Source organism: Schistocerca serialis, chromosome 1 (genome assembly GCF_023864345.2).
Source record: "Schistocerca serialis cubense isolate TAMUIC-IGC-003099 chromosome 1, iqSchSeri2.2, whole genome shotgun sequence".
Taxonomy (NCBI): Eukaryota; Metazoa; Arthropoda; class Insecta; order Orthoptera; family Acrididae; genus Schistocerca; species Schistocerca serialis.
The window spans coordinates 278861097-278933185 of record NC_064638.1 but is presented as its reverse complement, the minus strand read 5'-3'; the positions used below and the strand labels follow the sequence as shown (position 1 = coordinate 278933185).

At 43.0% G+C, this 72089-nt stretch overlaps 1 protein-coding gene across 1 annotated transcript; it reads right to left on the bottom strand.

The window, feature by feature from the left end:
- Positions 1-23437: 23437 nt before the first annotated feature.
- Positions 23438-57949, bottom strand: LOC126468197 (maltase 2-like). Its single transcript, XM_050096530.1, has 9 exons — positions 57771-57949; positions 51406-51585; positions 49580-49737; positions 42887-43015; positions 39182-39369; positions 34749-34950; positions 29902-30347; positions 28279-28422; positions 23438-23668 (listed from the first exon to the last, which is right to left on the bottom strand). The coding sequence occupies exons 1-9, from the start codon at positions 57925-57927 to the stop codon at positions 23581-23583; spliced, it is 1692 nt and encodes a 563-aa protein (XP_049952487.1). The 5' UTR covers positions 57928-57949; the 3' UTR covers positions 23438-23580.
- Positions 57950-72089: the final 14140 nt, after the last annotated feature.

The following is a 72089-nucleotide window of genomic DNA, read 5'->3' as shown; positions in this document are numbered from 1 at the left end:
CATTAAGGAATCATCAATTTCGTATTGGAACGAAGTGTGTGTGTGGAGGGGGGGGGGGGGGGGGTGAAAAATGAAGAAGGAGATGGAAAGACCATATAGTAAGCAGGTTCAATGAATGTGGGTTGCAGTAGTGATTCGCCGATGAAGAGATTTACACAGAACAGAGTAGCATGGGGAGCTGCACCAAACCAATCTTCGGAGTGAAGACCACAGCAACAACAAGAGTGAAATTAGCTAAATGAGATGATATCTAAACGATGTTTTACCACTGTAAGGAATGTAAGATGACAAAAATTGTGTCAGGTTATTAAAATAGTGAGGAAAATCTTGGAACAGTATACACGGCACCAAAGCCAACTATAGAATATTTAATTATTGTTCAAACAATTTCCATTTCATTCGTGTCAACAGGTGAGAATTTCTTGTTTTATTGGCAAGAAGAATCATGTACAAGTTAAATCTTACGTAATATTAGAAATGCATTACGTTGCAACGTAACCTTCCAGTACTGGTGGTGGTAAACGTCTGCCTAAGTAGGAAGATTACCGTCGCTTTGACATGTCCTACGGCTCCTGCAAGCTACCGTCTGTAGTAAATGGTTTCTTAATTTCGTGTGGTCCACGAAATTAGTGGCCCCTGCGAGGTATTGCTGGGTATTAATAATTTCTAGCGGAAGGTTTTAACGAAACGGTAGAAATTTGAACGCAACAGATAACGTATTTTTTTTAACCACTACAGAAGGCACCTATACAGGGCTTAATAGGCAGTATATAGCTTTTATTTGCTTTCATGACCCAGAATTCGACTGTGGTACTGACTGCCACCTATTCTTTATGATGGAATGATGGAAGGAGTAAGTAACCAGTCGAGGGTAGAGATTAATTGATATTTATTCAGTGCCGATGGTATTTCAACAACTATTCGGGTTTCTCTTGCAATGTACATCATCAAAACCGATCTCTAGTTAACATGGTTCAGTTTCGCCACGTATTTATGGAATGGGAGAGAGGAGCACAGACCTGGCTTCAATGTAATTTTATACAACCGCACAATTAAACCCTCGGTTATTACATTCAGTTGCTATAGATTACTCAGAACAAGTTCCGCAAAGACAATACAAGCAAAACTAGGTCGAGGGGGAGAGGGGGGAAGAGTATTTCGCAAATCTTTATCAAATCAGCGGACATTAAAATCCGATACTTTTCCTAGTGGCACGAGTATTTTACTTAACGCACAACATCGCCAACAAATCAAATCGTTATGTGGGTGCACAAGAAACATCACTTCAATGCTGTTCAACCCACATGGCCAAGTTTCAGTAGCCAACAGAAATCCAGAAAAATATGGACACACACGATTATTCCTTCCCTATTTTACACTCGCTCACTATCGTATGATTATTCATCGTGTACAATATATTTTCAGACCGAAACTACAATTTATCAATGCGGCGGTTGCTACAACCGACCACGTGGCACGAAAGCAAGTTCACAAAGAAAACATACGGAAAATAAATAAAAATCCCCAAAATATTACTGTAAATGGAAGAGCAGATTAAAATACATTGAATGAGTGAATTTCCGTTAAGCACAGAGCAATAACGTGACCGTGAGCTTAAGGCACATGGTGCGTTGCCTGAATAAGGCACTAACGCAAGGTCTACTGAAATTCGAGTAAATTAAGAAAATCAATTCCCTTATGGGGTTCAGTGGTAATTTCGCACCTGATTTCAACATCTGGACTTCATTACAGAGCAGATTTCAGACAATCTAATACCTATGTTAACATTACCAAAACGAGAGCTTCGTCTCCATGTCTATCCAGCACCACGACCCAGGAACAAGTGCTCTTCCAACCGAATTCGCCTAACCGCTCCGCTTACAAACGTGGTGGGGGAGGCGCGCCAACCTGACAGAGCTAATACGCTCGCCTACGTCTCATCTTTGCCCTGACCTGCAAAGTTGGTCTCTGCTAAACTTGTTCACGCTAGGGGGTTGGTACTACCCTACCCCAGAACGACCATTCATGCAGTGTTACAAACTGTGCCTAAAGCTTTCTGCTAGTTCACACACTCACTCATTTATACCGCCCAGGCCGCTCATAGGAAAGGAAAATGGGAAACGTGGTACACAACATAAAAAATCAATAAATAACCCTGTTTAGTGCATTCTCTCCTTTTGGACTCCAGCTGAGGTATTACCGGCAAGAGAAGAAGCTCTTGCTAATAATTTCTGCGTGATAGCAATTTAATAAAACCTTGGAACGGTACAACAAGTTCCGTTCCAACGTTATAACAGATATCTCAACATTTTCGATCTTAGCAATTCATTTCAACGATCTTCCTGTTCATATCATCAAGTCATCTTTAAAAAATCTCAAATCTTACGTAATACTAGAAAATCATTACGTTATGATGGATATCTTAGCAGTTTCGACCTTAGCAACTGATTTCAACGATGTTCCTGTTCATATCACCAAATGATCTTTAAAAAATTTCGCATTCGGCTGTCACATGAACGCCGGGAGAATGCTGTACATTCCGTTCACTGGCACACCATTCAGAAGGAAAATTACGGTAAGAATCTCATCACGTGAAAATGTGGGATTTTCTACCGATGTTAGTTCAGATAAAGGCTACCTTGTTCAGTTACATTACAAGAGACGTTATCTGGGTGAAATTAAAACCTGTACTGTAAGACTGCTAATCTACAACGCTCCCGTGAAAGCTAAAAGATAAGACAGAAGCTGTTCCCCATTGGAGTAGTCAGTCTTGGATGGATATTACGAATAAATAGAGTTAAACTAAAAAACTAAATTTCTCGATGAGGCCCTGAAGACTACGCGACGTCGGCTGGCCGCCGTAACATCCTTTACCATAAAGCGTCATGCGGATATGGTACGCCGGCCTGTGTGGCCGAGCGGTTCTAGGCGCTACAGTCTGGAACCGCGCGACCGCTACAGTCGTAGGTTCGAATCCTGCCTCGGGCATGGATTTGTGTGATGTCCTTAGGTTAGTTAGGTTAAGTAGTTTTAAGTTCTAGGGGACTGATGACCTCAGATGTTAAGTCCCATAGTGCTCAGAGCCATTTGAACCATTTTTTCGTATGGTACGCAGGAACATTGGGTCAGTACACCTCTCTCCCGTCCGTTGTTAACGTTTAGACCTTGAAGCCGTTACCTCTCAGTTAGGTATCCCCTCAATTGCTCTGAGAGCACCATGTTTCAATCTTCCCACCAAGCAACAATCCTGGGCAGTACTAGGAACTGAGCCCGGGACTTCCGGATGGTTCAAAATGGCTCTGAGCACTATGGGACTCAACTGCTGTGGTCATAAGTCCCCTAGAACTTAGAACTACTTAAACCTAACTAACCTAAGGACAGCACACAACACCCAGCCATCACGAGGCAGAGAAAATCCCTGACCCCGCCGGGAATCGAACCCGGGAACCCGGGCGTGGGAAGCGAGAACGCTACCGCACGACCACGAGATGTGGGCTTTTCCGGATGAGAATCAGAGGTGCAGACAACTCTGCTACGGAATTAAACGTACCTGTAATTACAAACGCGAAAGTCGCGCGCGTTGGAAGTTGAATTTTTTTATTAACTGCGCTGCTGTTATACGAATTTGAATTTAAGTTAGCCATAAAATTATTGGTCAAACAGAAGAAAATCAGCCCTCAGTCACTACTTTTAACAAATTAACCTGGTTTCGACACTGCTAGGAGTGTCTTCCTCAGAACTTAAACAAAGAATGGTCTATATTCTATAACATGGTCACAGAATTACGACTAAAAGTGTATGATAAAGTATAAGTACGGAATAGTCATGAAGGACTGGCAGTACTTATATGTCATTTATAAAATAATAAATGTGCCAAAAGGGCATTAGTCACAAAAATATTTAAGATAAAGAAAACTGTGATGGCGAGCCACTAAGGGCTGCTCGTTACTTGCGTGGTGCAGGTTGCGCAACACACTTAGCAGTGTCGAAACCAGGTTGACTTGTTAAAATAGTGACCGAGGGCTGATTTTTCTTTCAATTGTAACTATTCACGGACTCTGAACGTGCAGCCATGTAAAAGATTTTGGTTCAAATGGCTCTGAGCACTATGGGACTTAACTTCTGAGGTCATCAGTCCCCTAGAACTTAGAACTATTTAAACCTGACTAATCTAAGGACATCACACACATCCATGCCCGAGGCAAGATTCAAACCTGCGACCGTAGCGGTCGCGCGGTTCTAGACTGTAGCGCCTAGAACCGTTCGGCCACCCCGGCCGCCCATCAAATTATTGATAAATTAATCTCAGATGGCCGTATGTATTTGGCTAAATTTGCATTTGGAATATTCGTATTATGTCGTCATATCTGAAACCAGCTGAAAAGTGCTCGTATAGCAGCACAAAAAAGTCGAATATGCTCCTGTTTAGAAGACTCTCACTGATTTGTGGGGTACCAGCTGCCTCATTCTACCATTAAAATTTTCCCAATAATTTCAACAAGCGAACATATTTGCTTTCATTTTAACATGCAACTCGCCTCTCACTCCCACGAGCTCCCCTCGCTCATATCCACTAGTCCATCGCCGCAAATCACTCATACCCATGCACTCCTATTTGTCGATTCTCACTCTCATTCGTCCCAGCTCTTTGTAAACAGCTTTTTGCATCTCTCTGTCGCTGTCTCCTGTCTCACAGTCATAGTAGCCTTCTTTCTGTCTCACTACTACTGTCTCATTGCCAGTGTCTCCCTATTGCCGTCTCTTACTACTATGATCTGATTCACTCCTTCCCACTGCTAGTGTCACTTCTCGTGGCCTCTAGCTCCTCGTAAGTGTCGCATACTCTGTCTCTCATTATAACTTGCTCCCAACCACTTCCACTTTCTCCTTCTGTTTATTCCCCTCCTATTAGCACTGTCCCCTTCACCCCTTTCCTAGCACTGTTCTGCCACTGTCAGCTACTCTCCATTCCCAATGTGTCCCTCTCTTTCTCTCACAAAGTCACTATCCTTCGCTCTTTCTATACCACAACCACTGTCTACTATGCTCCAGAATGTATGACTTTTCCTTCCCACTGGCACTGTCACCCTCGCCATAATCAAGTGCGAATCTGTTCACATGCCGAAATTTTTTGGAAAATTTTTCAAGGTGTTAGAATGCGACAGCTGGTACCACACTTTTCAGCCAGTCTTTTGAAAATGTCCATATTCGCTTTTTTTGTTGTTGTTGTTGTTGTTCCGGTAGGAGCATTTTTCTGCTCGTTCCCTCTTCTTCCCTGCTACAGCACGACATGTCACTCATCGAAAGGCAATTTATGTGGCATTAAATTTTGATAGGTTATCTTTCGTGAAACTGAAATAACGCAAAACTAATTTTACACCTCAGACCGGATTTCACGTGCTTCAGTACTACAACATGAGGTTGCCAGAACCCTTCTGATGATAACGGAGACACTTATTGCGTTCTCCGCGCTGTAACGGAATGCAGAAATAATAAAGAAAGCAATTCAATGCTTAAAAACGTAAGTACAAGTTCGGAAAGCTGTCTTAATCGTTACGAAACTGCTACAGTGCTTTATTATCTAAATTGCTAGCTGAGGCACCCGGCATAACTCGGGAACCTGATATCAGATTGTGTGGTAGCTGCAATATAAGCATGAACCTTAAAGTATAAGGCATAAAAAAACTTTAACGAAAACATATTCTAACAACTTACAATGACTGTTAAAGCATAATAGGTAAAAACGTATTCAATCTATTTTCAAAACTTGTTTATAAACAACATTTTTCATTTTGTTATATGGGGTATATACATTTTCGAATTTTCTACTCGAGTTCAAGCTATGTTTAGTTGACCGTGAGAGAAACAGGAGTTTTTGAAGTTGATGCCGCAATATTTTAAAGTTTGTCCTTGGACTTAGTTCACGGTAAACCTGTAGGCTAATTTTAGTGGAAATTGCAGTATTTTTTAATTGGAGCGGCAGTTTAGTAGAGATCAATGGTATCCTGTGGATAAACAGAGTGTGTCCTTTGTACTTTCCATTCATTATTTCGCCTTCGATCATATTATTCGATAGCTGTTTGACGATCATTCTTGTTTTACACTGTATAGCCAAAGAAACTAGTACACCTGCCAAATATTGTGTACGGCCCCGGTGAGCACCCAGAACTGCCGCAACACGATGTGGCCTGGACTCGACTATTGTCTGAAGTAGTGCTGGAGGGAACTGACAGCATGAATCCTGCAGAGCTGTCCATAAATCCTAAGAGTACGAGGGGGTGGAGATCTCTTCTTCTAAACAGCACGTTGCTAGCAACCCCAGATATACTCAGTAATGTTCATGTCTGGGGAGTTTGGTGGCCAGCGGTAGTGCTTAAACTCAGGGAAGTGTTCCTGGAGCCACTCTGTAGCAATTCTGGACGTGTGGGGTGTCACATTGTCCCTGGAATTGTCCAAGTCCGTCGGAATGCACAATGGACATGAATGGATGCAAGTGATCATATAGGATGCTTACGTACGTGGCACCTGCCAGAATCGTATCTAGACGCATCAGGGATCCCATATCACTCCAACTGCACACGCCCATTACAGAGCCTCCACCAGCTTGAACAGTCACTTGGTAGCATGCCGAGTCCATGGATTCATGAGGTTGTCTCCATACCCGCACACCTCCATCCGCTCGATACAATTTGAAACGAGACTCGTCCGACCAGGCAACATGTTTCTAGTCATCAACAGTTCAATGTCGATGTTGACGGGCCGAGGCGAGGTTTAAGGCTTTGTCTCGTGCAGTCATCAAGGGTACATGAGTGGGACTTCGGCTTCGAAAGCCCATATCGATGATGTTTCGTTGAATGGTTCGCACGATGACGCTTGTTTATAGCCAAACATTGAAATCTGCAGGAATTTGCGGAAGGGTTGCACTTCTGTCACGTTGAATGATTCTCTGCCGGCCAGTGTGGCCGAGCGGTTCTAAGCGCTTCAGTTTGGAACCGTGCGACCACTACGGTCGCAGGTTCGAATCCTGCCTCGGGCATGGGTGTGTGTGATCTACATCTACATCTACATCTATACTCCGCGAGCCACCTTACGGTGTGTGGCGGAGGGTACTTATTGTACCACTATCTGATCCCCCCTTCCCTGTTCCATTCACGAATTGTGCGTGGGAAGAACGACTGCTTGTAAGTCTCCGTATTTGCTCTAATTTCTCGGATCTTTTCGTTGTGATCATTACGCGAGATATATGTGGGCGGTAGTAATATGTTGCCCATCTCTTCCCGGAATGTGCTCTCTCGTAATTTCGATAATAAACCTCTCCGTATTGCGTAACGCCTTTCTTGAAGTGTCCGCCACTGGAGCTTGTTCAGCATCTCCGTAACGCTCTCGCGCTGACTAAATGTCCCCATGACGAATCGCGCTGCTTTTCGCTGGATCATGTCTATCTCTTCTATTAATCCAACCTGGTAAGGGTCCCATACTGATGAGCAATACTTAAGAATCGGACGAACAAGCGTTTTGTAAGCTACTTCTTTCGTCGATGAGTCACATTTTCTTAGAATTCTTCCTATGAATCTCAACCTGGCGCCTGCTTTTCCCACTATTTGTTTTATGTGATCATTCCACTTCAGATCGCTCCGGATAGTAACTCCTAAGTATTTTACGGTCGTTACCGTTTCCAATGATTTACCACCTATGGCATAATCGTACTGGAATGGATTTCTGCCCCTATGTATGCGCATTATATTACATTTATCTACGTTTAGGGAAAGCTGCCAGCTGTCGCACCATGCATTAATCCTCTGCAGGTCCTCCTGGAGTACGTACGAGTCTTCTGATGTTGCTACTTTCTTGTAGACAACCGTGTCATCTGCAAATAGCCTCACGGAGCTACCGATGTTGTCAACTAAGTCATTTATGTATATTGTAAACAATAAAGGTCCTATCACGCTTCCCTGCGGTACTCCCGAAATTACCTCTACATCTGCAGATTTTGAACCGTTAAGAATGACATGTTGTGTTCTTTCTTCTAGGAAATCCTGAATCCAATCACAAACCTGGTCCGATATTCCGTAAGCTCGTATTTTTTTCACTAAACGTAAGTGCGGAACCGTATCAAATGCCTTCCTGAAGTCCAGGAATACGGCATCAATCTGCTCGCCAGTGTCTACGGCACTGTGAATTTCTTGGGCAAATAGGGCGAGCTGAGTTTCACATGATCTCTGTTTGCGGAATCCATGTTGGTTATGATGAAGGAGATTTGTATTATCTAAGAACGTCATAATACGAGAACACAAAACATGTTCCATTATTCTACAACAGATTGACGTAAGCGAAATAGGCCTATAATTATTCGCATCTGATTTATGACCCTTCTTGAAAATGGGAACGACCTGCGCTTTCTTCCAGTCGCTAGGTACTTTACGTTCTTCCAGCGATCTACGATAAATTGCTGATAGAAAGGGGGCAAGTTCTTTAGCATAATCACTGTAGAATCTTAACGGTATCTCGTCTGGTCCGGATGCTTTTCCGCTACTAAGTGATAGCAGTTGTTTTTCAATTCCAATATCGTTTATTTCAATATTTTCCATTTTGGCGTCCGTGCGACGGCTGAAGTCAGGGACCGTGTTACGATTTTCCGCAGTGAAACAGTTTCGGAACACTGAATTCAGTATTTCTGCCTTTCTTCGGTCGTCCTCTGTTTCGGTGCCATCGTGGTCAACGAGTGACTGAATAGGGGATTTAGATCCGCTTACCGATTTTACATATGACCAAAACTTTTTAGGGTTCTTGTTTAGATTGTTTGCCAATGTTTTATGTTCGAATTCGTTGAATGCTTCTCTCATTGCTCTCTTTACGCTCTTTTTCGCTTCGTTCAGCTTTTCCTTATCAGCTATGATTCGACTACTCTTAAACCTATGATGAAGCTTTCTTTGTTTCCGTAGTACCTTTCGTACATGATGTCCTTAGGTTAGTTAGGTTTAAGTAGTTCCAAGTTCTAGGGGATTGGTGACCTCAGATGTTAAGTCCCATAGTGCTCAGAGCCATCATCCGAACCAATGATTGCGGGCCGTAGTGGCCGTGCGGTTCTAGGCGCTACAGTCTGGAACCGAGCGACCGCTACTGTCGCAGGTTCGAATCCTGCCTCGGGCATGGATGTATGTGATGTCCTTAGGTTAGTTAGGTTTAATTAGTTCTAAGTTCTAGGCGACTGGTGACCTCAGAAGTTAAGACGCATAGTGCTCAGAGCCATTTGAACCAATCGAACCAATGATTCTCTTCAGTCGTCGTTGGTCTCGTTCTTGTAGGATCTTTTCCCGGCCGCAGCGATGTCGGAGATTTGATGTTTTATTGGATTCCTGATGTTCACGGTACAGTCGTATGGGGAAAATGGCCATTTCAGCACTATCTCGGAGAAGCTATGTTCCATCGCTCGTGTGCCGACTATAACACTACGTTCAAACTCACTCAGATCTTGATAACTTGCCATTGTAGCAGCACTAACCGATCTAACAACCTCGCCTACACTTGTCTTATATAAGCGTTGCCGACCGCAGTTCCGTATTCTGCTTGTTTACATGTGTCTGTATTTGAATAAGGATGCCTATGCTAGTTTCTTTGGCGCTTCAGTGTAATACATAGTTTTGATGAGTTGAGATTTCTCAGTAGTATGATCGGAGATCCAATTTTAAGTCGACGGCATGGTAATGGCATTCCTGGTATTGGCAAAGAGTTTAGAAATCCTGTACGGACGTTCACATCTTCTTTAATGTTTACCAATGTGTCGATCAATTTATATATTCTCTCTTCACCGGGAATTTTCTTTTAAGCATTAAAATTGATATCGTCTACAATATCCTTAATAGTTGCCAAAATTGCCATTTCAAATAGTCATTCCGGACTGGTAAAATTGTGAACAACGTACGGATAAATTTCGTCGATGAGTTCGTTTTCAGCAGTGACTATTGCGGAAATCACTGTTGAGTTTAATGAGGCCGGTCATTTGGTCAGTACGATATGTGCCTTCGCCAATTGTGTAAAAGTTGTTGAGCAAAATGTGCTGTTGTTTCGTCTTTCGACGGTTCAGCTCTCATTTTTTTTTTTTTTTTAGTCGCAGAATTTGTATCTGTGGCCAGAGATGTGATTTTTTTAAGCATGCTTTAATTTCGTCTGCTAGTGTTGACTTGGTGATAACTGCAAGTGTTTGTCCAAAAATCTCCTAAGAATATCAGTAAAGTTCCTCGCATCACTTCAGAGTTTCTTCGCAAGTCTTGTGATGTTCTGTCCACGGCTTCGAGTGATTTTTTATGTGCCATCGTGCATTCGTCCCAAAAGATAATTTTAGCTTTCTTTAGAAGTTCACCCCGTCCAGATGCTATTCAGATTTTACACACCGGCAATTCTTCGGCTATATTCAACGGTAGTTTAGGGCGGAATGAGCAGTTCGCCTTCCTTCCATAAGTGTGGCTTATGGAATGATGTCAGTGCAAGTACGATGTGTTGTTTGGTACGCATTCACGCCAGCAACAGATTCATTAGGAACGTGTTCCCGGAGCTGCCTGATGCTTCCAAGTAAATAATTCCGCCAGTGTTGTTGTCAATCCGGCCCCATGATAACGTAATACATTTCCTTCTGATTGTAATTGGGGATTGGTTTCTTGTGAGCAACGTGTTGAAGTACTTCGCTGATGCTGTAGCTTTTTTCCTCGGTAATTTCGAAGTTCAGCACACTGTCTTTCATGGTGCTTTCACCCCAAGTTGTACGAAGGTCTGGTTGTTTATTGCTGAACATTTGTCATCAAGGCGAATGAGTATGTCATTGAATACGTCATCCTTGACGATGGTCAGTTCAGGATGAGCTTGTCGGATTTGGCACAGTATGTCATCATTCACGTTCTCTTTGAAGTCCCATAGCTGTTTTGGATACGATGGATTACATGTTGTTAGAATTATGGCGATTAACTCTCTTGTTCAGTTGAGGCTGTCAGTGAGGATTCTTGAAGAGTAATTCCCAGGGCATGTCGTTTTCCAGTAATCGTAAGCGTTGGCATGCTTTTCTGTACGTCTGGCATAGGTAAGCATCAACAGTCTTGAAATCTGTGAAACTTCTTGGTCCTCGTATTTTGTGTAACAACAAGCGGAGATAGAAACATTCAGTGCTGTTCGGATGTACGGGATATACTCTGTCTAGTGCGCTAGTTTTCATGGCTCCTGGATGATCATCAACTGGAATTCCTTGTTTTTGTCGTTGAAAAATTTTTGTAGCTGCGCTAAACGTGTAATAGATTGGGACGTCGACACGTAGTAATATTTTCGCGAATGGATACATTTTTCATAGTTGGTAAAAACTTGTTAAAGTTGTGTTCTGAGGTGGTTCGCTTTCAGCTTTTCTGGCGAAGTCTTTTATGAAGTAAACCCTCTGTCCATTCTCCAAACGTACTGCTTGATGTTAGACAGTTGCTTCGCATTTGTGTATGGGAAACCCGAAAATCCACTACACTGTTTCTTTATTTTTGATGTATCTTCCCATTTGGCACGTGAGGATCTAGTCGTTCCTGTTTTGTTATTCGCTGTCTTTGGCTGTTTGAAACACTGCCATGTCACTGCCTTTGTTTACAAACTTATAGACATATTTGATGGATTTCACTGAACTGCGGTATTGTACGTTTGTGTGTGCTTGGAACATTTTGGAAAGTGTTCTGTTATATGGTACTAGCCCTTGATTATCTATTTCCTCGTATTCATATTTTTGCTGTGAAGCCACCGCTTTTGGGTGATGGTCTTCTGTACTTGGGATAGCCATCAACTCCGGCTTTCATGTCGTCTAAGTACGGTTTTGGGTATTTTTTCTACATTTTACTTCACTCACACATGGAGAATTGGGCTTTAGTGGTCCGCATGGCCAGTGAATCATGTTTTTCGCTACTACGTCGTACAGTTTCGGATCTTCTTTTGGATTGGTAAATTCAACTTGGATGTTTGTGTCAATATCCGTGGGATGAATCCTTTCGTATAGTCATGAGAATGTGTGAGTGAGGCACTCACTGTTTTTGCCATTCGATTGTGCACATACAGTATCTAACGGTTCCAGAGATGTGGTATTTATGATGCCTTCAATAAATCTCATTTGTTTCTGTCACAAGGCCGGCAATTGTGGCCGAGCGGTTCTAGGCGCTTCAGTCTGGAACCGCGCAGCCGCTACGGTCGCAGGTTCGAATCCTGCCTCTGGCATGGATGTGTGTGATGTCCTCCGGTTAGTTAGGTTTAAGTAGTTCTAAGTTCTAGGGGACTGATGACCTCAGATGTTAATTCCCATAGTGCTCAGAGCCATTTGAATCATTTTTTGTCTAAAATTCGGGATATTATGTCGTGTTGATGCATGGGGCTTGTCCGTATCTTAGTTGTTCTTTGATTTCTGACCACGACGAGTTGGATATGAATATTATGACGAGGTCAGGTCGTCCCTATTTTCCTATGTAGGTCATGACCTCTTGAGTGTAATCGTACATGTGTCTCGGACTTCCTGTGTATGATGAGGGTAAGATTACCATTGTTCCAATGTCGTCAAGGTTTCCGTCAATGTGTGTATGATTGCGTCTCGAAGGTGGATGTATTCTTCCGCGCGTAGTTTCTTCTGATTCACTCTTATGCAAAGCATCCGTGCTTCTATTTTTGCGTATTTACATATCCACCAGGAATTGCTGGTATAAAAGGCGAGTGTTGAGAATGTGAGTGTATGTTTCATTGTCTCTGATCATTAAGTGGTAAGCATAGAACTCCTTGGAAGTGACTTTTCTGTTTGCTTCTACGCCTGTTTCAGACTGGATTTGTTTCTGTACTCTGCATGCAGAAATGTTAATGATTATTGGAGGGCATCATATGAATGGAGTGTCTCTACAGTGCGTTGTAACCATTCTCTTGTTTGTTGTACAATTATGTCACGGCATGTGTTTCCATTGTCCACAATTACGATGGCAACTTCGTCTATCTGTTGTGCATTAAATCGACGTTCGTGTTCTCCAGTTGGTCTTTTGCCGGCGCGAATTATAACTTTATAGTCATCAGAAATCATTTGGTCTGGTTCTGTTGTGAATCAGTTGACTGTATTTGTGTAAGATCCTCTGTACACCTTGGGCTACTTCTCCTCTCAATCCACTGATATTTGTGCATCGTTGATCAGTTTCTGTTTCCCCATTTCCGATGAAATATACTTGCAGAAATTTATGGTCTTCGTTGTATAATGGTAGTAATGATCCCATATTGCGATAGATTTGTCCTTGGATGTAGAAAATTTAACCGGTTTCTTCTAAGGTAGTGTTGATCGAAATAACACTGAAAGAGGTCAATTGGAAGCAAGCGTTGTACTCTTTTATATTTTGAAGAAAGTACTTTGATTCTGGTGTTTCCACGCTCATGTAAAGTAAAAAATTCCTGCAGAGGTTCCGTTGTTCTTCTGTTTGCTGCTTCTCACGGTGCTCATTGTCGTTCGTTGGGAGCTTAAACGTGCTTCGAGCTCTTCGTCTGTTTCGTTTTTTCATTATCCTTTTTATTTTTGCCATTTTGTTTCAGAACTAGCAATATCTCCACCTCTTTTACGTTTGGGCATTGTCTAGAACATACATCAACTTTTTACTATCAAATACACTAAGTCCACATTACACACTTTATTTTCGATTTATATTCAGTCATTGTATCACTTTGACTACTCACATTTCACCGTTTGTGTTCATTCACTTACTTCAGTACTTTTTCGTTTCTTCTCTTCGTCACTGATGCAAAACTGACGTTCGAATCCACGACGCGTCTTCCTTTGTATACTCTACCAATGGTAGCCCCACAAGTGACAAATCCCAGAACATTCCAACAAGGCTTCGAATGGTCCACGGTGTTCCAGAAGATTTCACAACATTCGAGTGTTCTGGAGTATTCCACAATGGGCTGGAATGTTCCGGGATGTTCCCGAACACTGTGGAATCTTTCCGAATGTTTCAGACTATTCTCGAATATTCCAGAACATCCCGGATCATTGAGAAAAATTCCGGAACATTCTGTAATGTTGTGGAATGCTCATGAATACTCTAGAATGTTCTGGAATGTTCTCGAATAATCTCGAATGTTTTGGAATGTTCTAGAAATTTCTAGAGGACTTAACTTCCCAGCCCTTATATCTTCAAGAGCACGCCATTCAGGTACCAGCAGGAACCTTCTTCACTGATCGTACCGGGACTCGTTTCTGAGTTTAGCGGCACGCACATTGGTCACTTGAATCTAACTAAAACGTCTTCACAACCAGAAAAAAAGAAAAGATAAACCATGACTATCAAGGAGCTGCAATATGTCTTTGTTTATTCAGACTGTTTTCGATAATACTGCCATATTCTCGTCGACTTATTAACACAACATCGCGGTTCAAAATGTGTGTAGATACTACACAAATGACGATACCCAAATACAGAAGCTAGCTCGCAAAAGCTACATAAGATGTTCCGCCCACTTCCACTTCATTTTCATTATAGTCATAATTACATTTCCCAATACTGTCTGCTTCCTGATCTATTTCTTTGTTTTCAATTTGTCTGGCTGAGTTCCAACATGCCTCTCTCCATGGCTTCTTGAATAACAGTGCCAATTATAAATCGTTTCTGCTAATAAGCACTGATTTTAGACTTTCCTTTTCAGTCACTTTGCTGACTTACTTTTCAAAACTGTGTTTTTTTATGAAAGAAACTCAAGGTCAGTTTCACTTTATATTTAGTTCCTTAGTCCTCTTCCTAGTGGTCTTCGTTCACCTAAACACATCGATTGAGTCTGTGAACTCACTTTTAATTTATGCTGCTCACTTTTCACCTGTTGTTAGTGCACTGCTTGATAAAAAAGTGAAGCACCTTGAAGGAGAGGAGGAAACCAAGTTAAACTTCGCGGGTTGAGAGGAGGATGTTATTTCAGTGATTACAAAGTCATATTTACAAATAACTTCGATTCGAGCAGTCAGCGAAAGTCAGACCCACCAAGAGGACCCTTTTCTAACTCTGGTAGGTGTCGAAAACGCTGTCTCACTCGATTACATTGTCTCTCTATGTCCTTCAGCGTGACGACTCATCATCTGATGCTGTTCATCCTCTTATAGACCCTAGCAGGCCGTGTAATAAGAATAAACACGACCAACACTAATGCTCTCTGGAGGCTTCACTTCCTTTGTCATGCAGTATATCGTTTTCATGCCTGCAGTTTAACTTTATCTGTTACGTTTTTCACTCTGTTGTTAAATTTTGTATTCACAACGGTCAAACAATTCACTGCCATTAGAAAAATGAATATGGTTCAGATGAGTTTCATTAACAAGTATTTCCCCTCGTTTTCACCGATTAAGAATTTGTAAACGTTTACCTAGAACAGCTCAGAATATGAAATCTGCATGTCTGGACTTTGTCTGAATTCTGGATTTCTCATAATTCCGATTGACTTTAATGGAATCTATAGCGTATTTTCTCAGTAAGGTCTCTTACGTCAAAGGAACATAATGCTGTGTTCAAAATGGCTCTGAGCACTATGGGACTTAACATCTACGGTCATCAGTCCCCTAGAACTTAGAAATACTTCAACCTGACTAACCTAAGGACATCACACAACACCCAGTCATCACGAGGCAGAGAAAATCCCTGACCCCGCCGGGAATCTAACCGGGGAACCCGGGCGTGGGAAGCGAGAACGCTACCGCACGACCACGAGCTGCGGACAATGCTGTGTACGAGTTTGGTATAGAAAAGGGGAAAATTAACCAGGAAAGGTGTACAGTGGAAGGTTACAGCAGGCATTCTCTTTAAGATCGGATAAAGAAGTTTCACAGTGACACATGGTGCTACAAAATGATTTATCCGATTTCATAAGACGATGTCTCGAGGCACTTCGTAACACTGAAAGGCGACCACTAAATAATGAGCGTCTTTACGATCAATCACGTGCTGCTTCCCGCATAATGCTTACATCATTGGGCCAAACAGGTGAAAGGCGGAGATCCGGGCTGTTGGATGGATGTGGAAGAACAGTCCAATGAGCCGGCCGCTGTGGCCGAGCGGTTCTAGGCGCTCAGTCCGGAACGGCGCGACTGCTACGGTCGCAGGTTCGAATCCTGCCTCGGGCATGGATGTGTGTGATGTCCTTAGGTTAGTTAGGTTTAAGTAGTTCTAAGTTCTAGGGGACTGATGGCCGCAGATGTTAAGTCCCATAGTGCTCAGAGCCATTTGAACCATTTTTTTTTTTTGTGTTCAAAAGCATCCAGAAGATCTCTGTATTTGTATCAAGAAAATTCCTTTATTCCATGACATAATTTTTCTAATACAATCATAACCGATTTCGGCCTCAATGGCCATCTTCAGATGCTACGAATGACAGAAAACCTTATGTTAAAACCTTAAAGCTAGTTACAATATTTTTTACTAGGTCTGCTTATAAGCTAAGTAAAGTGCTATTGAAATACACGTTAATGGTATCTAAAAGCGACATTTGGTGAAAAAATGTTCGTGTGTTGGCAGACCCAATGTGAAACGATAAAACAGGGAATTACATAGATTAACTGTAACTGTAGCTGTACTTTTCTTTCCCTAGTTTTTGAAGCTACCTGCAAGCGTCCTCTATTAAACAATGCTTCCTTTTTTCAAAGCGTTGCGGCAGGACTTCTCTTGAAATTTCCCGCTCCTCCTACTCAGTGTGAAAATATTTTGTTGGCACCCACCTACACAGGGAGGTATGATCATCATGATAAAAGATGAGAAACCAGAGCTCGCAGAGAAAGATTTAAGTGTTCCTTTTCCCCACGAGCTGTTTCAGAGTGGAGTTGTAGAGAAACAGCTTGAAGGTGGTTCGATGAACCCTCTGCCAGGCACTTAATTGTGAACTGCAGTGTAGTTTAGTAGATCTAGATGTAGGTGTTCTGTTATTCGTAAACTCACTCGTCAAAACCAATAGAGTGCCTCCCGTTCATGTACTACCATGATATTTGAGAAGAAGCGGGGTTTCACAGTACAGGTAAAGGAAAAAAATCCTAAACATCTTAATTCGTAGTTATGTCAAATAGCAAATATTTTCTTGCCATTTCTTGTCTCTTTCTCTGTCTGTCTGTCTATTCGTCTGTCCAGATTCCTTTGTCTCAGGAAAGAGCATATGTATCATATACTAATGGCTACGGTCCCTTGGCAGCGTAAATAATTTAAACATCTAAGTGAATGTAGTCAAAAGATCCGGCTACATATATATCACATATTTCCATTATCGCAAACTCGTTCACCAAAACTTTTCTGTATGAATTCAGGCCTGGTACTCTAGCGGTAAAGCACGTACCTCGAAACCGAGAAAACATGCGGTAGAATCCCTGTCCTACCACGAATTTTTCAGTCTTCGTTTTAACTTAGTCTTCACTTCTCGACAGCAGAAACAACACATGGTCCGATTTCCACGTTAAACAGTAGTTTCCGTTTCCCCGATTGGGACAACTCACTGAAGAAGTGTCCAATAAAAGATTTACACCAGGCGATTGAGCCACACGAAATCATTATGATCTATATACGCTGATCGGAAAAAATAGTGACATCAAAAAGTAATTAATGTAGATTATTTAAAATTCGGGATTACTTTTCTCTAAGTAACATATTTCTGTGATTAATACTATAAGATCACAGGTTAATGTAGGCACGAGATAAGCCATTGTAAATGTGAAACGCCGGTATACACTCCTGGAAATGGAAAAAAGAACACATTGACACCGGTGTGTCAGACCCACCAACTTGCTCCGGACACTGCGAGAGGGCTGTACAAGCAATGATCACACGCACGGCACAGCGGACACACCAGGAACCGCGGTGTTGGCCGTCGAATGGCGCTAGCTGCGCAGCATTTGTGCACCGCCGCCGTCAGTGTCAGCCAGTTTGCCGTGGCATAAGGAGCTCCATCGCAGTCTTTAACACTGGTAGCATGCCGCGACAGCGTGGACGTGAACCGTATGTGCAGTTGACGGACTTTGAGCGAGGGCGTATAGTGGGCATGCAGGAGGTCGGGTGGACGTACCGCCGAATTGCTCAACACGTGGGGTGTGAGGTCTCCACAGTACATCGATGTTGTCGCCAGTGGTCGGCGGAAGGTGCACGTGCCCTTCGACCTGGGACCGGACCGCAGCGACGCACGGATGCACGCCAAGACTGTAGGATCCTACGCAGTGCCGTAGGGGACCGCACCGCCACTTCCCAGCAAATTAGGGACACTGTTGCTCCTGGGGTATCGGCGAGGACCATTCGCAACCGTCTCCATGAAGCTGGGCTACGGTCCCGCACACCGTTAGGCCGTCTTCCGCTCACGCCCCAACATCGTGCAGCCCGCCTCCAGTGGTGTCGCGACAGGCGTGAATGGAGGGACGAATGGAGACGTGTCGTCTTCAGCGATGAGAGTCGCTTCTGCCTTGGTGCCAATGATGGTCGTATGCGTGTTTGGCGCCGTGCAGGTGAGCGCCACAATCAGGACTGCATACGACCGAGGCACACAGGGCCAACACCCGGCATCATGGTGTGGGGAGCGATCTCCTACACTGGCCGTACACCACTGGTGATCGTCGAGGGGACACTGAATAGCGCACGGTACATCCAAAACGTCATCGAACCCATCGTTCTACCATTCCTAGACCGGCAAGGGACAATGCACGTCCGCATGTATCCCGTGCCACCCAACGTGCTCTAGAAGGTGTAAGTCAACTACCCTGGCCAGCAAGATCTCCGGATCTGTCCCCCATTGAGCATGTTTGGGACTGGATGAAGCGTCGTCTCACGCGGTCTGCACGTCCAGCACGATCGCTGGTCCAACTGAGGCGCCAGGTGGAAATGGCATGGCAAGCCGTTCCACAGGACTACATCCAGCATCTCTACGATCGTCTCCATGGGAGAATAGCAGCCTGCATTGCTGCGAAAGGTGGATATACACTGTACTAGTGCCGACATTGTGCATGCTCTGTTGCCTGTGTCTATGTGCCTGTGGGTCTGTCAGTGTGATCATGTGATGTATCTGACCCCAGGAATGTGTCAATAAAGTTTCCCCTTCCTGGGACAATGAATTCACGGTGTTCTTATTTCAATTTCCAGGAGTGTATTAATAGCCAGTGTAACCTCCAACATCTTAAATGCAAGCATGCAAACGCGCATGCATTGTATTGTACGTGTTCCGGATGTCAGTTTATGAGGTGGAGTTCCATACCTTTGTAATCGATTGGTCAATAAAGGGACACTAGAGTGCTTCTGCTGTAGTACGATATAGCTTCCCAAAAGTAACAACAGGTATAGATCCAATGTATCTAGCACGCAGAAACGTTGGTTACAGGCCCTCAGCTGACCTCCTTCTAACCAACACACTGCCAACTTCGAGACAGGGTCAACTTTCATCAGAAAACACAATAAACCTCCACCCTGCCCTCCGATGAGCTCTCGCTTGACAACACAGATGTCGCAAATGGCGGTGGGTTGCGGACAGTGGAATGTAAACTACAGGTATATGGCTCGGAGCTGTCCTTGAAGAAGTAATCGATTTGTGACAGGCATTTGTGTCACGGTGGTGCTAGCTGCTGCTCGAATTGCTGTTCAGGTGTAGTACGAGGCGCCAAACCCATACCCCGAACACAATGGTCTTCCTCGTAGGTAGCGTCTCGTGGCCGTCCGGAGACTGGTCTTCTTGCGAAAGAACATTTTAGTGAACACTGCTGCCAGCAGTCATGTACAGTGGCTACATTCCTGCCAAGTTTTTCTGCAATATCGCGGAAGGAAGATCCAGCTTCTTGTCGCCCTATTATACGACCGCGTTCAAACTCAGTGAGGTGTTGATGACGGCGTGTTTGTCATCTTAAAGGCATTGTTGACTAACAACATCTCATCATGTCCAATCTCACATACAACTAACCCTTACGACCGTCACAGCGTGTATTTAAGGCAAGGCTGATTTGCATCTGCACAGAGGCGCTATTTGCCCACTCTTATGCTACTAGCGTGAAATTTGAACAGCCTTAGATGTAGAAACACGCCTACTAACTGTGACAACTCCTTCTTGGTGTTGCGACTTTTTTCCGTCAGTGTATAAGCGGCAATCAACGGAAAACGAGACAAATGCAAGGAAAGTAAGTAAACTTTTTATTATTTCAAAAGTAATCGCCAAAACTTTTAATTCGTTTATCCAGTCGTGGAAAAAGATGGTCAAAGATTTCATCGAACAAGGTTTGCTGTTACCTGTGGAACCATGATTGTATCCAGGTGCGCATCTCTCCTTTCGAAACAATCGACAGCTGCGAATGTTTGTCTTCTGGGCTCCAAGAGTATGGAAACAGCATGTGTAGAGGTGGGGATTATGTAGAATACGGATCAGAGTTTCCCAGCGGAACATCTACGGTGTATTCAAACCAACCTTGGCAACATGTTGGCCCGCCCATAGGCAAAGGCAAACCTTTTTGCAAGAAATCACTGACCGTCTTATCTAGTTGTGGGATTAATGTATTAACAGCTATGGTGATTAATTTTGGAAAAATAAGCAGTTTACTTACTGTTTTCCATCTGCATCGTTTTCACTTTACTGCTCCACATACACTGAAGCGTCAAAGAAACTCGTATATGCATGCGTATTCAAATACAGAGATATGTAAACAGGCAGAATACTGCGCTGCATCGGCAACGCCTCTATAAGACAACAAGTTTCTGGCGCAGTTGTTAGATCGGCTACTGCTACTACAATGGCAGGTTATCAAGATTTAAAGGAGTCTGAACGTGCTGTAATAGCCGGCACACGAGCTATGGGACACAGCATCTCCGAGGTAGCGATGAAGTGGGGATTTTCTCGTATGACCATTTCACGAGTGTACCGTGAATATCAGGAATCCGGTCAAACATCACATCTCCGACATCTCTGAGGCCGGAAAGAGATACTGCAAAAAAGGGACCAACGACGAATGCAGAAAATCGTTCAGCGTGACAGAAGTGCAACCCTTCCGAAAATGCCTGCAGATTTCAGTACTCTTCCATCAACAAGTGCCAGTGCGCTAACCATTCAACGGAACATCATCGATATTGGCTTTCGGAGCCGAAGGCCCACTCGTGTACCCTTGATGACTGCGCGACACAAAGCTTTACGCCTCACCTGGGCCCGTCAACACCGACATTCGGCTATTGATGTCTGGAAACATGTTGCCTGGTCGGACGAGTCTCGTTTCAAATTGTATCTAGCGGATGGAGGTGTACGGCTATGGAGACAATCTCATGAATCGACGGAACCTGAACGTCAACAGGGGACTGCTCACGCTGGTAGAGGCTTCGTAATGGTGTGGGGCGAATGCAGTTGGATTTATATGGGACCCCTGATACGTCTAGATACGACACGTACGTGAGCATCCTGTCTGATCACCTGTGTCCATTCATGTCCATTGTCCATTCCGAAGGACTTGGGCAATTCCAACCGAACAATGTGACACCTCACGCGTCCAGAATTGTACAGAGTGGCTCTAGGAACACTCTTCTCAGTTTAAATATTTCCGCTGGCCTCCAAACTCCCCAGACGTGAATACTATTGAGCATATCTGGGATGCCTTGCAGCGTGCTTTTCAGAAGAAATCTCCACCCCCTCATACTCTTACGGACTTACGGACAGCCATACAGAATTAATGGTGTCTGTTCCCTCCAGCACTACTTCAGACAGTAGTCGAGTCCATGCCATGTCGTGTTGCTGCACTCCTGCGTGTTCGTGGGGGCCCTACACGATGTTAGGCAGGTGTACCAGTTTCTTTGGCTCTTCAGTGCATTATGTTCTTTCACCATGTGTGAAATAGGGTGGTCTGTAGCTTTTACATATGTTAAATTTAGCACACATTTTTAAATATTTATGTTATTCTATATCTTAAAAATTTATTAAAGATATTACATTTTACCTCTTCTACATTATTAAATATATATCTTTACAGTTGTCTGTAAATTGTATTTTTCTACAGTCACTTGCACCAGTCATTGCAAACTTCTTCTACAAAAATGCTCTCTCTGCTCTTTTAAGTACTTACTACTCGCTTGCATGCCTCTGCTGTAATTTTTAGGTGACTTGATAATTTAATTCGCACATTTATTGTCCATTGTCTTGTTTCGTAAATCTGTTGATATGTTTTAGTTTCTATTTTCTCGTTTTTTATCTGGTGATAGCTGGAAAGGCAGTTTTAATAAAGTACCATTTAGCCAAGACAGCGACCTACAAAATCAAAATATTAGTCAGCTGATTGGAATACACACACACAGCAACAACAGGGTAAATATAAATGGAGTTATTGACTTCACATAGTCATTTTTGCACAAAAAAATATTTATGGTTGTTGTCATATTTTAACTCCTCCATCTGAAACGCAAATTGATGCGTTTGGCTTCATTATTTACGATAACGTTTAAACTTTCTCATCTTGACGTATTTGGCAACAGACTAAGAGTTCACTTGAGCATTTATGTTAGTCCTGTCACCACAGTTTAATTTGTCATCACAAGGGGAAGAAGAAGGCGAATGTAGGCGGTATAAAAATTAAATCACTCTTTCTCTCGGTACGTGTTTGTGGTCGAAGTGACATCGGAAGGACGTCGAACACCGTTACAAGAAACAAAGAAATTGTGTATGGCATTTGTCATCAATTGCGATGAAGCAAATAAATGGGTGAGTTAAGTAAGTCCTTTGTCCTTGGTTCCATTGTTTCATTGCAGTTCTTAATGTTTCACTTAAGTATTACTATCTCCAGATTCATAATGCTGCAATGCAAGTTCATTACGTCTGCCTGATGAAACCAGAGCCATAAGAAAAAGTAAAAGTGTCATTCATTATTAAGGCCAGGAAAGAAGAAATATTGTAGTATGTGGTAGTACATCGTAAACAAAAATAGCTATAAATAAGAGAAACGGTATGGTAGGTTCCAAGCGTTCAGTGACGCATACAAAGCTTTCTGCTTATCACCGTATTATGTAGTATCAACAATATAGTTTCCACATGACACTTTTAAAACAGTGTACAAAATTATGGTCCAAAATGGTTCAAATGGCTCTGAGCACTATGGGACTTAACTTCTGAGATCATCAGTCCCCTAGAACTTAGAACTACTTAAACCTAAGTAACCTAAGGACATCACACACATCCATGCAGGAGGCAGGATTCGAACCTGCGTCCGTAGCGGTCGCGCGGTTCCAGACTGTAGAGCCTAGAACCGCTCGGCCACTTCGGCCGGCTACAAAATTATAAAACTAAAATATTCACAGGATTCTTCTTGCTGTATGCAGCTACTTGCAAGAAACACACACTGGACAGTTAGTATTAGGTTAAAAGAAATTTGTATGTTATCCACTGGTGAGAAAATAAATAATCTTTTCCGAGTGAAATGAAATGCAAAAGCGTATTTTATTTGCGTGTCAAACAAGAGTAGTTAATGTCATGTCACACTGGCGTAGCATTACAAAAACTCTCAATAATGATGTTTGTAACAGGCAGATTCCAGAAAGTTGTAGAAAGTGAGGCAGGATCCCATCGACTGGAGGGTGCGCCCGTGGAGCTCACTTACTTCCTCCGGATCTTGGTCGGCGCCGTAATGATGGTCACAGACTCGTGGCCAGAGAGCGTTAGCGAAGAGGCATCCACCGCCGAGCTGCAGGAACAAGAAGAGGGGATTCGGGTAACAGTGCTTCTCCCACCGTCTCAAGTTTCTGCTGCTGAGATGTTTCGCAGTCGTGAATTTCAGCTAGATCATGTTTAACATAGCAGTAGCATATCGCACAGAGATCCTTTGATAACATACGTGGTGTCAATCATTCGTCTGTTCTATTATCCACTGTGATATCTTAGTGTATTCTTGTGTAAAATGATCATCTGAAAGTATGTCTTCGTTTAGTAAGGTGCGAATTTCGTAAGGCGTTCAGGTCCCTGAATTACAATAATGTGTTTATAATTACACTGAAACGACTTGGAAGATCATTTGAATGTATATATAAAAGATATTATGAGATGTATGTAAACAATTGTAATAGAATCTAGTCGAATTGAACCTGTAAATGCCGAGGGAATTATATTTGGAAACGACACACTAGAAGCAGTAGATGAGATTAGCTTTTTGTGCAGGAAGTATATGACGAGAGCCGAAGCAGAGGGAATACAAAATGTAGATTGGCTCTGACAAGGAAAGCGTATCTGAAAAAGAGAAATTAGCGTCGCATATAGCTTCAAGTATTATTTCGCTAAAAAACAAATAGCCAATTACGTCTACTACTTTTAGTGTCTCATTTCTTAATATAATTTCCAGAGAATCGCTTGATTTAACTCAACTACATCCCATCAGTCTTATTTCACTTTTGTCGACATTCATCTTATAATTTCTCTTCAAGACTCCATCCATTCCGTTCAACTGTTATTGCAAATCTTTTGCTGTCTCTGACAAAATTTTTTATTTCTTCATCCTTTTTTACACTATTTTCTTCAGTTATTGCTCGATTTACAGATTGAATAACACTATGTAACCGTATTTCACCCCCTTCTCAGCCACTGCTTCCCTTTCGATATCCTTCGAATCTTTCCTGCAACTGTACACGTTATAAGTAACGTTTCGCTCCCTATCTTTTTCCCTGCTACTTTCAAACTTTCAAAGCGTGTAGGCCAGTAAATACTGTCAAATACTTTCTCTGAATCTACAAATACTACAAAAGCATGTTTGTCTTTCTTCACCATATCTTCTGAGATTAACCATATGATCAATATAGCCTCGCGTGTTCCTGCATTTCTCCGGAATCGGAGCTGATCTGCTCCGTAGCCGACTTCTTCCTATTTCTCCATTCTTACGCCAATAATTCGTGTTGGTATTTTGCAACTATGACTTACTAAACGGATAACTCAGTAGTATTTACACCGGTCGGTACCTGGATTCCTTGCAGATGGAATTATTACATTCTTCTTGAAGTATGAGGCTGCTTTGCCTGTCTCATAAATCCTGTAGACTAGGTGAATTATTTTTGTCGTTGTACGATCTCCTACGGATCGCAATAATTCTAAGAGAGCGTCATCTACACCAGAGGCCGCGTTTCCACCAAGGTCTTTCAGTGCTCTGACTAACTATCCTCACAGTATTTCATCTTTATGTTCTTCCTCTTCCTTTTATATAATACTGACTTGAAGTTCATTTCCCTTGTATAGTCCTCCCATATATAACTTCTACCTTTCAGCTTCCCCTATTTTGCTTAGCACTGAACTATCAGTTGAACTGATTATATGCGTACAGGTCCTTCTCTTTTCTATAAAGATCACTTTAATTTTCCTATAGGTGCCATCTATCTTTCTTCTATTCATGAATGCTTCTACATCCTTGCATTTGCCCTCTAGCCATCCGTGCTTAGCCATTTTCTAACCATCTGTATTCACTTTCACCTGTTTATTTTATGCACTTTTATATTTGTTTCTTTCTTCAGTTACATTCAATCTTTCTTATCCTGGACAAGGATTTCTGCTAGGCCTTGTCTTCATAACCATTTGATCGTATGCTGCCCTTCTGCAGTTCGTAACCAATAAACTATTATCCAAGCCCACACCAACCCTTGCGAACATCCTACAGTTCTTCGAAATCTTTGTCTCGCCATTATGTAATCAGTCTGAAACTATGGTGTCCCAGGTCTTTTCCACGTATACAGTTTTCTTACATGATACGTAAATCAAGTCGTAATGTTTACTAAAATTCTACCAGGCGGCTTCCTCTTTCATTCCTTTCCCTCAGTTGACTCTTTTTCCTTCTCTTTCTTTTCCCATTATCGAATTTCAGTAGCCCATTGGCATTAAATGTTCCTCTCTCTTTGTTTATCTGAAGAATTTCTTTTATCCCACCATCCATTCTTTCAATCTCTTCATTATCTGCGATACTAGTTGGCGTAAAAACTTGTACTACAGTATTGGTTGTTGCTTTCGTATCCATCTAGGCTATGATAATGCGTTTTCAATGCTGTTCATAGTAGCCTACCCACACCCCATTCTCTTATTCGTTAATAGACCTACTCCCGCATTACCCTTATTTTATTTTATATTTATAACCCTGTTCTCACCCGACCAGAAATCCTGTTCCTTCTAACATCAAACTTCACTAATTCCCACTATAACTAACTGCAACGTAACCATTTCCCTTTTTTGCCTGTTCACCCCACTCTGAGATCTAACATTTTTGTTGTTTCTGATGATGATGTCTTCCCGAGTAGTTCCCGACCGGATATCCTAATGGGGGACTATCTTATCCGAGAAGATGCCATCATCATTTAACCATACAGTAAAACTGCATTAGCAGAACATCAAGCCCAACCTGACTGTTGTTACAAGGTCACATCGGTCAATGGTCCACAGTGATGCCCCTGCAATTACTGGAAAGGCTGCTGCCCTTCTTCAGGAACCAGAAGTTAGTATGGCTTCTCTTCCACTGCAGCTGCACTTACATACTGTGACTGAGGCATGCGAGTTACATCAACTGGGGAGATTACTGGGGAGGGAGGGATATACAATATATTCGTCCTGGATCTACGGCTCCTGCCGCATTCCAGCGTCCATAATAAGTTATTTTGTATGTCCTCAATAGTTAAAATTTTATCGGTCATACTTCTTTCTATCCGTTGAATCAATTTAAGTCACGTTCTTGCTCCGTACCTTCTGTTTGTCGGTCTATATTCAAATACGGTTTTGGGCATTCCTTCTTGTCCCATTCTAGTTAAGCGTCCAAAGCAAGAAAGTTGTCTGCGTTGTACTTCATCCATTATGATATCTTTCTTATGTGTTATTGCACGCATATTCTCATTTGTTCTATGTTCCTAACGTGAGGTCCTTGATCCTCGTCTTAAAAAGTCAATTTCTACAGCTTAGATTTCCTACGGTTCTTTTCCGTAACCGCCCAATACTTCGAACGATAGATGGTGATTGGCCCAGTACTGGCTTTATATATACTTGCGTATTAAGTTCCGTTTTGTATCCGACTTTCGTGGACGACGAAAAAGAGCTCAGATTTAAGATTTCTCTTCTTCCTGAGCTCAATCCGTTTCTCTAGTCATTTTCAGGTGTTCCTTCTTTATTAATTGTGATATCGATAGCTACGATGCCACGGCGTAGGTACCAGATCGTTGGTTGGCACTCCGACACCGACACCGATGACAGCTCCCTCTAGTCGGCGCTGTGCAGCTCTACGAGCCCCTCTCCGGATTCAGCCCATTTGATGGAGAGCAGACGACCAAGCAACATTGTTTCTATTTCATAGTGGCCGAGCCACTACTTGTAACTTTATAACTTGATGTACGGCTTCGCACCTATGTGTTTTTCTCAGCCAAAGTTACGTAAGGCTAATGTAATCCTAATTCTTCTTATAGTAAAGGTGATTTAAATTCTGACTGCAGTACCGAGATTTTTTCCTCACCTGCTCCTACTCGCTTCCTACATTCGGCCTACCCTTCAGTTTACAGGAGCAGATCCAGGCGGGATACAAAATTAATTAAACTTGCTATTTATTTACAACTATTACTATTACCGATGGTTATATTTTCTGATATTCCAAGATGTGCTTATTGCGTTTTCGTTAAGTGTTCCATCTCAGTGCCAAAATTCAGTCCCCATTTCCTATGCCCTTCACTACTTTCCTCACCATATCGGAGATATCGTCTTCATCGGTCGCAACCACGAATTGGTCATCTGCGAATAAAAAGGTATGCGCACTGTGTGGTCCTTTATCTGAATGGGGCTTCATCTGTAATAATATTAGTGGACCGAATGTCGAGCCATATAGATCGCCAGTGCTAATTTGTCCACAATCGGAAGCCAACAACAGCCACTGACTATGTTTGCTGCATGGATTCTTGAATCCTCGGTGTTTTACTTTCTAACTAGTTTCATACTTCATTGTTCGTTTCTGCAAAGTTTCAGTGTTTGTGTCTGATGGTTATACAATTCCAATTCTTATTAAAAATGAAACTCCTCTAGCTGTACTTAAGATTTCATATTTATTTTTTGTTAAGTACAGCTGGAGGAGGTTCATTTTTAATAAAAATTTATACCAGTTGATGTCCCACCATCATCCAATTTACACATGGATGTACGAAGAATTGTATTTCTCTCTGCAGTAACTTCATTTCCATTTTGTGGGACGGAGAATATCCTGTTCGAATTCCTGGCCTCCGCATCGTCTTTGAACCGCAAGGTCTGTGTCTCTCTACACCTCTGGAAACTCGATTACCGACAAAGAGCTTAGCTTACCCCTGCAGCAGTGGGCTGGATATACTGGAGGCGCTGACGACGAAAGAGCTGCTGGACAGGCCAAGCACGCTGACGAGATCCACACTGGCTGGTTCGGTGCTCAAGTTCACAGCCACAGCCACTTCGGTGCCGTCAGTCGCAGTCCTGCCAACAACACAGCATCGCTCCAGTACAATACAAGTGATGCCTTGCAGGTACACTACAGCTTACACAAACACTTCTCCCATCGCTTATATTAAGATGATGTACCGTTTAAGAAATAATCTGTAGCATACTGATGACTTACCTGTTTTCTGTTGAAAAAAATCTACCAAGTCATACAGTATCTGATCAAAGATGTCTGGACAACACTATGTAATGCGGAATAGACTAATAGATATCAAGAGATGACAAATGCAGTATTGCTGAGAGTGGTAGTGGCGATGATCAAGAGTATAAGAACTTTTTTTTATCTTATCGTATGTCTAGGGGTCCCCATCGGGCTGACCATTTGCCGGGTGCCGGTCTTTCAATTTGACACCACTTCAGGGACCTGCAGTCGATGAGGATGAAAGGATGATGATGAGGACAGCACAACACCCAGTCCCTGGGTGGAGAAAATTCCCCGACTCAGCCAGGAATAGAACCCGCGCCCAGAGGATGGCAATCCGTCACGCTGACCATTCAGTTGGCAACGGCCTTGCCGCAGTGGGTACACCAGTTACCTTGAGATCACCGCAGTTAAGCGCTGTCGGGCGTGGTCGGCACTTGGATGGGTGGCCACCCAGGTTGCCATGCGCTGTTGCCATTTTTCGGGGTGCACTCAGCCTCGTGATGCCAATTGAGGAGCTACTCGACCGATTAGTAGCGGCTTCGGTCAAGAATACCATCATAATGACCGGGAGAGCGGTGTGCTGACCCCACACCCCTCCTATCCGCATCCTCCACTGAGGATGACACGACGGTCGGATGGTCCTGGTAGGCCACTCGTGGCAGGGCCGGACAGTATAAGAATAATGATGTTGTAGGTGGAAAGGATGATGATCTGGATGGTGATTACATTAATGGTGTGGATTTAAGATGATAATGATGGTTGCAGTGCTATCAGCAATAGTAATAGTGATATTTATCATGATTATTGGAATGGTGCCTGTCCTTGTGTTGATGATGGTATTGACTACTGTCGATGATGATGGTCATCATGTTGATTGAGGTTGAGATAGTGATGATTGTAATGCTGATAGTGGTAGTGGTAATCCTGACGATGCTGATTGTGCTCGTGATGAAGATGGTAAACTTGATAATGGTCCAGATGATGGCAGTGGTGACTCTGTTCAAAAATGAATGTGTGTGAAATCTTATGGGACTTAACTGCTAAGTTCATCAGTCCCTTACACACTACTTAACCTAAATTATCCTAAGGACAAACACACACACCCATGCCCGAGGGACCAGCCGCACAGTCCATGACTGCAGCACCTTGGACCGCTCGGCTAATCCCTCGCGGCAGTGGTGACTCTGATCATGATGATAATGGTGACTTTGACCATGACTACGAGGATGACAGTGAAGATGGCCAAATGCTAAGAACCGGACCCATGGAGTGAAGTCCAACATTTTACTTGCTATGAATTGAGTGCAGACCTGGAGAACGCAAAGACGGTGCCGGAACTCTTGACTGCGCTGGCGCCAGTCTGCACAGCTGATTCCTGCCTCAGCGCCACCAGCTGGCGGTAGGTCTTGAGGTGGCTCCTATCGGCCTGCTCCTGGGCCGCGGCGTTCAGCGTGACGTAGTTCTCGTTCACTGGCAGCCAGGTCGAGTCGCCGGTGCTGAAGCCGGCGTTCTTGGTATCGTCCCACTGGAAGGGCGTCCTCTCTGGGTCTCTGGAGTTCCCGAGAGTGACGCCGTCCAAGCAGCCTTGAGGGTCGTGGGCCACCTCGCACGTCATGTTGTAGTTGTCCTCCATGCCGATCTCTTCTCCGTTGTAGGTGACGGCGGTTCCCGGCAGCAGCGTCACCAGCATGTTCATCCCGTCCACCAGCTCTGGGCTGTACCGGCTGGCCACGCGGTGCTGGTCGTGGTTGCCGATCTGCGGAGAAAACAGTACTGCTGTAAGCTGGAAGAGTATACAGTTCCAAAAAAATCTTCAGTTATTCAGTTGTTGCACTCACACTACCATTCACGCATATTACACGTAAGAGATTACCATGGGATGATGATGTTGGATACGTGGGGCGCTCAACTGCGCGGTCATCAGCGCCTGTACAAATACCCCATTTTTACACAGTCCAATTTTTTACGCAATCCGATCGAGCCACGATGATGATGATGATGATGAAATAATGGGTACAACACAAACACCAAGTCCCCAAGAAAAAATTACCACGGGAAGATATAGGAAACAAGTAACATTTCAGCTAAGATCCGACTTTCGTCCAGTGCATAGCCTATAAACACATTTTTCGACTTCTGATTTGTGTTTGCGATGTTCTTAAAGCCTAGACCATTTAAGAAATTTGCAACATTTGATTCGTTCGCTTTTACTCAATTTGACGATTATTTGTGGTTGTTTATGAGTCAAGAACAGACTCCAGTTTACCACTGCTGACCGGTTGATGATGATACGAACAGTAGGGGAGAGTGTTGCACCTTGGAATACTTGTCTATCCTACCATGTTACGGAAGTTTAATAACACAATGTTTATTCCATTTTGAAATGATGGCATTCAAATTGCCTGTGCTACAGTCTTTTTCTGAAAATTCAAAAATTACTCCGGAAAGGTAAGATTTATCCAAATTTGGAAAACTGCTCCAAGTTACAACGTGGTCGTGTACCGAGCGGCAAACATTCTATTCAAATTTTAAAATGTTGCGGTCGAGAAAATCTTATCGGTACTGAATGTGATAGTCTGTTACATTATAACTCTGCTACACCCCAATAATCAATAACATAAGTCAAATTAAGAAGTACTATCATCAGAAACCAGTTACAAATCAAAAATGTTTTGAAATGGAAGTTAATGATAGCTAATACAAATTTCCATTTCCAAGAGAGGAAAAATAGTTAAAAGCTAAAAAATTCAGTGCATTTCCTAATATCACGTGTTCCATAGTATAAGTCGTTCCGTTTCAAGGCGCAAAATGGTGTACGACTCATGAAGTATGGATTAACCCTCCACACATTATGTAACTAGTTTACTCATTACAAAACTCTGTAACTGAAGAATTAACAAAATACTGCAGATAGCTTTAATGTGTCACACAGCACTTAAATATGTAGAATCTGTAATATTTACAACCGCCACAAAAAACACAACCTCATGCCTCACAGCAACAAAAACAGTAGAAAATGTCAGAAACTTGTTATGGCGACCTGTACTGCGCGTTCCTTCATGTGAACTGAAACACTGGCCAAGAACATTTATGTGTTCTTAGGTACCCTAAGCTCAAGCTACAACACTCTCCTCTACGTTTTACTTTGAGCAAAACCTCTTGTATGTCTGCCCTTTCAAATTCAGACACGAAGAAGATGCATTTATATGGGATAAACTACGTGAAAGTTCGAAAAGTGTATCCAAGAGCAGATTGACTCCTAAAAACACACTACAGCACACAAATGTACGATAGCTACACACATCCGAAAACCAAACAACATAATGTCGATAAATGATTTCAAACATCCCTCATTATCGACAAACTGAAAAGATTAATAATGATGGAATATATAAAATAATCAAAATGTGCATCAGTAATATTTTCAGAAATAATAAGTATCCTGCAACATATAAGCACGAACATAAATGCTTATCTTTTTACTGCATTAGAATACAGAAAAAGTTTAACAGTTACTATCTGCCGCTGTGTGTACTTTTTCTCACGAGTACTGCTATGCAATCGATAGATATATTAAAAAGAGGTAATTCGTAGTGCAAACAGATACGTTTCTAACTTTTGTCTTGGACAAAATTATCCCAGAAACAAAGACACTTCAGACGCCAAAATTTTGACTAAGATTTATGTAATGGTCCCTTTAAGCGTGCCCTACGTTTCAGAACGAACTGTTGTTAGTTGCATCGTTACTAACAACCATAACGGTCGTTTGCGGAATAAACTGGATAATAACGACTAAATACTAAATAACGCACTTTCACCAATATCAAGATCTTCACCAGCTGATAAACACGAGGAAAGCAATAAGAAAGGAACTGCTGCAGTTGGTTAAGTGTTAATTGTTTTTCGATTTAATTTAGTTATAGTATGACACCAGATGATAGTCGAAACAAAATTGTACCAACGAACTTGGAGGGGTTGTTGAAGATGTCTTGACAGAAAAAAAGAACTGACGATATCAACCCAAGTCTGGAAACTTCATTCGACGACGGTGAAGGATATCAAACATATAGCAGTCAGCTGTCTACGTCACATCACCCCTTCGACAGGGACCTTTAATTTTTACTCCAACGAACAGCAAGCAGAATTCCTCGCAGTGGTCCGAAGGCATTCAGGTTACTAGAAGACGTCGAAAGCATCCACGCAAACGTTGGTCCCTGTAAATCCGATGCTCTGTAGCCTATTTGAATGGCGTTTGTAGACATGTATTTCCATCCTCAATTTGTTCCTCAAGGCACGCTCTACAACCCCTCGAAATTTGTCGCTATCATTTTCTTATGCAAAGTGTAGTAGATACAATTATACAGGGTGATTCTAAAGGTTCTTCTCAAATTGGAGGAGGATTCGAAATACGACATTGGAATAGGAACTTGATCTTGAAAGTAACCCCGAGCCAGTGAAACCTTTGGAGTGTTAGGAACAGCAGCGGCATTCAGTGTAAATTCTCCTTAAACTTAGTGGACTATTCACTTAGTACGCACCATCAGAGTCCTATGTAACCAGTGGTATGGTTACGTCGATTCCCTGATCTGACGCTTCTTGACCTTTTTGATGGGGTCACATCAAAAGCCTCGTGACATCAGTTCTCAACGAAGAAACACTTCACATTCGGGTAATTCAAGAGCGATGAGGTTCCTGCTATTTCTGGTGTTTACACCAGAATTTTCTACGAAGATGCTACGCCTGTACTGAGTGTAGTGTTCGCCATTTTGGACACCTTCTGTAATGTACATCTTTGTTGAGTTAAAACAGTATCTTGTCTCTGCTGAATGTAAGGCACGGGTGCACTGATTGTCGTTGTTTTGACATCCCAAAGCGTTCAAAAGCCAACATCGTAAGTTCCAACTCCAACGTTCCAAAGTTGTTCTTTTTCAACTCCTCTATTAGTTTCCTTCAATTTGTGCACAACGTTTTCAGTCACCCTTTATAGCGAAATAGACAGTTTACCATGTACCATGTTACCATCATGAGAAATGTAGCTACATGTCCTTTGAGCTAAAGAATTCATTTTAATGCTGGATGACTGCAGTAAGACAATGGATGCAACTGTAACCATTTGACCAGTAATTCTATTTGTTACTCTGTGAGTGTGAGCTTTCCAGGTTTTCTAACTGTTAAAGCATTTCCTTGGCTAGGGCACGAACAACAGTGAGACTAAAACAAAACTATTCAACTGTTTCAATTATTTATTACAGAATGAATAGCGTGTCTCGTGCGTCAAGTCCGATCAAGACACAAAGAAAAAAATTATGGGAGATGGTTTCAGTTTGGTGTAGATCATTCAGACACTAAAGTAATTATAGTGCATTCAAGCACTTTACAAATTACAATTGCTCCATCTGTCTTTTGTAAATAAAAAGAACTTCAATATGGTTCTCTCTATCTCTTAGCCCATCCTTCGTGTTAACAGTCAAATTATGATGAATACAACTTGAGCATTTCAGTGTGGGTAATTAGTTTACCTCCAAAGTAGTATGTAGGAAAACGGAGCGAATGTGTTCTACAGCTCGGAGAGGTCTTGAGATTCGCGAAACTAGGGTGAGAGAGAGAGACTCGAAAATCTTTTAACATTTTCCACACACTGACATATGCTGTTATTAGGCTACTCTGTAAAATTTTGGAAATTTGTGGTAAGGTCGTATGGGACCAAACTGCTGAGGTCATCGGTCCCTAAGTGTACACACTACTTAATCTAACTTAGACTAACTTACGCTAAGGACAACACACACACCCATGCCCGAGGGAGGACTCGAACCTCTCCGACGGCTGGAACGGGTGGGAGGGGGGGGGGGGGGGGGGGGCAGGCACGGGAACTGTGACAAGACGGCCATAGACCGCGCGGCTACCCCGCGCGGCCGGCTAAACTGTAGCAGAGTAATATTCATTAGTATATTAGGTACAAACCCAGTGAAGTTAATTCCACTACATGGGTTTTCGGTTTGCACTCGCTATTTGGAAACTGTATATACAAAAGTTAACTGTCAAGCCGCCAATGCAACATACATCGCTCTATACCTCTACTGTAAGGTATGTCGTCCATAGCTAAAGAGAAACACAAAACACATCGTAACACAGGAACAAATCACAAGAATTAACGTACCACCCAATTGGACCACACTCCACGTTGGTTGACAACATCGATCCAGTTACCGATGATTTCGACAAAGTCCTCAGCAGTGGATTCGGCGTTGAGGTCGGTGATGAGCACGAAGTTGAAGGAGAAGTCAGCCCCAGGATTTGTCGCGTTACCGTAGTAGCCCATAATCTGGTCCACCGTGCCATAGGCCTCGGTCATCATCGTCCTGGAAGATCAACCAACATCCTACACTGTCATCTGATCTGGGACACATACCGACAGCCTCGTTGAACATGACATTAGTTTTCCCTATGACAATACCTTAGATGCCTCAGAGCTCCACGGGGTAACGTCTGTATCGTGTGGATGCAGGTAAGTACGTTTCGTGAAGTCTGGTATGCTTAGCCGGTTGGTGCTATTAGTTCACAATTCATGAAACCCAGAATACCGAGTTCTGATTCCTGCGCGTCTCATAGTTCTCTATTCTTTCATGTAATCATCGTAGTTAACAGATTCAAATATTTTTATTTTATCGCGGCTAATGATAGGAATTTTAATCGTAAAATGTGCCTTGTGTTTGCCAACAATATTTATGAGTTAACCGGCTATTTATATCGATTTTAAGTGTGATCGAGGTAGCCAGCAAAGAGTAATATGGATTTACATAACGATTTGAAAAATTGAAGCAAACTGAACAGCTGTGTCGATTCAGTCCGGAGATCCTAAGCAATACACCCTCAAACCCTGACTTTTCACCGTCTTAGAGGACCAATGAAAGACACATTTGATGAAATATACACTTCTACCCTTTAGAGACTGAAATGACTGAAACGATTTCATAAATTCACTATTAGCTACATTAATTGGCGTATTGTCACAAAACCCAACATTCTTACACAAAAACTCAAAATTTGTAGCTACACTTCAGATTTTTGCCACGAGCGGGCAGCTGGGAGTATTCAGACGCCGAAAAATGGCATCAGCGGCTTATAACAGTTTGACGAATAACACTTACCAAAGAGTCGAATGTGCTGACTCCAGTCACACGAGGTTAAAGTTTACGGTTCCTTTTAAGTCTGCGAGGAGACCGTTAGAGGACACGTGTATCTGGACATACTGGAAAATTAGCTCATGACGCAACTAGAGACCGACAATGTGGGCTTCATCTACCAACAGATGGTACTCCACCCAACTTCTAGGATGATAGTGAATGCTTAAATAGGAAACAGAGAAGACTATGGAGCGGTCGTGATGAGTGTGATCGTCAGCAATTCATGTTACGTCCTCCGCGCTCTCCCGACATAACCCCATACGATGTTTCTGTGTGGGGTTATGTGAAAGATTCAGCGTTCACGCTTCTTCTGCCAACAAACCTACCAAACTGCGAGTTCGCATCGACAGTGCTTTTGAACAGATTGATAGGGACATGCTGCGTCGAACATGGGAAGAATATGGTTATCGACTTGTCAGCAGAATCAGTAAAAAGGGCACCATATGGAGTACTTGTAATATATCAAGAATAAGCTTTTTGAGTTTTTCTACGTGTCTGCAAAGTCCAGCGACAATATATGAAACATTATATGCACAGAAAATCTGTGAAATCACTTCAGTCATTTACTGTAACCTTGTATTTGTTATAACAATTTTAATTCCCAGGCATATTCACATTTTATGTTTTTCGATTAGCTGTGTCGACGGTGTCAACAGGTAAAATTCAGATTAATATGCTGTACAGAAGGACCATGCACTGTCAGGAGTGACAGAGTCTTTTGCTGAAATTGGTGATGGTGGTATCTACAGGACGCTCAACAACGAGTTCATCAGCAGCCTTTCTAAACCAAGTGGAAACGGTTTTTTTTTTAAAGTTATGCATCAACAGGTAAAATATAAAATGTACCTCTCAGTCATCCTGTACACTCTCTTTCACTCACGCTCTCATACGCAAGACATAATGATAAATATATAGTCATTGTATGGTTAAAAAGCACAGACTAACATAAGAGGAATAGTGCCTGGTTGATCAATGGGAAAATAAAAGATGAAGCCATCGCCCTGGAAAAACATTAAAAATTTTTTACCTACGAAGTTATGTATAAGGTGAGATATCACATAGAATACTGAACCACGAACTACGTTCTATTCATTGATCCTGAAATAGAGGGCAGATTAGATGGTAAGTCGGTTCCAGACCTCGTATTTTGATATAAAAGGCATTCAGTTAAAATGTGGTGTACACATACCTGGTATTGATGCGCTTTATCAGCTGTCGTTTGCTGAAGTCCCAGTATAATAGTGTAAGGTAATACAGTTCTTAACCCGAAGGCTGGTATGAACACTTCAGTGTTTATTTAACTAGGCTTGGGCCAATTGGACATAATATGACCTTGCCATCCTCAAACTGACTTACGTAGCCAAATATAGTGTGGCCTGCAGTTTGAAAGCGTGTAGTCCTGTTGAAAAATTAAGCTAAATTTGCAACTGAAGTTTTGGAATGGGTTTTACCCTGACTTCAAACCATCTAACCGATAATCTCATCCGATTTGGAAGGTTTAGTGACAACGGTGGTGCCTTCGCAAGCATAGCGGGAAATTCACTGAAACGTCTCTGAAGTAAACCAATTAATAAGTCGTAGCCAGGACTATTGTTGCATTAATTAATAGATGTGTAATCGGCCTAGTCTTGTAGACGAAAATTTTGTAAGACAAATGTATTTCCCCCTTGTACTATCTGAACCTGAGCGTCTAGGGTAACATTTAAAACCCACAAGTAATGACAAGATACGTATTGGAAGACTGATATAATGATGTTGTTGTTCCGACCTGCATACAAAGCAAACCACATGACATCAATTATCTAACAGCTGTAAATAGATAGAAGAAGAGTGTGAGGCGAAGTAAGGCGTGGAAAATCAAGGCACGTCCATTTCTTATGAAGCATAATCGTTTAATGGAAAAAAGATCCTATGAGGAAACCCAGTACTGGTGCAAATAAATAAAGCCTCGTGGCTGTATTGCGAAACAAAGGACCTCTTTTAATGCAATGAAACGACAAACACATATTTTGGTAGAAAGATATTCTAATATTACAGGGTAGACAACCTCATATTGGCAATTACATTTCGTCTCAGGTCCTGCACAAACTGATTAATTGTTGAGCCACTTAACAGGACCAAACATACTGCAACTAAAGCGCTTTCGCTACTATTATTTGACAGAAAGAGAGAGAGAAGAGGTGGCGGGTGGGGGAGGGAGGGGGGGAGGACTCCACTGGCACTAAAGGTTGTGCTGAACTGGATATCTCTGTCTACTTGACCATGTGGTTTCGAAGGAATGCTGACTTTCATTGCCCTTAAAACATGTACGCGATGCGAGAATTTACTCTGCATAAACAACAATCGAACAATAAGATCTGCTAGAAACTGAAGGGACACAAATGAAATACACAGATTAAGCCAGGAGCTTGCAGCGATCTCACCTATGTACATGAAAAAGCATGTTGAAACCAAAGATGTATGTCTTCGTCACACAGTACGGGAATTATCACCTAGATAGGCTTCCAATAGGGACTACATTGCCTCAAATTAAAATTTTTGGGGCCGAGCGCCATGATTGACTCCCGCATCCCAAAATCCTTAAGCTCCATGAGATGACCGCGCTAGGCGGCTCAGAGACAGCCGTGGTAGTCAGCCAGACATACCAGCATTCGATATTTTCGAAAAACAGCCGAGTGGCGAGGGACGCACTTGCTCACTTACGAAACAGATCCGTTCGGAAAGAGGCGACGTCTTTGAGATTTAACGTGTACTGCGAAGCAAGGGGCATCTCGGCAATTGTAACATTAACATATATAGCCAGCGGTGAAAGAAGTGGTAAGGTAAAGTCTGTTGCACAAGGCATGACTGCAGACAGAGGTCAGCCATTCTTCGCCATGGCACAAGGAGGGTGGAGGGCCCATCGTCCCAGCCACTTTTGGCCCCCCGGAGAAGACCCCTCTACTCATTTCATAACAAGCTGAGTGGGTCTGGGGCCGTCCTAGAGGGAATGGAACAAGGGAAAGATCGCCATTCCATCGATGATCGAACCCACAACCTCCATGCCGCAGTCTAGCGAGCTACTAGACCACCACAACCACCTGAAAGAAGTAGTAAGTGATAAAAACTGAGGCCACTTGTTGGCGTACTGCCTCTCGGCTTCTGTCTCCGATCTTGGGCCGACTCTTTGTAACGAATTTCCTGACCTTTTGCTGGCACAAGTGCCTGGCTAAACGACAGGAAAATCGTTAAACAAACATCGGCCTAAGATTTCGAGATAGAAGCTAACTGGTGACACATGGAAAAAGTTCTAGGACTAACCATGGATTGAATCCTAGACTTTTTATTTTAGTGTAGGGTGCAGTAAAGGAGTTTCTAGGCAGCCCGCGTACAAGAACATCACGAGCAATTGGGGATGGTGGCTTACCTGTCATCATACTCGTCGACGACGGAGCGGAACTCTTGTATGATGACATAGGTCTCCGGCTGGTGCTTGTACGGTTGGTCAGGGTCGCCCGGGATCTCGTCTGGGAAGCCAGCCTTCTCCACCATGTGCGGCACCGCGTCCATGCGGTAGCCGTCCACGCCCTTGTCCAGCCAGAACCTCAGCACGTCCTGAAAAGTCCCAGTATTCAGTCAGTCTAGGTGGGCTTTTGGCTAGTCACCCACGGATCGGTTCCAAGTCCTACACTACAAACAGAACTTTTTGTACTGGACAAAAACGGTACACATGTGTGTGTGTGGTCTTCAGTCCAGAGACTGGTTTGATGCAGCTCTCCATGCTACTCTGTCCTGTGCAAGCTTCTTCATCTCCCAGTACCTACTGCAACCTACATTCTTCTGAATCTGTTTAGTGTATTCGTCTCTTGGTCTCCCTCTACGATTTTTACCCTTCACTCTGCCCTCCAATGCTAAATTGATGATCCCTTGATGCCTCAGAATATGCCCTACCAACCGGTCCCTTCTTCTTGTCAAGTTGTGCCACAAATTTCTCTTCTCTCCAATTCTATGCAATACCTTCTCATTAGTTATGTGATCTACCCACCTAATCTTCACCATTCTTCTGTAGCACCACGTTTCGAAAGCTTCTATTCTCTTCTTGTCTAAACTATTTATCGTCCACGTTTCACTTCCATACATGGCTACACTCCATACAAATACTTTCAGAAACGACTTCCTGACACTTAAATCTATACCCGATGTTAACAAATTTCTCTTATTCGGAAACGCTTTCCTTGCCATTGCTAGTCTACATTTTATATCCTCTCTACTTCAACCATCATCAGTTATTTTGCTACCCCAAATAGCAAAACTCATTTACTGCTTTAAACGTCTCATTTCCTAATTTAATTCCCGCAGTATCACCCCATTTAATTCGACTACATTCCATTATCCTCGTTTTGCTTTTGTTGATGTTCATCTTATATCCTCCTTTCAAGACACTGTCCATTCCGTTCAACTGCTCTTCCAGGTCCTTTGCTGTCTCTGACAAAATTAAATGTCATCGGCGAACATTCTCCATGGATTTAATTCATACTCAGAATTTTTGTTTTGTTTCCTTTACTGCTTGCTCAGTATACAGATTGAATCACATCGGGGAGAGGCTACAACCCTGTCTCACTCGCTTCCCAACCACTGCTTCCCTTTCATGTCCCTCGACTCTTATAACTGCCAACTGGTTTCTGTACAAATTGTAAATAGCCTTTCGCTAACTGTATTTTACACCTGCCACCTTCAGAAATTCAAAGAGAGTATTCCAGTCAATGTTGTCAAAAGCTTTCTCTAAGTCTACAAATGCTAGAAACGTAGTTTGCTTTCCTTAATCTATTTTCTAAGATAAGTCGTGTGGTCAGTATTGCCTCACGTGTTTCAACATTTCTAAGGAATCCAAACTGATCTTCCCCGAGGTCGGCTTCTACCAGTTTTTCCATTCGTCTGTAAAGAATTCGTGTTAGTATTTTGCAGCCGTGGCTCCTTAAACTGATAGTTCGGTAATTTTCACATCTGTCAACACCTGCTTTCTTTGGGATTGGAATTATTATATTCTTCTTGAAGTCTGACGGTATTTCGCCTGTCTAATACATCTTGCTCACTAGATTTTCTCAGGACTGGCTCTCCCAAGGCTGTCAGTAGTTCTAATGGAATGTTGTCTACTCCAGGGGCCTTGTTTCGACTAAGGTCTTTCAGTGCTCTGTCAAACTCTTCATGCAGTATCATGTCTCCTATTTCATCTTCATCTATATTCTCTTCCATTCCTATAATATTGTCCTCCAGAACATAGCCCTTGTATACAGCCTCTATATACTCCTTCCGCCTTTTTGCTTTCCCTTCTTTGCTTAGAACTGGGTTTCCATTTGAACTCTTGATATTCATACGGTACACATAAACTTTGCAAATCAAAGAAGTCGGCACATAAAACCTCGGATTCTGAGATGTTCTTCTCTCATCATACAGCTGTTCCAGACTTCTAGTTTTACCCGCTACTTCTCAAATACTAGCTGGAATTATTGGGGTACTCAGACTTAATTTGTGCCTGTGTACAGTATGATAACTACAATGTGCAAAGTAGTTCAACTGAATAGGAAAAATAATAGCAATAAGTGAAAAGATCAAAAGGTGAAATGGAAAAGAATACAGTGTTTGATACGGCTTGCTTTCTTGGCAAATTTCAGCGAGGAAATCTTTTCTCTTGTATCAGCCGAGTAATAGTTTCGTCTCGAAACTACCATTTTACAAGTTAATTACTAGCCATCTTCAGGTGAAACGCTCAACGCTGTACGCGATGCTGATAATGATGACAATGATGATGATAATAGTATGAAATTTGTCTACACTTTGCTCCAAGACGAACCTGACACTCGACTGGCAAGCAGAGAATTTTTCATCAGTGATTCTTTTCACACAAATTTACTTGTTATTATTGTCTGGCTTCTTTCTTCTTTTAATAATCGGCGGCAAGTGGCAGACGCAAAAGTCTTTAAATTGTAGAAAGAAAAGTGGGAACGCATGCTCTAAAAAGACTGTTGCTATCTTAGAACTCTCTAGAATCTATTATAGAGAATGTTTGGAAATTCTCGTTATAAATTTCTAGGACTTGTAGAGGGGAATGAGTGGAGAATATTTTGAATAGGAATTTAAATTCAGATATGTAACGCCTTCACGTCTGCTGAGGGAAGGAGAAAAGTCTCAGCATTGCTTGTCCTGGTATGCAGTAGGGCAGACAGGGTGATGTGTACTACGTCATATGGTCGCCTGAGGTCACTTAACGTCTCCTGTAGATGCAGACGAAGATCTGCTGGCACGAGTTCTGGCAGTTACACTAGAAACCGGCACCAGGTAGCTCGGAGAGTGTGTATCAGAACGTACTTCGTAGTTACAGTGTCTGTAAGAAAAATGGTAGCGTCAACCGTTGTTTTAATGCATCAGTACTGCTCTGTGCGAACAGTATGCTGAGTTCCTTTTTATTTTGGAATAATGTAACCATGTAACCACGTAGTGCTTAAGTATTGATACAAACATGTGTGCTTAAGTGATAAATGTATGTCTGGTTACGTTGCCTTTCGAACTGTTACCTAATAATTTTCTGTATTACGTCTCATTCGATTCCTCAAACAGAAGTGGAGGAGTGAAACATCTGATTGGAACCGTCGCAGAACGAAAACAGTACGTTTCCAAACATCGGTTCCAATTCAAAATATTAGGTACTCACTCCCCTCTACAAGCCCCAGAAGTTTATAAATGGAATTTCCAAACACCCTGTATACATGTTTTGGTTCCTTATTTATCGTTATGTACATGATACTTCATAATACGATTCATACTAGTCACTACCCATCAGCCGCCATTACAATAACTTGTTACTGGACTCAAATTAAATTTTTTGTGTCGACCATAGTATTTTCGATGAGTCCGTGAAAATTTGTAATCCACTGAAATATAAACCTGTATGAATTTACATAGTTCTAAAATATTTTACCAATTTTTTTAGCAGTGAGGCGCACAGTTTTACATGATTGTAGTTCTAGTACCTCATTCGTCTCCACTTGGAAGAACATCCTGGTTTCTCATATTGCAGAAGCGTAAATATTTGGGGACAAGAGTCCGCAAAGAAAGAAAGAGACGGTGTGGGTACCTCCATTTCGGCGAGGACCTCAGGGTTCCTGTAGTTGAGGTCGGGCTGCTTGATGTGGAACTGGTGCAGGTAGTACTGCTGGCGGGCCTCGTTCCACTCCCACGCCGTCTGCTGGTCGAACTGGTTGGGCTGCAAATCGCAGAGAACAGTTGAGTCAGTTGTGTCAGTTGTGTTCAGTACATTACCTCGTGTACAACTTTCAGTACCCCCCTCAACTGTACATATCACAGAGATTTAACATTGGTCATCGTCGTGTCTACAGGCAGCCATTCCACGAAATTTCCTGAAAATGTGGCTTGTAAGAAATGTTCATCGTCATGTAAGACTGTCATATAAACACTGAAGACGAAGCCACAAGCTTGTAAATGGAATATGCGTATGAGGAAAGATACACAGTGGAATTTCGAATCGCTGCCATAGATCAAGTACTCGAATGAGTAACTAAAAGTTGACTACTTAGTTAATCAGTTAACGTTCACAAGCTTCCATGGGACGTGACGCAGGAGGCAAAGGAGCTTACTTTACACGATCACATAATCTAGCTGGACAACGCTCTCCAATGTGAAGAGCCCCCTGCAAACTCTTCGGTTTTCATATTGTTGGAAGAGATTGCATGGGCCACAACGATAAAAAAATTTACGCAGTTCCAGCTTGCTGAATGGTAGCCGGCAGCGAGTGTAAAAAAGATGCCCAGTAAGTATGAGCACCAATGATACAATAGCAAAGGTGAAGTGCTCATAGCTCTTAAGGTATGCATTTTAGAGCCGATGTGTACTAAACTTTTCCCTTGTTTTGGCCGATACTGCAAGCCTTCACTCGCTTTAATCGTAAATATATCTCTGAGTGAAGCTACTCATGTTCCACTAGAATAAAACAAAAACAGTGAATAGTTGAGGGAGTCTGAATGAGAAGAGTGGCGTATTTAAGTTTACTAAATACTGACAAGTTCTACCTTTAGTAACTACAACTGGCTGCTGAAGCTTACATAGAAATGACAAACACAAATTAGATAAGGAATGGTGTTTGATAGCCAAAGGATACATTGGGCGGAAGTTATGGAAATTTTCCCCTGGCTTAATTCCTTTCACAACGCTATCTCAATAGGTTTACATGAACCCACTGTGAGGCCCAAGTCTATACCAGAAACTGTGGTTCACATGAGAACAGGGGGCTGTGAATATCATTTAACAACTCTTCGTCGGTGAAGCAGTATTTTACCCTTTCACCTTGATTCAGGAGGGAAAAAAAACGGCGCAGTGTGGCCGAGGAGTGGTCGCTGCGGGAGCTGTAATGTTCTGAAGCGCCCACGAAAATATGAGAACTACGGGGTCTGGCGTTCTGATTATCAGAACGCGGTAAAACTTCCCTGTCAGAGATCTGAAATCCCTGTAGATTTCAGTGTGAGGTGCACTCGTTCGCTGGTGTGGCCAAACCAATTTGACTCAAAGACATGATGGTGACAGGTGGAACTGCCACAGGCTGTTAGTTCACCACAAGACGCAGACCACACGTCTCACCCACTAGGGGAAGATTGGAAGTTCTCCACCAGGGGAGGACCAGAAGAAGAGACCCAAAGAATCACAACCACTTTCGACCGAGCCTCGGTACAGGAGCAGAATTAGCAAAACGAAACCGGTCCACATTGCACAAACCAATCGAACTATGCCCTATTCATTGAATCTCTCCTCTTGACTGTTCTGTTAGCCTGGTAGCCAATCCAGGCACAACACAGGTGTTCCCATGCTGTGGGAGCAAGCCTCTACTTTGCATATCCTGAGGGGAGCCAATCAGTGACCCCAAATCTCTCTTTATGGAAAAAGAAGATTTTAGACCAGGGAGGCGTCGACCTCACGATGGGCACTGCCATATTTTAGCAGAAAACATCTGCCTGGACGAGACCACAGTCCCTCATTTATGGAATGATTTAATTTTTCTGGGCTGACCATTACCAATTTCTGAAAGACAGTTGTGCCCATGAGATTTATGTTTTTGCCGCTCACGAAAATACTCTGGCGACTTCCTGGCGTCGAGGGTGGGAGGTTACGGTCCTACCTCCGCTAGACACATACGCCAGCCGCTCTGTCCATGTTGTCCCAGCTTCTAACGTGAGAACGCACAGAGTTTTATGACCTTCCAACCGTTTGCACAAGAACTCAGGTTACAGCAGTCTATCTGAAATGTCTTTCTCCATCCACTTTCAACCATCTGGCTGTCTTCGATGATGGACTGCCGCCAGGCTCAGATAAAATGTTTTGCGAACTGGCGCCCTTTGTCCGACCCTAAGTGGAAGGCGAAGAGACCTGTGGCCAGAAGTCCCACCTCAGGTAAGAACAACTGAACACTGTTTCCCAGAATCACATGTACAGCTAGGTCACTGCGTTCAGTGTTTATGGCCCCCAATTCATCTCTATCAATGTTCTTGATCGCCTCTGCTTCACTCCGTCACCCTGACTGGTTTCTGGTGTACAGAGCCCTGGGCCATGTTCCCCATACCAGAGCTGGGTGCTCCTGCTGGGGCAGAGCGGTGGAGCCCTGGAAGGAACGGCTGAGGTGGTAGTCCAAATGCAGGCCGGCCACCACTGGTGTATGATTGCTTGTTATTGGAACTCTCATGCTGTTGTTGTTGTTGTTGTTGCTGCTGCTGCTGCCCAACACCAATTGCCAGACCTTTGTTTATTCCTGACAATGGAGTACTATGTGCAACTGACATCATCTGCTGTTGCTGTTGATGCTGCTGCTGCTGCTGCTGCTGTTGTTGTTGTTGTTGTTGCCCCATATTGGTGTTTGCAGGGCTAACACCAGTGCTGCTGCCAAAATTGCTGTTCAGGTTGCTGTTGATGGCATTCCTAGCAGTCTCCACTTCATTGCCACCCACTGCCGTCTTTGACAAGAAACTGACTGTGAACTTTGTATTGTATGGCAGTGTCTGGTACTTTGGGTCTGCCTTGCTGCCCGCAAACTCTGAAGTTGATATGTCATCCTGGTGAGCATTGTGGGAGTCCTGAGTGAGGGGCTTCTCCTGCTGGTCAGCGGACATGGGCTGATGCTGTTGCTGTTGCTGTTGCTGCTGCTGTTGTTGTTGTTGCTGTTGCTGCAGCTGTGGTGCCGGGACATGGAGGTACGGCTCAACAGCAGCAACATTGCCTCCGGGCCTCAGCAGGAATGCCGGCTTGCAGTTACAAGAGCATTCTGCACACTATTTCCTCATGTAGTAAGTTTCGTTAACCATGCATAGCAAATGTATAACGGGGGAACACTGAGATCATACCGCAAAATATGAATGTTCTCCTGACTGACAACGTTGTTAAAGTGAGAGAGTGGCATGCTGTCTCCACGTACCACATGTGAAAGTTCCCTATCCTGCAGCCTAACTAACAACAGCACCGATAGATGTAATCCACTGTCAGATGTACCAGAAAGATTTTCGCTTATAACTTTCGACTCACTCGTTCCCAGAACAGGGTCCGTTACAGTTACCCTTCTCCGTCATCCATGGGGAAAGGAAACGTCATCTCCTGAATCACACTTTATAACTGGATGAGATTTAACTAACGCGCAGTTATGGCACGCTGCTACGAGGCAATACGTTCTAAATTACCAACTATTTGTTTTATACCCACTTTCAGCTCGCTGATATCGGCCAGCGTTGCTCGTCGGATCTCAGCTGATTCTAGCCCATTGCTGGTGCATCAAAACATTTCATCGTCAATGTTCTGCAAGCGTGGTGAGGAGATGCAGTGTAATTCCTTCTCATAAGACTGTACGCCAATGCCGCAAGTATCGAGAACATGTGACATTCCTGATGACATTTATTTCACCAGACGAGGGTGTCACGTTCGCCAGACTTGTATAAAATTCCATAATCTCCATAGCTAAATAAACTTAGAATTCTCTTGTATAAACAATCATCATAATCATTCTCCAAGGTTAAACGGAGACGTCATACACCGCATCAAGCCACTACATTCGAGAGTCATACTCGTTACATCCTCACATGAGACAACTTTCTCTTCTTACCAATCACAAAGAGGCCACGTTCCAATTGGATTTTTGTAATTTTTTATATTTATGGTACGTGAAGTTCAGAACTCAAATATCAGTCAACCAAAGTATTTTCACGCAGCTCTCAAAAATGCTCAAGACAGTTGACTTTGAAGCTTTTTTAGTACCATTAATAGCGTAACGTAAGGTTAATTTTTCGACAGGCAGCGTGCTGTTGTGGTAGAATGCTCGCCAGCCATGACAAACTGCTTGATACGATTTCTGGCTTATCCAAACATTTTCGCCATTCACTGACCAAAAAAATTGTAACACCAGAAATGAGTTGTACGACATACAAGAAAGTCGGTAGGCATGTTTCTACATCTGAAAGATGATGATCATTCAAATTTCGCGCCAGTCGCATAAAAGTGGCGCTAGTAGTGCCACTACGTTCGCTTTAAATACACGCTGTAACAGTCGTGAGCGTTAGTTACCTTTGAGACTGGACGTAGTGAGCTGATGTTAGTAAAGAATGCGTTTTAGGCGACAAAGACCTCACTGAGTTCGAACTAGGTCGTGTAATCGGGCTGCGAGAAGCTGGATGTTCCTTCTGCGATATTGTAGAAAGACTTTGCATGAATGTAGCCAATGTACATGACTGCAGGCAACGGTGCTCACGAGAATGTATGGTCGTTAGCAGAAGGGCTCCAGAACGCCACGTGGCGCTGCCGAGAGAGAAGTGTTCGGCGTATGGCTCTGGAGCATCATTCTGCATCAGCAGCAGCAATGTGAGGAGCAGTTGGCACCACAGCGACACAAAGATCTGTTACAAATCGGTTTCTTCAAGGACAGGTCCGAGCCAGAGACCCTGTAAACGTGCATTCCAGTGGTGTCAAGCTAGAGCTCGTTACAGGGCAAGGTGGAAGTCTGTTTGTTTTCTGATGAAAGCTGGTTCTGCCTCGGCGCCGGTCATGGCCTATGTTGGTTGGAAGGAGGGCAGGTGAGGGCTTGCAGCCATCCTGTCGTATGCTGGAGACAGTGGACCTACACCTGGAGCTATGGTCTGGGGTGAGATTTCGTGTGGGATATGTAATTACAAATAAGACGACTTCCGCTTTTCGTAAAAATGACGAGTAGACATGTCTTAATTAGCATATATTGTTGCACGAATTTTCTATTTAAATGACGTGGTATTCGAACTCAACGAAAAGAAAAAAATGAAAATAATAACTATCGAAACGAGACTCGAACCAGTGATTAAGCAATTATCAGCCTCGAGTACTATCAATTCTTTCCATCTTTATATGTTCTACGCCTCACTCACGTGACTCGCACACGCACACTAACTGCAAATTTGTATGTCAGTCTGGTGCTTCGACCTGTTGTGCTGCCATTCATGACCAGCATTCCAACGAGTTTTTCCAACAGGATAACGCTCACCCACATACCGCTGTTGTAATCCAACATCCTCTACAGGGTGTCGACATGTTGCCTTGGCCTCCTCGATCACCAAATCTGTCTCCAGTTGAGCACATATGGGACATTATCGGACGACAACTCCAGCGTCATCCACAAACAACATTAACCGTCCCTGTATTAAATGGCCAAGAGCAACAGGCATGGAACGCCATTCCACATCACGTAAACTGAAATCCAGCATCTACACAACACAACGCGCGCACGTTTGAATGCTTGCATTCAACGTTCTGGCAATTACAAAGGTTATCAATGTGCCAGCATTCACATTTGCAATGGCTTATCTCGCTCTCACATTACCCTGTAAAGTTACAATGTAAATCAGTTAAAAATGGTACCTAGACAAACGTATGCCCGAAAATTCATTTCTTTACATTAATTACTTTTTGGTGTTCCTATTTTTTTTCTTTCAATGTAGGTGCATGCTTAGCGAGGCATTCCACGAAGTGTAAAACTCACAAAGACGAAATGCATTGCATTTGTAATGCTTTTTTCAATTTGACCATCAATCTTTTACAAAAATTCGTTAATTAATAATTTCGATTTGCAATGAAAAATGGATTTTTGTGCGCGACGTGTAATTAGATTTAATAAGACGTCCGTTTTTCATAAAGATGACTATTAGACTTGTGTTAACTAGCACATATTGGATGAATTTTGTATTTAAATAACGTAGTACTCGAAATCAATGAAAAGAAAAAAATGAAAATAATAATTACCGAAACGAGACTCGAATCAGTGATTAAGCAATTATCGGTCTCGAGTGCTATCAATTTTTTCCATTCTACGCTTCACGAAAGCGCTCGTAGAATATGCACCTTTGTTGAAAAAATTTGTATTAGCCAGGAATCGAATCCAGGCCCTCCACATGGCGGGAAAGTATTTTACCATGGACTTACGATTGGAAAAATCGGCCTGATTTTCGGGTATTAAAGATGCCGGGAATACTTCAAAGTCGATTTGCTCGAAAAATTTTGAGAGTTGCATGGGGCTGCTTTGGTTGACTGGTATTTGAGTTCTTAACTTCACGTACGATAAATACAAAAAAAAAAAAATACAAAAATCCTATTGATGTCTTCTTGTCATTTTGCAATATGAATTTTACATTCGTAGCTTATGTGAAAATCAGTTAAATATCTAATTTACACAGCGTTGTAACTACGTAGTAAAATGTCCAAAGGATACCAAAACATTACCATTCACTTCTGGAGTAGAAAGACGCACGACGTAACTTACCCAGTTGTTGGGCACTGATCCGTCTTCCTTGGCGTCTACCCACACGTAGTAGTCCTTGTACTTCTCGTAGTTCTCGTGTGTTGGATCACTAGAAGCTATGAACCACTCGTGCTCGTCGCTGGAGTGGTTGGGAACGAAGTCCAGGACCACCTTGATACCTGCACATTGAGAAACAACCAAGATTTGAAGTTTGCGCTATGGAAAATACTGATTTGTTTTTGACCCACTTTGGTCCTCTCAATATTTCAGTCAACTTTTGTAATGGAATAATTTTTCAGTAATTTCAATACGTGCGCCGCCTAGATAGAGAGAGGTGAATATTAATGGCTTATTAAAACCAGTAAAAACATTACCAAAGTCGATGCTATGAAACACCACGTCTATGGTGTTATTTGGTGAAAGTTCTTTTCATGCGAAAAGTGATTTCTGGGCAAGAGAGAAGGGAAGGTGATGCAAGACAGTTCGCACATAGCCGGCACGATTTTTTATTAATTGTTAAGTGGTCCATAGAAGTAGTTGATGGACATTGTACGAACCTTGTTAAAAAATAACGGAAATTTTGTCCAGTGCGGCAATGAAGAGTGCTCATGACGTACCGTTGGCAGCACTGTTCAAAGCTTGTCCACAATAAGAAGACCACTCACATGTTTGTAGCGTGGTATGAAATGAAGCGTGTCTCGCCCAAGATACAGAAAGCGGAAGAAGAAGTGTGCAGTATTATGTATCACTGACTGTCTCTTGCAGTGCTAGCGTAATTACTTGTGTTTTTATTTACAAAGTCAAGAGTGACAAAGTGCCTTTTCCATTGTAGAGTTCTGGTGAAGTAGAAAAACCTGTGTTGAACTGGGGACGACCTTTTCAGACATTTTAAAACCTGCTAAAGAATCAATCTAAACGTGATTTAGTGCTGTGAGAAGTAGACAAGCAGTTTCTACTGCAGTTCTAAAGGACCAACAAATATCGTGAATGCTCAACATCATCATCTAATATGTGCCAATTTTCTCCCCTGCTGGCAGTGTCAGCGTAAAGAGTCTTCTTATTGTGGACAAACTGTGTATCGTGACCTTGTTATTCACACAGCAAGGGGAGTTTCTTGTTTAAGGAAAAAATACAAAAAAATGGCTCTGAGCACTATGGGACTTAACATCTTAGGTCATCAGTCCCCTAGAACTTGTAACTACCTAAACCTAACTAACCTAAGGACATCACACACATCCATGCCCGAGGCAGGATTCGAACCTGCGACCGTAGCAGTCCCGCGGTTCCGGACTGCAGCGCCACAACCGCACGGCCACCGCGGCCGGCGGAAAAAATACAGTATAGAAAGTACGCCGGACTCAAATTAACGCTACCTATAATCCGAAAACGGTTGACACAGCTTACTACAGAAAACATAAACAAAGTAGAACGTTCAGCAGCTGTAATGACACCTTCACCTTTTTCAAAGCTAGTCCACTCGAAGGGTTATTAGTACGAGAAGAAATTAATCGCCTACATAGAAATCCACTCGTTATTTATTTAAAATGGCGGCAGTCAACAGTCTGAATATAAATGTAGTTATTCTGCATACATGCAGAATACAATTGTAAAACATGAGTGGTTTCTCCATTGCCACAATGTTTACATAGCCTCTGCTACTTTTTTAACGATACAGTGCCTAAGAAGGACAGCTGAAGCACTTCTGCGACTCACTCAGTTTCTATTAAGGCACATGGCTTCGTCTCCGTTAGTTAGCATTTCAGCCAATTCTAGAGGTACGCATATTTCAGAAGATTAATCTAGAACAGGAATGCTACAGGCTCCAGTAATAGTTTGCTAGATCATACCTCTCTCGTGGGCAGCTTCCAGAAGCGCTTCGAAGTCCGCCATGGTGCCGAACGTCGGGTCGATGTCTCGGAAATCCGAAATGTCGTATCCATTATCAGCCATCGGAGATTTGAAAATGGGTGACAGCCATATCGCCGCTATACCCAGGCTCTTAAGGTAGTCCAGCTTCTCAATCACACCTGTAAAAAAAAAGTGATCTATATTATTTCAGGATAAAAACTATACACTCTCACCTCAGCCAGTTACTTGGAAAAGCAAGATTTACCAGGCAAAGAAGAAAAGCTAACGTCGCGATTGGTGAAAATTGTCCAACGAAGTGGCTGAGGTGTCTTAAGTTCCTTTCCATTTTCCACAGACAACAATTCAGACATTTTATGCATCGCCTAAAAATAGACTTTCTGGGGTACTATTTGAGACTCTACGCAAGAATCTCCAACTCCGCCCTCTAGTCGGTCTAGGCACGCAGTCCTATAATTCTGATGGACCTCTTCCGTGACCCTAAGGAAAATACGGACCCCACCATTCCGTTCAGTTCTCTACGACTGACCCAACTCGGATTGCATCTACACAGAAGGTTTCAAAGTCAATGACATCGAGTTCGTTATCCTCTTGCATACATAAGGGGAACGAGAAGCATTCTCTGCGAAGTGCACGCAGTGTGTACACTGCAGAGTTATCAACCTTATCACAGGATCTGCGTTACATCGAAAATCTGCCAGCAAAGAATTCTCCGGTTTGTAGCTACTCCATGAGCTGCTTACAGGGAATATTTCAGTGTTAACGTAGAAGCTTCGTTGTCACTACCATTCAAGACCCATTAGCTGACCTCCACAACTGCGGAACCACCATAACGTTCATTTGGACACTAAGCCCTGACGGTATTCCGGGAAATGCACTCGTTGACAAATGAGCTAAAGAAGCAACCACAGGAGACAAACTGGAACTCAGAGTACCAGGCATAGACGTCCGATTGAATCGGAAAAGTCAAATTTTGAAACCTTGGGATACGGAACGGCAGAGTACCAAGTCCCTCAACAAGCTGAGAGCAATCAAGGATACCACAAAGCCTCTCGGAAAGATCCCATCGTACGGGGCCGACAACGTATCGGCCACATCAGACTTACCCACGAGTTACTTTTACGTCAAGCACCCTCCCCTTCCCCACTTGCAGCTGTAGTAGCTCATTTCCTCATACTGTATGGCCTACTGGCCGATCTGAGACAGTTCATCGATTTGTCTACCTCCCTACGCCACATACTTGCGGACGATGCGATAGCAGCTAACAAAGCTTTCCTGAGGAAAAGCGAATTTTATAGCAAAATTTAATGCACCTCTAGTTTCGGTCGTATAGGTAGACGTGATGCTGAGTACATCTCGCTGCTGTGTATGCCCCAACTACAAATGCATTTTTAAATTGTTATGTACATATTTCATTCAGCTGACTGTTTAAGCTAAATGACTTTCCAATCGATATAGTCTTCATTTTGTCACTTTTTAGTCCTACTGAACACGATGACCATTCTGGTGTATCCTTCAGGGCGGCCGGTGTGGCCGAGCGTTTCTAGGTGCTTCAGTCTGGAACCGCGCGACCGCTACGGTCAAAGATTCGAATCCTGCCTCGGGCATGGATGTGTGTGATGTCCTTAGGTTAGTTAGGTTTAAGTAGTTATAAGTTCTAGGGAGCTGATGACCTCAGATGTTAAGTCGCATAGGGCTCAGAGCCATTTGAGCCATTTGTATCCGTCAGTGGTTGATATGGGATGGAAGTGGAAGATGCTCTTACCGCCACAGGTGTCCGGCGCAGCGAGCCTCCATCTACGGCAATTCCACATCCACACCATCATCAGTTTTCCTTGACCGGTTATAATTTCTAGCTGACTGAGTTTTATCTCACTGTTAATCGTCTGACTTAACCTAGCGTCGCAAAAAATTTGCAACCGTGACTACAAGGTCAAAGAACGTTCTCTTTTTCTCGGTTCACATCATTTTATATGAATTTCCAGTGAATGGGGGCCTTATAACCAATACGATTAGTTCCTTTAAACCCGTTATCAACATCATCATCATCATCTATACATGAATGGTAGGCCATGCCCTTACTAGCCACACTTCCTTGAAGCGAGCCCTAACAAAAGACTTGGTCCCAGTGTTAAATAAGAGATAGTTGTTTCTTGCTGCTGGAGTCAACTGTAAGTCAATGGGAAGAACTATATTTCTCTGTAATCTTTCATCCTGTACAGTACCACCCATGTACTTCGGATGCTGGGTTTTGCGTCACTAAAAACGTGATGTACTTGTTAATTCCGTAAGATGGAATGTTGACGAACTAGCAATTTGGTAAAGAACTAATAAATTGTTCGACTTTTGCCAGTTAGTTACTACAACCGTCTCCATGAAGCTGGGCTACGGTCCCGCACACCGTTAGGCCGTCTTCCGCTCACGCCCCAACATCGTGCAGCCCGCCTCCAGTGGTGTCGCGACAGGCGTGAATGGAGGGACGAATGGAGACGTGTCGTCTTCAGCGATGAGAGTCGCTTCTGCCTTGGTGCCAATGATGGTCGTATGCGTGTTTGGCGCCGTGCAGGTGAGCGCCACAATCAGGACTGCATACGACCGAGGCACACAGGGCCAACACCCGGCATCATGGTGTGGGGAGCGATCTCCTACACTGGCCGTACACCACTGGTGATCGTCGAGGGGACACTGAATAGTCCACGGTACATCCAAACCGTCATCGAACCCATCGTTCTACCATTCCTAGACCGGCAAGGGAACTTGCTGTTCCAACAGGACAATGCACGTCCGCATGTATCCCGTGCCACCCAACGTGCTCTAGAAGGTGTAAGTCAACTACCCTGGCCAGCAAGATCTCCGGATCTGTCCCCCATTGAGCATGTTTGGGACTGGATGAAGCGTCGTCTCACGCGGTCTGCACGTCCAGCACGAACGCTGGTCCAACTGAGGCGCCAGGTGGAAATGGCATGGCAAGCCGTTCCACAGGACTACATCTAGCATCTCTACGATCGTCTCCATGGGAGAATAGCAGCCTGCATTGCTGCGAAACGTGGATATACACTGTACTAGTGCCGACATTGTGCATGCTCTGTAGCCTGTGTCTATGTGCCTGTGGTTCTGTCAGTGTGATCATGTGATGTATCTGACCCCAGGAATGTGTCAATAAAGTTTCCCCTTCCTGGGACAATGAATTCACGGTGTTCCTATTTCAATTTCCAGGAGTGTATTTGTGATTTTGTAGAATTTATCTAATAAAAAACTTGTGATATTCTTCCCGGATTTGCAACCACCTCTTCAAGTCAAGTTGGCACTATATTTCGACAGTCCAACTGACTGTTATTGCTGAGTGCACCTCACCTGAAGATGACGGGACCGTCGAAATATTATGTCGAGTTGAAGATCTGGCTGCAATTTCGATAAGAATATCACAAATATGAAATATTTGTTTAGATGAAACTTCCTGGCAGATTAAAACTGTGTGCCCGACCGAGACTCGAACTCGGGTCCTTTGCCTTTCGCGGGCAAGTGCTCTACACTGTACTGGCAGAAGTAAAGCTGTGAGTACCGGCCGTGAGTCGTGCTTCGGTAGCTCAGTTGGTAGAGCACTTGCCCGCGAAAGGCAAAGGTCCCGAGTTCGTGTCTCGGTCGGGCACACAGTTTTAATCTGCCAGGAAGTTTCATATCAGCGCACACTCCGCTGCAGAGTGAAAATCTCATTCTGGATTTGTTTAGATACTATTATTCCTCTCCGAGACACAATAAGAGCGTCTTTGATGTGCGATGTATCCATTTTTCCCGCCGCGCAGACCTTTTGGTAAATTGGCTTCTCCGCACTTAATGACACCATCAATTTTAATTCGTTTATTTCTTTAAATCTGTTCATTGCCCACTCATAGAAGTGGAGCGTGCTGTTCAAGATCAGTCTCATTAAAGACTCGATGTTTTATTCAGTCAATTATCGGACAAGTGGATTCCAATTGGGAATAAATGGGAGGGGTTTACCAGAACCGGCATACGCCTTATAACCAAGGGCAACCTCCCGAAAATCTTGGTCGGAACCTACACTAGGAACAATATTAGTTTACTTCTGGGAGAACGTCCTTCGATGAGAACTTTGTCCCAGCCAAAAATTAAAATGTGTGAGGTATGTATATGTTGTGTGAGTGTGTATGTGTTACTTAACGGAGTGCAGTATATTTGCAAAATATCTTGTCTTAGCCGCTCGGGATTAGCCGAGCGGTTTAAGGCGCTGCAGTCATGGACTGTGCGGTTGGTCCCGGCGGAGGTTCGAGTCCTTCCTCGGGCATGGGTGTGTGTGTTTGTCCTTAGGATACTTTAGGTTTAGCAGTGTGTAAGCTTAGGGACTGATGACCTTAGCAGTTAAGTCCCATAAGATTTCACACACATTTGAACATATCTTGTCTTAAGGGGGGTAGGACGTCAAACGGGCCGACTTGGAACAGGAGAGGCACCACAGGACATTTTAGTTTCTACTGTCTATACTTTTACAAATAAATTCATAAAACGTTAACAGCATGAACAGGAAGGATTCAGAATTCATACTCATAGCAGTGGAAGCTCAAAAACGTAAGAAAGCACATTTTTTTACATGTGAAATTTCATCATTTTTTCACTTACTACTGGCTGCATTTGTTGCAATAGGTACACTTTTCTTCCTAAGTAAGAGAGATTCTTCGACGACTTTTGCACAGCATACAAACCATAGTTACAGGTGTATGAAACTCTAGAAGTTATTTAATTTATGAAAAAATGAATGAACTGTTATATTTTAAACTTCATGTTTAGAAAAAGTTCATGTTTTATAGTTAATTATCTCAATTTTTTCCACAGTTTTTTAATAGATTTGGAAAATTCTAGAGTTTCATACACCTGTAACTACTGTTTGTATGCTATGAAAAATTCATCGAAGAATCTCTCTTACTTAGGAAGAAAGTGTACCTATAGCAACAACTGCAGCCAGTAATAAGTGAAAAAATGATGAAATTTCACATGTAAAAAAAATGTATTTTGCTACGTTTTTGAACTTCCACTGCGATGAGTGTGAGTCCTCAATCCTTCCTGGTCATGGTGACCAAGTTTTATGAATTTATTTGTAAAAGTATAGACAGTAGAAATCAAAATGTCCTGTGGTGACTCTCCTGCTCCAAGTCGGCCTATTTGACGTCCTACCCCCCTTAAGGGGAAAGAGAAATACATGACTGCGACGGTCTATGTTATCTCGGTGATCCCCACTATTGGTTTATTAATCGAATTACTGCGTCGTATTTACGAAACGTTTCGATCAGTTTTTTGAACACCTTTTCTTCGCCTGAATATTGCACTTAGAAAATCTGTCAAACGGTTGTTTAGGCCGACGTTGTGACTTGGTTGAAATCGTGGTTACATTTCTTTACTGTGTCTATCTGTATAACCTCTTAATCGCTTTCTGTACACCATGGCAAACTAAGTTTTTTTAAACGACTGCAACTGGTTCAAATCTCCATCTCCCCATTCCCATCTCTTAAACACAGGTATTAAAAAATTCTTCTGAGGATTCCTACGCATCTCTCTCTCTCTCTCTCTCTCTCTCTCTCTCTCTCTCTCCCGCTCTCTCTCCCATTCTCTCATCCCTGGCCCTGCTTCCCTCCAATATTTAACCTTCCTGCCGCCTCTTTCCTTATCTATCTTTGAACTCTCTGCTCTCTGAACCTTCATTACCTAAAATTCCCACATTCGTGTCTCTGTTTCTGATTCTGGATCATCCTTTACCAGCTTACTTCATCTCTCATCATCCCCTCTTTCTCATAAATTTCTTTCTCTTTGCCACTCAGTTCTGTCTTCGTCCCTCACACATCCTCTCACCTTCTATGCTCCGTCTCTCTCATCCTGTCTTCTCTCACACCGTCGTCCTCCTTTCTCTCTCTCTCTCCCTCCCGCTCTCCCTTTCTCTCGCTCTCTCATTCTCACCCCTGGCTTCCCTCCAGTATTTAGCCTTCCTGCCGCCTCTTTACCTTTTCCTCATCTAACTCTATGCCCTCTGAACCTTCATTCCCTAAAATTCCCAAATTCGTGCATCTGTTTCTCATCATCCCCTCTTTCGCATAAATTTCTTTCTCTTTGCCACTCAATTCTGTCTTCGTCCCTCACACATCCTTATCCTCACTCTCACCTTCTACACTCTGACTCTCATCCTGTCTTCTCTCACACTGTCGTCCCTCCTTTCTCTCTCTCTCTCTCTCTCTCAATCTCTCTCTCTCTCTCTCTCCCGCTCTCTCTTTCTCTCTCTCTCTCTCTCTCTCCCTGGCTTGGCTATTGCTTCATAGTGTAAGAGATCGGCGCTATGCCTCACCGTTGATATCGCCGACTCCGTCGCCGTCGCTGTCCTTGAAGGACTTGGGGTAGATCTGGTAGACGACGCCGGACTGCCACCACGCCAACTGCGCCGTCGCAGCACCCGCCATGGCTGCCACTGCTGCCAAAAGAAGGATAGTCCGCGCCTTGCCCATGTCCCTGCCGGCGATGCTCTGCTTGGGATCTGCACGCCTCTGGCAGTTTGCCACCGCCCGCGGTATTTATAATCCGCAGCTTGCGGCCGCCACGTCAGGGAGGTGTCTAGTAACCGTGGGCCAGGTCACGGATTACGGACGTGCCACGCGATATCTCGCCATCTCAGACCGCAGGCTTATCGTTATCAAGCGCCTCGTAACATCTTCAAGCGTCAATACAGTTCACAGCAGCGCAACAGCTGCGAAGGGCAAGTGCGGGCCATTTTCTTGACCGACCTATCAGTACGAAGCCTCTTCAAGAGACAGACAGCTGCCAATAAGCAGTCGGTGAGGGTGCGACAAGTACGCGGTTCCCCAGAATCATTTCCAAATTTTTTCCGTCTTTTACCTCAGGTGAACCTATAAGAAACACAAATTCAGCTTATGCTGTGTTTTACCGTGAATAGGATACACTGAGGTGACAAAAGTCATGGGATACCGATATGTACATAAACAGATGACGGTAGTATCGCGTACAAGAGGTATAAAAGAGCAATGCATTGCGGAGCTGTTGTTTGTACTCAGGTGATTCGTGTGAAAAGGTTAAACTTCCTGGCAGATTAAAACTGTGTGCCGGACCGAGACTCGAACTCGGGACCTTTGCCTTTGCGGGCAAGTGCTCCACCAACTGAGCTACCCAAACACGACTCACGCCCGGTCCTCAAAGCTTTACTTCAGCCAGTACCTCGTCTCCCACCTTCCAAACTTTACAGAAGTTCTCCTACGAACCATTCAGGACTAGCACTCCTGAAAAAAAGGATGTTGCGGAGACATGGCTTAGCCACAGCCTAGGGGATGTTTCCAGAATGAGATTTTCACTCTGCAGCGGAGTGTGCGCTGATATGAAACTTCCTTGCAGATTAAAACTGTGTGCCGGACCGAGACTCGAACTCGGCACCTTTGCCTTTAACGATGATTATGACTGTACGATGGAAATTAACAGACTTTGAACACGGAATGGTAATTGCAGCTAGAAGCAAGGGACATTCGGTTTTGAAAATCGTTAGGGATTCAATATTTTGCGGTCCACAGTGTCATGAGTGCATCGATAATACCACATTCCTTTCACCATGGTGTCACCTGCATCACAAACAAAGAGTTGGACGTCCTGTGACAGCAACCACCGAGTTGCACAATCAGAATGTTTACAGATTGATTTAGGACGATCGTCGTATCACTTAGAGACAAACTGCAAGCACACTCGGCATCTCACAAGATCGTGTGGGTCACGTTATTGCTGTTCTTGGCTATCGGAAGATCTGTGCACGATGGGTTATTCCGGATGATGACCCCTGAAATGAAAGCGCACAGACTTGAAATTTGCCAGGAACTCCTCTCGCGTTACGAAAACGAAGGTGACGCCTTTCTCCATTCGTTTGTGACACGAGACGAAACGTCAGTCTATGGAACATCGACACGAAGACTCGCCCCAGGAAAAGAAATTCAAGACGCAGGCCTCAGCTGGGAAATCATGGCCACAGTGTTCTGGGACCCAGATGGTGTTATCCATGTTGAATTCTTTGATCGTGGAACAACAATAAATTCAAAGCGTTACATCACAACGCTGCAAACTCTGAAACGACGGCTAACAAGGGTCGAAAGAAAAAGTTAAATTTTTTCCTGCAGCATGAAAATGCCAAACCACACACTTCACGTGCCACCAAAGCAGAACTTCAGAGACTGAATCTCACCACCGTTCGCCATCCTCCATACAGTCCAGATTTAGGTCCGTCTGACTTCCATCCACTCCCGATAATGAAAGACGACCTACGGGGACATCATTATGCTTCTGATGAAGACGTTGAGAGAACTGTGAGACTGTGGTTGCGGAAACAGAGTATCGAATTCTTCCGTGACGGCTTCAGAAAACTTGTTCATCGTTGACAGAAATGTATCCAACTGGATGGTAATTATGTGGAAAAGTGAATATTGGTAATTAATTTCATGGTCATCTAAAAGTATGTCCTAAGTTTGGTTGGTTGGTTGATTCGAGGGAGGGGACCAAACGACGTAGTCATTGGTCCCATCGGATTATGGAAGGATGGGGAAGGAAGTCGGCCATGCCCTTCCAAAGGAACCATCCCGACATTTGCCTGAAGCTATTTAGGGAAATCACGGCAAACTTAAATCAGATGGCCGGACGCGGATTTGAACCATCGTCCTCCCGAATGCGAGTCCAGCGCGCTAAACGCAGCGCCATCTCGCTCGGTAATCGTAAGTTTTGCTAATAACTCCCTGATTACAGAAAACCATTGTAAAAGAAATTAAGGCTTCTACTGCGGTGAAGTAAAACATCATTTATAAATGAAAGGACAGCTATAGATCTATCCTCTCTTCCCACATTCGCCACAAAGCAGGATGGATGGTAGATGCTGGTAGTGAAGTTGTTGTTTGCTATTAGTATTTCACATGACCATCATTTTAGATAATCCGAAAGAGGGCTGCCTTCAACCAGACATTTAAAAAAATGGTTCAGACGGCTCTGAGCACTATGGGACTTAACTGCTGAGGTCATCAGACCCCTAGAACTTAGAACTACTTAAACCTAACTGACCTAAGGACATCACACATATCCATGCCCGAGGCAGGATTGGAACCTGCGACCGTAGCGGTTGCGCGGTTCCACGGACATTAAACCTTGATCTTCCATGTCTCTATGCTGTTCATTTTTAGAACACAACCTACGACCGGCTTAGACACAGAAGTGATGACGCTTTCTGCAGAACCTGACCATCATTGTGCAGGATAATGCTCAAGCACGTACAGTGCAAGCTGTTACTGATCTGTTTGACTGATGGGGCTGCTAAGTGCTATGCCACCTACTGCACTGCCCTGACTTAAGCTCTCGTGAGTTCAATTCGATTTCTAAACTGAAGGAAACACTTCATGGCATTCTTTCAGAACTGCTACAAATCCGTCGGTCAATAGAATGCGCCGCTAGAACTGTCAACACAACTGGCACTGCTAAGAGTATCCTGCGACTTCCACATCTCTGGCAATTGGTTATACACAATGCTGGTGACTACTTTGAAGGTCAGTAAAACTCTGAAACACGTATCTTTTTGTACGAGCTGTAAATAAATAGTTGCCCCTATTGAAGTTCCAACCCTCGTACTTCTGATAAATATTTTCTTCTTCTGTCTGGCAATCCTCTCGTGTCACTTCGTTCGTTACCTGTTCTCATCCTAACCCCTATCTGCAGAGGCGCTCATAATTATTCAAGTTAATTAGGATAATAATAATTACCGAAAAGCAGATAGAATGCATTGTATCTCTTCATTTTTCTCACACTAATACTACACATGTTTTTTGGATACATTGTTCTTCGGAATTGTCGATGTATTTGTTTCATGATCAGAAGTAGCCGGGTTGGACGTGATCTGTTTAGCTGCCATTAACGTTCTCTCATTGAGATAACTACTAATTGTAGTAATTAATATAACTTGCTTATTTATATTAGGAAGAAATCCAATTTTGCATTGCCAAGAAGATTGGCGTGCTTGAGACATTTAAAATATGTGGTCTTAGAATAATTAACCAAGCCAGCTACGTCTATGCATAACATTTCGTGTTTTCCTGTTAAACACTTGAACTGCGCCGTCAATGTAACATTTCATTACAGCGGATACGTCAAGGATCGCGTGTTTACAACTCCAGCCACTGTCACAGCTGCCTTTCGTGCACGATTCATGAAGCAGTGAGAACTGTCAACGCTGCATTGCTTACCCGTAGGTGTGCAGGACTCGAATTCGCCCTGATGTTAGCGCGCGGGACCTACACTGAAATCTACGCATGGCATACTTGGCCGAGAGTCCCCTTCTGTGGAGTTCGACCGCATGGCGAAAGTCTTTAATCTGATGCCCTTGGGCAACTTACATATCGATGAAGAGGAAATGATGATGAGGAACAACCAGTCCCGAGCGAAGAAAATCCTCAAACCGGCCGGGAATCGAACACGGAGCCCTGTGATCGAGGGCCAATAACGCAAACCGAAAGACCACGAGTTACTGACGGGGCACACATTGAAGTCCTGGCGTAAGACTAAATACACTCATGCTCATAAATTAAGGATAATGCTGATACATGTTGAAACAACGCTCTGGTGGGCGGTCTGCGAGTTTAAATCATCTCGGGGTATGACCATGCGGTGCATTTGACCTGCGGTCGTCTCACGGTGGCGCAGGCAGCAGTCCACATACGCAGAGGTGTGTTGGTGCATGTCAGAGTACGGAGCAGCGAGTAAGCGTGCAGACGTTTTCAGGCGTGCTAATGGTGACTGAGTGTTGAAAATGACTCAAAGAACACATGTTGATGACGTTATGAGGGTTAGAATACTAGGGCGACTGGAGACTGGTCAAACACAGCAGCTCGTACCACAGGCCCTCCGTGTGCCACAAAGTGTCATCTCAAGATCATGGCAACGATTCCAGCAGAGAGGAAACGTGTACAGCAGCTATAGTACCGGACGTCCACAGTGTACAACACAAGAAGACCGATATCTCACGATCAGTGCCCGCAGACGGCCACGGAGTACTGCAGGTAGCCTTGCTCGGAACCTCACTGCAGCCACTGAAACAGTTGTCTCCAGACACACAGTCTACAGACGACTGAACAGACACGGTTTGTTCGCCCAGAGACCTGCAAGGTGCATTCCAATGACCTCTGGTCACAGGAGAAACCGTAAATCCTAGTGTCAAGAACACAATACATGGTCATTGGAAAAGTGGTTCCAGGTTACGTTCACGGACGAGTCCAGGTGTAGTCTGAACAGTGATTCTCGCCGGGTTTTCATCTGGCGTGAATCAGGAACCAGATACCAACCCCTTAATGTCCTTGAAAGTGACCTGTATGGAGGTCGTGGTTTGATGGTGTGGGGTGGGATTATGATTGGTGCACGTACACCCCTGCATGTCTTTGACAGATGAACTGTAACAGGTCAGGCGTATCGGGAAGTCATTTTGCACCAGTATGTCCGCCTTTTCGTGAGTGTAGTGGGTCCCCCTTTCCTCCTGATGGATGATAATACACGGCCCCACCGAGCTGCTATTGTGGAGGATCACTTTGAAACAGAAGATATCAAGCGAGTGGAGTGGCCTGCCTGTTCTCCAGACCTAAACCCCATCGAGCACGTCTGGGATGCTCTCGGTCGACGTATCGCTGCACGTATTCACACCCCTAGGACATTTCACGATCTCCGACAGGTACTGGTACATGAATGGGAGGCTATACCCCAGCTGCTGCTCGACCACCTGATCCAACCCGTCTGCGGCCTGTTTACGTGTGCATGGTAATCATATCCCACATTGATGTCGGGGTACATGCGCAGGAAACAGTGGTGTTTCGTAGCACATATGTTTCGGGGCGGTTTTCTCAACTTTTCACCAATACCGTGGATCTGTGTCGTGTGTGTTTCTTATGTGCCTATGCTATTAGCGCCAGTTTTGAGTAGTGCCACCTTGTGTGGCACCACATTTTGCATTTATCCTTAATTTATGAGCATGAGTATACTTCGGTAGCTGCTAAACGTTTTTTTACAACAAACCACGATTTTCTATCTCTAATTCAATGGACAACAGAATAGCGCAGGAGGACACGATATAGGAGGGATGAAAAAGCATAAGCACCCTTTGCTGCTTCGGATCACCTTCAAATTTCGACGAATGGTGTTTAACGATCCCTAGTGGTTCCAGCCTGTGAGACCAAAACATGCGTCGTGCTGCTCTGCAAAGGGGTCAGATCACCTTTAATGGGAAAGCGGCTCCACAATGTCTGACGGTGCCAATAGTGTCAAATTTTGACGAGAATGTCTTCCTGTTGCTCATCACACTACGAACTGTCATTTTCGACGGCAAAATGTGTGGGACTCAACGCCAATGGAAAGACGTGGTTTCATTGACGTCCTTTGTCACCTCCTGAGGCCTTTTCGTGTCGATTCTGACTGGATGTGCGTCTGTAATGTTTTCCTCTGCCACTCATAAAAAACCGCGTGATTTAAACGCTGCGTGTCGCGGTCCTGACCTCCATCCCAAAGAAGTCTAGCGAAATTTGAGTAAGAGGGGCTGCGAATACCTTCCTGTCCTGTAACATATGCACGGTAGCATTATGCAGAATGGTGAAGTTTGGTGCCAGTGTGGCATCACTGATGCACTTTGCACGCCACGAGAACTCCTGAGTTTTTTCGGAAGTGTCGACACCTTGTCTGAAGCGTCGTCAAGCCCGTGGGTGACGTCACAGGCTGTCACGCCCTTGTACGATTACAGAGGAAGGTTGTACGCATCTTTGGGCCAAATTTCAAACTTAAGCCGTGCAATGAGTGGGAATTATCAGATTTAGAAAACGTAAGCCCTTAATTCTGTTGAGCACTATAATTTCCAAGTTATGATCTTTGAAATGATAAAGGAAATTTTTGGACATTCCATACATGTATTGTAACTTATTTGAAACATGTCAGTCGTGCACCAGCCTGAAACTTAGTGAAGTAAGCTGGAAACGGCAGGAAAGAGCGTGAGACCTTCTTTAGGGTCATGTCTACGAACGTTTAACTTTCAGACATGTTTGCACATAGGTAGTCAGAGTATTATTTTATTTTATTTTTATTTACACGTCAAGTTCCGTAGGACCAAATTGAAGAGCAAATCTCCAAGGCCATGGAACATGTCAGTACATGAAACTACAACATAAAAATAATAACAGATAAAAATAAATGTTTATGAACCCGAAAAAAGTCAGTCGATAAGTTCAAGTAAACGCAATCAACAATACGATAGGAATCTGCTTAATTTTCCAGGGAACTCCTCGACAGAATAGAAGGAGTGACCCATGAGGAAACTCTTCAGTTTCGATTTGAAAGTGCGTGGATTACTGATAAGATTTTTAAATTCGGGTGATAGTTTATTGAAAATGGATGGAGCAGTAAACTGCACTCCTTTTTGCACAAGAGTTAAGGAAGTCCGAGCCAAATGCAGGTTTGATTTCTGCGGAGTGTTAACCGAGTGAATTCTGCTTATTCTAGGGAATAAGCTAATAGTGTTATCAAGAAATGACAGTAATGAATATATATATAGAGGGAGGCCAATGTCAAAATACCCAGACTCGTGAACAGGGGTCGACAAGAGGTTCGTGAACTTACACCACTTGTTACCCGAAGCGCCCGTTTCTGAACCAAAAATATCCTTTTAAAATTGGAAGATTTACCCCAAAATATAATACCTTACGACATAAGAGAATGAAAATAAGCAAAGTAGACTAATTTTCGTGTCGAACGATCACTTACTTCTGATATCGTTCGAATAGTAAAAATGGCAGTGTTAAGTCTTTGAACAAGATCCCGAACGTAGGCTTTCCACGACAGCTTACTATCTATCTGAACACCTGTTCACTTTCACTAATCATATGCCAGTTCTGTGAAATTAAAACGTCAGGTTTTGTTGAATTGTGCGTTAGACACACCATAATGTGTAAAACCTGTCAAATTCTCATAAAGAAAGTTTCTTTCCCGCCACGATTTCTGCTGCTACTTCCAGGTATCAGTAAAAAGTATCAGCACATAAAACAATTATCGTTTGAATTTCGTGTTCAACGGATTATGTACGAACTTACGTATTTTTTTCATAAAAATTAGTGTCCCACACTCTCGCACGTTTGTAGATCAATGAGCATTTCTATTAAAACCACTATGCATCTGATATTTGCTGGGCGCCTGTACGTAATCACACGTATCACGTGAAGTATAATTGGAATAATAAATCGATCTGCCTTGAAAGAAAGAACGTAATCGAGAGATCGCTTGTTTAAACGCAAAGCGACTGGGGATTCACGTATCTATAGCTTCGTAATCCTCTGTGTGAAGTAATAGCGCTCTTCACGTAATCTCTTAAAGTCTGGGTTCTGACAAACAATTTAATCCAATATCACGTGTCTATGCCGTTCAGCCAGACAAAAACTACATCTACATCTATACTCTGAAAACCACTCTGAAGTGCATGGCAGAGGGTGCTCACTATTGTGATAACTTCTTATGGTTTCTTTCCGTACCGTTCGAGTATGTGGCAAGAGAGGAAGATAGCTTAAATGCTTTTAGGCGCGCTGTAGCAAGTCTACTCTTCTTCTCGCTGTTCCTAGTTCCAAGGTGAGAGATGCTTATTCCTAAGTTCCTCACCTAAGTCTTGGTCTCCATCTACAACTTCACCCTTGCCCCCCCCCCCCCCCTCCTCCCTATCCCCTCGCGCACTTAATTCTATAACTGTATTAATTATTTCTTCATACCGCAGGACTGTCAACACTCCTTTTAGCCAAGTTGAGTCATGAACTTTTCCGTCATCATGGTCCAGTATATTTTCGTCAGATATCCAGTCTATCCATCTAATCTCAATCATTCTTACCCAGCACGACATTTCAAAATCCTCTACTCTCTTCCTGTCTCAATCTTTTGCAGTCTATGTTTCTCTTCCGTACAAGTTCACAATCCAGACAAATAATACAGCAAAAACTTCCTAACACTTAAATTTATATTCGATGTTATCAAGTTCTCTTTCGCGGAAACGCACTTCATGCTGTTACCAGTCTGGATTTATGTCATCTCTTCTTCGCCCATTGCCAGTTGTTTAGGTTGTTTTACTGCTCAAATGGTAACATTCTTCTGGCACTTTTAGTGTACCATTACCTAATCGAATTCCTGCGGGGCCGTCTTGCTTAGTTGAGTACACACGATTACCCTTGGTCTCCTTGCTGATATTCAAGCATAGTCTCCTTTCAAGACATTATGCATTCCGTTAAAGCGACCTTTCAAGACCTTTGCCGTCACTGACAGAATTACAATGTCATCGGCAAACCTCAAACATTTTTAACCAATATTCATAAAAAACCGTTGTCCACAGAAACCGAAGACTATTATAAGGAAGGATAGGAACACAGTGATCAGTCACAATTCTAGTGGTTTTCTATTATTCTTGTACAGTCGTGTTCAAAAGTATCCGAACGACCTGAATTGCATTTCGCCTGATTCGCATGCAACCCACAAAACGCAGCTGTCTAGCAGGTCCTCTGATCGCTCCTTGGTACAGTCGTTTGACTATTGAAAATGGTTCCAATGAGACACCACTAGAAAACACTGCTCTGTATCGCAATAACTCAAGATGTAAAGTAATACTACGATACTACAAATATCAGGGAACACCTTATCACAGGTAAGACTCTCCTTAAGGCTTGTAAGCTCACATTTATTACAATAAATGACATACCTGAAATGTTACCACTCTCATTATTACGCCAGATAGGTAATGCACGTAGTAAGTTCGTCGTATTCATGATTTCCTCTTCAAAGTAACATACCGTACTTATTATTTAACACAAAATGACATTAAAAATTTAATTTATTCACGAGCATCTAGTTGAGAATATGCATGAACTTCAAATGACACGACGAACCGTCTCGTTCTGCATATGGATTCAAACCCAGGTCATGCAGACTGAGCAAAGATTTCGTGACTGACGGAAACTAACAGTCATTCCTGATTAGGCATACAGAGAGTGATATACCTCGATTTTAGACAGTATCAATTAGCAAATACCAACTTTAAATTACATAACGCAAACATTTTTAACGGACGCGAATTCCTACCCAGCACCTATTGTCCCTGTTAACGAACTACGAGAGATGTTAAATATTGCTTCTTGACAAGTAACTTATTTGAAATGCCGTGAGGTAAAGCTTTGTGTTGGACAGGGATTCGAACCCAGAATCTAATAAGATACATATCGAAGCACAATCAACAGTGACATATCGGATTTTCTCGGCAGTAGCTAGATGTTTTAACTGAAATGACGAGACGAAACATTAATTTTTTCCTTCCCAGGACTCCAACCCGGCAGCTATCGCTGTTATATTCTAGAGAAAACGAACGTTAAATATAGGTTTGTTGCACCAGCAGTGACATGTGAGCATGTTTGAACTAGAAATAATATGACGAAGAGTTCAGTGCTGACTGGGAATAGAGCTCCACACATATCGTTGTTGACTACACACAAAGAGACGTCAGCTACCGAATTTTTCTCCACCAGCAGCTCGGAATAACATCTTGAACTTACAGTGATGTCGCAAATAGTTCTATGTCTTACTGGGAGTCAAAAACGTCTAATATCGTTAGTGTTGACAACGAATGAAAGTACATTAAAAATCGAAATTATTATCCACCAGCAGATAGGGGCTCTCATGCTAAAGCTTGATAATACATACTGAAATCATTAGTGTGGGGCCAGGATTCGAACCCATTCACGCCCAATATGTGGAGATGTTAAGGAATCTGCAGTTTTGAACAAACAACAAATTGTAGCCGAGCTGTATTGTCACGGAGGGATCAAATTCCGCGTTATGGGCGGTCTGAGTTGCATTCCCAGTTCAGAACCAATTTTATCGACATACAGAAGCTCAGATAAGAGATGGAATAAGTGTCCTGTGAGACTATATAGCGTTTGTTTCGTCACTAGAAATAAATAACTAGTATAAAAAAGGTTACTGGTGACAGAGTTTCTACATGTCGCCACTCCAGACTTTATTGTGGCTCAACCTAACGTCTACTTGGTAGAGAAGGAATATCATTTTTAATGTGAATGTCAGACCACATTGCCATTATACCTTCTTCAGTTGGTGTAGCCAGAAGAGAATGGAATCTGTCTCTCCCTATCTAAAATCATTGACCGAAGATGAAATCGAACCAAGACCATAGATTTATGAACCCATCATCAGCCCAACAGACCACCAAAGCCTCATCTCAGTGGCTCATTTTTCTATCATAACGCCGTTGTACCACACTGGCTGTGAATTCTGACACACAGGCTCCCTGTATCAATTTGGAGCATGTTTAGTAAATTCATTTACTTGGTTGACCGAATCACCATGAACCTGCTGCCTCGGCTACCCAGTGCATGAATTCAACTTTATTTTGTAATCACCAAAATAAAATCATGTAACTGCCACCATCACAGAACTGGTAGAGCGCATCGTTCCAAAATACGTCGGAAAAGTATTTTCTACATTAGCTGTCGTCTGGTAGTGGCATTTTATTCTTCTTCAAACCATGTTTGACAGCTTTAACTCAGGTACAAAATCAGCTGTCAGTATAAGCACCTTACTGTTGTCAGTATGATTTTGCACTGCCCAGGGCCTGTAATGATAAAGGGCCCGTTTAGGTCAGGCATATTGTATACAGAAGTGGAAGAGAGAGCACCACTAAATTCTAATCCGTATGCATTGCATACACACAGAAATTACTGTTACAGTGTAGTTATGGAGCCCATTGAATGAACTGCGTATTTTCAGGAGCGAAAGAGCACTGGCAAACAGTTCTCGCTACATTAGGTTACTTAAACTGGTGTCACTCTGAGCTAGAATTTATGGTCAGCGACTAAGTGTAAGGTCAATGAGTCGGATGCGAGTTTTGAAACTGTGAAATACGTTCCTACAGTATAGAAGCGAATATTAAATTTAAACTAATATTGCGAAAATTTTGTACTTGGATAACTTAGAATGAGAATCTTTCTGTTTATTGCAAAGGAAAACAATTGATTTCGAAAACATTGTCTGTCATACACAACTTGAAACAGGTCATGTCGACCAAATCATATGGAAGAACTGACAGCGACGTATATCGGAAGGCAGTAAGATCTCTTGCATTTTGGCAACACACACACACACACACACACACACACACAAAGACACACACGTTCATTTTTTATTTTTATTTGTTTTTTGTGCTCGACTATCGGCGAGGCACGACAACTTCTGTGAATGAGTTTCTTAGTTTTGAGTACACTTACGAGAGAAATATAAAAACAACTATGAGAGTTACTGATTTATGATGCTTAGTTTGCAGTCAGTTCTAAGTATTATTAGTAACTACGCTCCAGTCCCGTAAACCTAGTTACAGAAATGCAAATCAGACGCATTACGTATTCCAGGCCGTAGCAGCCGCGACTTGGAGACACCAGCTATGGTCACTTCCCAGCCCGCTGTAAGATCACATCGGTTCGTCTTCTTCCTGCTGGTATTGTAACTGAGATTTGGCAACAAGGCAATGTATGTTTGGCAACTCTGTGATCGACGAGTTACTTCCTGGTGTGCACGGAATTAAGCCTCAAAGACCACTTGATTTTAGCTGTCACTTCCATTGAATAATCTGAGTTATTATCGCTTGAGGTGTAACAAAAGATTGTAAATTTACGGTTTTCAGCCCAGGAAAGTATTTACACGTGGAAATCACAACTAATCTCGTCCTTCAAATAGCGGTTTACGAGTTCTGGCCACTATTGATCTCGTAAGAGGAAGGTAAGGCACATATTTCTTCGGCAGTCCTGTGGTTCGCAGTTACAGTCTCACAGAGTGTAGCGTTTTTATCCCTTCTGTGAAAGAGCTACAAGCAGTCAGATCAAACATCGATAAGGAAATCGCAAGAAAATACTTTCGGCTCATAGTTCAATGGTGAAAAACTTACAATGCTGCACAACAGGTAACGCCTCTTTCCGCTGCTGACAAGCAAATTTTGGGTTTCTAGGAATACATAACTTTATTTATGAAATGCCACATTTGCACACCTCTTGAGTATGACACAGCATACCAATTAAACACAGACCCAATAAAAATCTAAGTCAGCAGTATTTTACCAATTCGTGACGATAGAGGCACGCTTGTGTACAGATACTCAGTTTTATTAAAATAGACTTTCGTCGTAAGGTTATCGTGGGTAGTTTTATTACATTTTTTATAATACAGTTCACAATTTTCGTAAGGTTTCTTTTAATGTTGTTAAAACAATAGTAAACATGGGAGAGAAATTAATTATCAAGGATATATGCGAATTCTCTGATGTTATATATAACAGTCTGAGAATGCACTTGCAGATTATTGATTACATGTATGTAGAAAACCTGTTCTGAGTTAAAGCTGTCAAACAAGGTTTGAAGAAGAATAAAATGCCACCACCAGATGACAGCTAATGTAGAAAATACTTTTCCGACGTATTTTGGCACGATGCACTCTACCCACACTTAATACAGAAGATTCGAGATGCATCTACTGTCTGGCTGTCTATTAAACCTGAAATGAACAAAATGTCGCAGAAGCTAGCCCTTTTTCCACATACGGCTATTTCGGGTTGAGAAGTGAAGGAAATTATGTTACAAATTCCAGTAGATTGATAATTTTAGCAGACAGCAGAATTGCGTTTTAAAAAATATAGCAAAGATTGATAATTTTAGCAGACAGCAGAATTGCATTTTAAAAAATATAGCAGTGAATGTACTCGAACTTGCGATATCTTACCTACCGCGCGCGATACTTACCATTGCGCCACTAGCTGACACATAGCTATATTAGCTCCAGAAGTCATAATAATTCCTCCATAACTTCCGCATTCCATAGCGCTGTGGGATAATACATATCGCCAGGTCAGTACACTTGAGAGACAAACAGTTATATCTTTTCTTTTGCACTGCACGACGTTTTCAACAAACAGATAGCGCAATAGAGTAGCTCAAGTGGAAAGGAACACTTCCAGTTTAAATTTCTGCATCCTACACTGTTGGCAGTTCTGTGTTGGTGGCAGTTACGTGATTTTATTTTGGTGATTACAAAATAAAGTTGAATTCATGCACTGGGTAGCCGAGGCAGCTAGTTCATGGTGATTCGGTCAACCAAGTAAATAAATTTACTGAACATGCTCCAAATTGATACAGGGAGCCTGTGTGTCAGAATTCACAGCCAGTGTGGTACAACGGCGTTATGATAGAAAAATGAGCCACTGAGATGAGGCTTTGGTGGTCTGTTCGGCTGATGATTGGTTCATGAATCTATGGTGTGGGTTCGATTTCAACTTCGGTCAATGATTTTAGATAGGGAGAGACAGATTCCATTCACTTCTGGCTACACCAACTGAAGAAGATACAATGCCACTGTGGTCTGACATTCACATTAAACATGATATTCTTTCTCTACCAAGTAGACGTTAGGTTGAGCCACAATAAAGTCTGGAGTGGCGACATGTAGAAACTCTATCACCAGTAACCTTTCTTATACTAGTTATTTATTTCTAGTGACGAAACAAACGCTATGTAGGCTCACACGACACTAT

Bases quoted from the DNA above. Each gene is read 5' to 3' on its own strand.
- LOC126468197 (XM_050096530.1), bottom strand. From the start codon at position 57,927: ATGGGCAAGGCGCGGACTATCCTTCTTTTGGCAGCAGTGGCAGCCATG. The intron at 49,738-51,405 runs GTATGATCTAGC...CTCAATGTGCAG, and splicing joins GGAAGCTGCCCACGAGAGAG to GTATCAAGGTGGTCCTGGAC. The intron at 43,016-49,579 runs GTAAGTTACGTC...TGCGATTTGCAG, and splicing joins GATCAGTGCCCAACAACTGG to CCCAACCAGTTCGACCAGCA.